The sequence below is a fragment of the Cornus florida genome, unplaced genomic scaffold (assembly GCF_030987335.1).
Source record: "Cornus florida cultivar Cherokee Brave unplaced genomic scaffold, ASM3098733v1 CherokeeBrave_3.0.0_Hap2_Chr04, whole genome shotgun sequence".
Lineage (NCBI taxonomy): Eukaryota > Viridiplantae > Streptophyta > Magnoliopsida > Cornales > Cornaceae > Cornus > Cornus florida.
In genome coordinates, this window is record NW_026775574.1 from 17,461,107 (window position 1) to 17,533,195 (window position 72,089).

The following is a 72,089-nucleotide window of genomic DNA, read 5'->3' on the forward strand; positions in this document are numbered from 1 at the left end:
AGTAAAACTAAAAACCCCTTTTGAGAGATTTTGCAAGAAGAAATTACACTAAGTGACTAGAATGAAAAAGACCAATAAAGTGATGCAACAATATAATAATATGGCCCCCATGGCTTGGTAGAGGTAAAGTTGGTAAAGCAACAACTGGACATTACCATGTCCCAGATTCGAATACGTTTATCTTCATTTCTAACTTAAAATGTTACATGCACTGTGAAGCCGGGTAGGTAGCCGGGGATAGATACAAATCCGAAGGACGGATGGTTGTAAAGATTTCCACATCATCAAAAAAATCAAAATAATAAAATAATAAAATAATACAATAATATGAAAAAATTTGAACACATTAAAAAAACAATTACGTCTTAAGATGTAACATGATCAGAAAAATTAAAATATATTTGAAGACACAAACCTGTAATTTTTTCCGACACTACTCATTCCATTTGATTTCTACCTTTTTGCAATTGAAAAATTCTGCATTACCTATAAATCAAGGAATAAAATATTTGAAAAATTGGATAGCTTTAACAAGAATAGTTAATGAACAAGGCATACGCTTAACTCTACAATGGAATGGAAGCCATTGATGTGAACAAGGTGTAGCCTCATTCTCTCTGAAAATGATTTTAAAGTGTTTAATGCTTTTAATTAGTCAATGAATATCAAATATAAGAGAGTTGGATCTATATTTTTTTATTTTTTGTATTAATGACCAATTAAATGTATTTATTTAAACAAAAAAATTCTAGTTAAAGAAAAATGTCACAAAGAGGTTTGCAACTTGTAACAAACAACTTTATGATTAATAATACTTTGCCACTAAGTACCCACTCCACTCCTCTTTGGGTCCGAGTCCATATAATTTTGCTTTTCGATTTTACTCCAAAAGACCTCATATAAATTGAAAATAATATCACCATGTATTAGTACTTCACATTTCTCTTACCGAGTCAATGTGAGTTTGTACACCTGTAACTCGTTCAGTATGATAGCCTCTAATGCCTCGCACCCGCCCGCGCACACTCACCCACAAGGTTGCCACATTGGCACACGGTGAATGCTTCTGTGTAGAAATGCATTTGGATGAAGTAAGGGATAATTTTTTTTTTTTTTCTTCTTCAAAGGCACAAGACCAAGCCAAAACCATATGCTAAGTGCTGTTATTTATTTTTATTTTTTTTCCTAGCTTTTTCCTTTTCTTTTTCTTTTATTTATTAATTTTTATTCATTTTTTAGGAGGTTGAGGGGCGGGCTTGAACTTGGATATACTTGAGTTATTCTTGAATTAAGTTGGGTTAGGATTGCATTGCTCAACTTAAGACCCAAGAGCATCTCTAAATGCAAAATACTATTTTTTTTTTATATCAAAGTTATATTTTGAGAAGAGTTATAGTGTCAAAAGATTATATTTAACAATTCTGCTCCAATAATACATTTAATTCAAAATACTATTTGAATCATATTATTTTCATGCACCTTCTATATTGTATCATAAATAAAAAAAAATAAATAAACCTCTCATATAATAATATTTTTAACAATCTCAAAATATGAGAGATCTTATAAATGCATTGTATTATTTTGATCCATATGCTATATTTTGATTTTGAGTCGGTATACCCACCATCCTTAATTACCTTTTGAATTCTTACATCAAATCAAAAACATGAAAAATTATTTTTCATTTTTCTTTTCTCCGTTGCACAAAAAATCTGCCCATAGTCTGAGTAGCAAAATCACAAACAATTTAATCCCAAAAGTTCAAACATGAACATAAACAGATCCAGACTGAAGATCAACACAAAAGTATTTGTAATTAAACACTCCACAATCCTTAAATACCAAACATCATTCATTAAAAAAAAAAATACACACACACACACACGCACAGAGATCAGAAACATATATGGATTGAAATTAAAAGGTTAGAGAAGTTGATGAAGAGATTTATTTCAATAGGAACTTCATTGCTTTTAGGAAAGTGGAATGATATATCAAAGATTACTTTTCATTATATATATATATATATAGGAGAGATTTATATGCACAAGTAATCTATACTGTACTCCCAGATGCTCTGTGTTGTGAGTCTCGTGACATGTCAGTGTGGGAGAGAGAGGATTGAAATGATGATAGAAGAGAAAAGATATAAGCCGTTGGATGCATTGATTGATGACGTTTTCAGTAAAGTTACTTGTCGTTGATGTGTAGTTTTGCTTCATGAAGGAAGAGGCTTTATTGTGACAACTCATAAGTCACAACACAGATGGCACAGCAAATAACACGAACGTTAAATCATTAAACCAAACAATAAGGAAACATGTAGATCGAGGCTTAAATTGTATTTTACTCTTTAATACAAATTTGTCCCGCTTCATTCTAAACAGTCTCTAATGGTGGTGATTGTCTCCCAGATAAAATGATTTTTGTTAGTAGTAGCACTTCCAATCATACTCTATTTTACTCTCTGAGACCAAACAGTCAAACTCAAACTAAGTATTCATAAGAATATAGTAGTAAGAGAGAAAAACAGAATTGAACCAACAAAAATTGCAGTCCAAAAGGAAATTTATAGATTTCTTGGTATCGGTCTGGATGGTATAGCACTAGCTCGGTCAACCCAAACCGTCAATGATTGGACCAGTTCAATATCAGCAAACTAGAACAGTCACACCATTCCTGAACCACCAACTATGCTACTGTTTGCAGTGTTTGGTTGTTATTTTGAGTACAAACAGTTATCTTATGAGAGCATCTCCAATGAGCTTTTTGGATGTAAGCTCTTCGAATTTGTCACATTAACATTTTTTAATAGTCTCACCAACATTTTTTATAATCACGTTAGCGTTTTAAAATTTTTAAATTTTAACTATCGCATTTATTCCAATGGTGCATTTTTCGCTCTTCAAAAATATTAATATTTTAATATTTTTAAAATTTAAAATAAAATTTATTTTTTAACTTTTTACTAACAGCTATATTTCTAACGGCTTATTTAGTCAATATGTATGAAATCTTATAAACAATACAATATCGAATATCATTTGATTTATTAATTTATAGTGAAAACAAAGACACATTTTTTTTAAATAAAAAAAATCATATTTTAAAATAAATTTCAATTTGTTAGGGAAATCAAATAAATTTTTTTTTTGATTAGCTAATATAGCCGTTAAGACATTGTTTGGGTCAACCAAACAGTACCTAAAACGGCTATAATGTTAATAGAAATATTGAAAAAATTGAAAAGGAAAAAAAATCACTTTTTTTTTTAATTTTTTAAAACTTTTTTTTGCCCAAAAAGAATTTAAGGCACTATTTGTATCAGCCAAATAGGTGCCTTAACGGCTCTTTGGTTTAATTATTTTGAGGGGAAAAAGAAAAAAAAAAAAAAGCCCAAAAATCTGAATTTTAACTTTTATTTCAGCCAAACATGCCCTTAGGAACAGTATTTTGGGCCTGAATTTTTAAGAAAAAAAAAAAACAAAACAAAAATGAGCCCACAAAAAGTGAGCCACAATCGCCCTTTTTGACGATCAAAAATTGGCGCCCCACTTTGCTCATAGTCCATTAGAGCAAGCACTCTCCAAAATTTGGGCCAATTTTGCCAACCACAGTATTGATGGAGCTGCTCTCAGCCTGCAAACTCCACTAAGCAGACTCGAACCAACCATGCACCAACTCAGAAAAGAACACATTCCAACATGGGCCGTCTTAAACACTTAGTGGGATCACAATAATTTTTAGTCATAAAATAAGTTAGATTTACCTCTAATATTTTTTTTGTTTTATAAAATTAATGTAAAAACCAATACAAAATTATAAAATTTAAGTCCCAAAAAAATCATAAATAAATGATATTGAAGTAACTTATCTTTTAAACTCTATTTTTGTTAAAATATATAAAAGGGTAAAGTGTCTAAAAACCCCCTTGACTTGACTGCTAGGAGTGACCTCTCACTCCTAGTCCAGCCATGTATGGCACGCCTTTCTCTAGCATGATCTGGGGCATGATTACCCAAAAAATAAATGATAATATGTTTTAACTGAGTTGCCACATTGCAGACACTCAAAGCCGCGAGTCGCAAAGCCGCAATGTGACTGTTGTATAAATGTCGTAGTTAAAAAAATCATAGATTAAAGATAATTACTACTCATCGTAAAGATTTCTTCAAAAGAAGTCCAATCGGCAGGTACTAACTCGGGGACTATGTTTTTTTTTTGTCTAGTGTTGTTCAGGCCGAATCAAATGTAAATCTCCTCCTTTAATTTCATATGAAAAATAATGAGAGAGTTTTGTAAGATTATTTATTAATTGTGTAGTACGTATGATTTAGACATGTGATATATATTTCATTAATTAGTGGTTAAGTAAATAGATATTATATTAATATTATATTATTATATTATTTTCCTATTTATTCTTTACTTTGATAGAAAGTGAAATTAAAGTTACTAAAAGGAAATCGGTATGCTCTCTGCTATTATAAAGTGCATATTTCCTATCAATTATGTACGCTAATGAAAATAACATGTATAAATTTTATATGTGCAAAAGGTCAAGGGAGAGAAATCAGTTTCCATGTTTTGTCTATTATTTGGAGTTGCAGCTTAGTTCGTTGTTAAAGGATCTCGACCTTGACGTTGGACTTGATCTCTACGATATTTGCAATCACAGATCAAGGTATATATATTTAATTACTTTATTTATGCATTATAGATATATGAAAATAATGAAATTCTAAGATCTTAGGATTCATGTTTATTTGTGATTAATGCTTGATATGAATTATTAAAGTTTACATGTGGTATCAGAGTTTATGATTTAAAACTTATTGTTTTCCTTTAATGTTACATAATTAATAGGTGTAAATAAAATTAAATAATTGTATGACTTAATTTTATAGAATCGGCACACGTGTGTGCATATATATATATATATCTCTGTTTATATATTATGTGGATATTTTAGTACTCCTAATATTTTGGATCAGTGTGTTATTATGGTTTGGAAACATTGACTTTCGAACATAATTGAATTGCTTAAAAGTTAATTAATGACACATGTATGCATATGTGTAATAAGACAAATATATTATATTTATGTGTTTGCCTTTTGATTCTGTGCATGACTAGATAAATTGAAAAAATTAGTTCTGCTTTTGCGCAAATTGAGGAGATCAATTGCAATACTAAATGTTGGTTTTTGTACAGACTTATATATATAATTATATCATATATATAGTTAATTACATATATGATAAATTAATGGAGAATGATTATATAAATTAAGTTTGTGATTTATATGATTAAATAGTTTTTATAGATTGATTTCTTTAATTAGAAATCTAAATTTCTAGAATAATTTGTGAGTCTAGATATTTGATTTTATTAGACACACAAATAAATTATTATTTTGTACGCATACATACATACATATTGGAGAATCAATTTTAAATTGATTTAATTATGATTTTCAAGTTCAGAAATAAAAAAATAATGTTTTATTTTGTATATAAAATAAAATAATATTTTTATTGAATTTTCGGACTTAAGAATCTGGGATCAAACTTACCTAAACTTGGATATGTCAATACGAGTATGTGTGTATAATGTTAAATGGGTTAATTAATGATTAATTAGTTAGTAGCTACTTTAATATTTATATTATGTGAGAGTTAGTAGCTACCAAAGTGGCCTAACCATAATGTTCGATAAATATTAATTTAGTAATAAACATAACTTAATGATAAATTAGTTACTAACTAATTTAATATTCATATTATGTAAAGATTGGTAGCTACCAAAGCGGCCCAGACATAATGATTGATGGTATTAATTTTAGTGATAGACATAATTGCAATATTTCATGAATTATGATACTTATGATTTTTTTTTTTTTTTTTTATATTCATGAATATTGAGTTTATTTAATTATGAGAAATAATTCCTCAAAGGGAATTGATTTTCAAGTGATTAAATAAAAATTAAAGAATTGTATGTATTTTTTAATTAGGTAGATATAGGATATCCAAAGGTAAACTTATTTATTTAATTAAATAATGCATGACCAATGAAGGTATCTATATAAATACATGTAACCATTATTATTAATATTTTATAGTTGCTACTCAAAGGGGTACTATAGTTATTTATTGTATTTATATTTTAAATTATATATACATTTTGTTAACTCAAATCATTATTGTTGTAAATATTTTATCTTATTATATTTGTTTTATTATATATCTTAATTCGTATGATACATCTGTTTTGATTCTTAATAAGACTAACTTTTCATAATGGAATGAGTAAGTTAAGCATTATGGTTATGCAAATAATTGTTTCCCATACTGATAATGCTAAGGAATATTTGACTATAAAAATGTTTTCGTATTGTAGATAAATATTTAAAAAAAAATTATTAATTGATATCATTACTATACATTTTTGTTAGTACTCGTACCATGTATGAGCATAATTTTGAGATGACTAATGTTGCTACAAAATTAAGAATCTTATAAATGATTGTGGATGAGAATTTTCTTGTTCAATTTATTTGAGAAGTTTTAAGTTTTTTTTCTCTTGGGCTTGCTGATATGCTCGTTATATTTGATGTGGGGTAACATCTAGTGGTAGTTTGTTTTGGAATCAGAGTGGCACTCAAGTTGCTGACATAGTTCAGCTGGACTGAAAGGTTTTGCCACAAGTTTTGGTTTATGTCAAGTTCTTTTAAGAGCATAAGTTGGTCTTCAAGTCTCCATAATGGGCTGAATTTTTTAGTCTGTTTAGGCATTCTTAGCTATGCTATGTATTTGGATTAAGTTCCATCTCTTTTTTCATTTAGTTTCTGCTAGAGATTTGATTTCCTATTTGTAATTGTATTGCTTTTTCATTATATTTTATTCAAAAACATCCCATTCAGGAAAAAAAAAAAGAAAATGAAAAAATTGATCATTATATTAACTTAGGAGGAGACTGTGATACCTCTCGATTCTAAAGTCACGGGTGATCAAGTTCGAGTACAGATCCGAGGGATACCAAACAATTAAGTATATAAACAAGCATTTGATTACAAAAGAAATAACTAAGAATAAATAAAATAGCAGAAAAAAAACTAATTAATAAATCCTCCAAATGAATTATCCAAAAACTTAAATTATCCTTACAACTTGGGAATCTATTTAGTGGACCCCCAATAATATTCCAACTAACACAATTGAAAATAAACATAATCCGAAACTAAAATATAAAGAGAGTCCTACATATAACTGGAAGAATGATGTGGATTGTCTCTGCTCAACACGAACAAACTCTATATCTGGAACTGACGAACACCTGAAAAAATAATAGTGGGTCAGGCCCACGAAGAAGTTCTTTCTACAACAACCTAAACAGACTAGAGAAACTATATATCTATAGCTAACCCGTGTAATAACTATATAGTCCATACTACATATACATACTAAAGGAACCTCACTAGACTATAGGGTTGTCTAAACCTGAATAGTAGGCAACATACAAAAATGCATATATAGTGGGCATGAATACCTAGACCTATCAGGGCACACAACCACACTATATCTAACTACACATCCCTGACAATATACGCACCCTATCCACTGATTCTGAGACTCAAACTCATATCATGGCATATGTCTATATATATACAATCTAAATTAATCCACTATGTATCATCTAACTTGTTCAGTTGACCTGACACGAATATAAATAGGACTTAACATTTTAGTTAATCCATTCCTTTATAAACTATATAGGACTTAACTGATAAGTTAATCCATCCCTAGAATGCCACCATCCCATACTGGTGCATTGCATCCACACAATCCAACAGTTGATGTAATAATTAAAGAAGTACATCAAATAGTTCAGAATAAACATAATAATATGATATCATGTTACCACAAAATAGGCATGACTTATAAACTTATTTAAGCATCCTACATCACATATCCTACACATACTGAATCTTAAACAGACTGATATTTTATTATACAATCAAGTAAGCATCTCCATATACAATTCATGTTATATATTTAATCTTAATTGTTAAAACAAACTAAATATTAAATCCATTCATTCCTCATGGAATCAAATAGCATGCATTGATATATTTAAGTTTGTTTAAAATTTATTTAAACTCATTCCTAATCCTTATTTGATAATTAAAACTCCTTAAATTCAATAAAAAGTAATACAACGCTGTTTCTGAAACTTCTCTAGGTAAGGCTCGAGCTTTTGTCCTAATTGCTCGAGTACCCTGCTTCAAGCTCGAGTATCTTACTTTAAACTCGAGTTTTTCACCCAATTGCTCGAGCTTTTCATCCAAGGCTCGAGCTTTGCCCCAACGCTCGAGCACTGTAACAACGGACCGAGCACTGTTATGCGAATCAATACAAAACTCTACTGCGAACTTAAATATTTATTGTTTAAGGATTCTAAGACATGTGTCTAGGTTCCATCAGTATACAGATATGAAAAATACATCATTTAAAACATGTAATAATTCATAACGTAATCAAATCAAATCAAATCTCTGAACTTATCAATTCATACAACAATAACAATCATGGAATATAATTGATGAAATCTATGTTCTAGATCAATTAAATTATAAATTCCAATTTTAATTGTTCTTTACATAACCTTAAGATTATATTATAGATATAAATTTCACATATCAAAAGAAAAGTATAGAACAAGAACTTGTCTTTAGGGATTTGATAAAAAAAAAACCTTAACTTCCTTCTTCTTCCTCATCTTTCTTCTTCCTCCTTCTTTTTTTCTCTCTCTCTAAAGTACAATACGTGATATATTTTCTAGTCCTCTTTTTAACTTTATAGCTACATATTTATAGGTTAAATAACAACCCTATTCCTTTTCCCAATTCACCTCAAATTAATAAAGAAAATAATAAAAATAAAAATACTAAAAAGATAACAAAAAATACGTTATGTATAATCTATGTATATTATTTTTATTTAAATAAAACAAATATATTAGATTATCTCCAAAGGACTTTCCTTAAATATAAATATTATTTAATTATACATATACATATACACTATCCATGGGTAATTATCCATACCCATTAAACCCCTTATTTAAGTAGTTCATGAAACCCAATTGGTTGACCCATGACTACTAACCATAACCATTTGAATAAAATCAAATAAAATAACATCAAATAAAATCAAATAAAGCAACCATTTAAAACATTTAATTCCTAACCATTAATTACAAGAAAACATCTAACATATAATTCAACTAAACAAGTATTTCAAATAAATACATAATCAATCAAACAAATAACCAAGAAATCAAATAAAGAATTAAAAACACAATTAAAATAATTAACAAAAAAAATACCGAGATTATCCTTTTAAAATTACGGGTATTACAGAGACAAAGTTTAAGCAGTAAGGTAATCATTATGTTCATATGATGACTCAAGAAGTTAGAAAGAAATTTGAGAATAAGCCTTAAAAGGCATTAAGTGCGCAGCACCCAAAATTAAAAGATTTTGGTCAATTTACTAAAAGAAATGAATGTAATAATGCAAAAGTGTCATTTATGTATTAAACATTTTTAAAAAGATTACATGAAACATAAAGAATGATTCGGAAAGAAAGATAAGTCTTTTGACTTTTGCATATTTCGAATCACTTATTGATATTTGTTCTAATACATGATATGTTGACTTAAGTACTAATGTTTATTTTTCGAATAGATAGAAGAATTTCTTATAACCTAAATTACAAATTCAAATGAGAATTTCTTATTTATGAGAATTGAGAAAAAGTTTTGTTAAAACCATTGAGACATTTTATTTAGTCTTAGACAATTAATTTTATTTAAATTGTTTGAAACTCTTTATATTTCTTCAATTTCCCATAATTTTATTTTATTTTATTTTTAAAAATATATATATGTTAAAGGTTTTTCCTTTAAATTTGATAATGATGTTTATTTAAAAAATTCTAATTTGTGAGTTGTGGTATTCTTGTTGATGATTTCTATAAAATTAAACTTGATAGTTTATTTATTAAAATCTTTTTAACATTGCATCATAATGTTAGAATTAAGCGTAACTCAATTAATGAAAATTTATTTATCTTGTGGCATAAAACACTGGGATAATATTCAGTGAAATGTTAAGAAATTTGGTAAAGGATGTGATTCTTCTGAATCTAAACTTTACTGATTTTGGTGTGTGTGTGGATTATATTAAGGATAAACGAACCAAATAGATAAAGAAATGAACTACAAGAAGTATAAGGCTTCTTAAAATTATTCATACAGACATTTGTAAACCTTCTGATGTTCCATCTTTTGGTGGAGAAAAGTCTTTTATCGTCTTTATAGTTGATTTTTCACATTATGGATATATCTATTTGTTGCGTGAAAATCCTCAAGCACTGGGTACTCTTGAAGTATACATAAATGAGATTGAAAAACAACTAAATAGAAAAGTGACAATCATAAGGTCATATAGAGGTGGTGAATATTATGGAAAGTATGATGAAACGGGCCAATGCCTTGGACCGTTTACTAAACTCCTTGAAATGTATTACATTTATGCTCAATACACTTTGCTATACATGCTACAGTAAAAGTGTGTAGCTGAAAGGCGTAATCGTACTCTTATGGATATGGTTAGGAGTATGTTAAGTAATTTCTTGTTACCTATAATCTAAAGGGTACAAGTTTTACTATTCTAAACATAGTACGAGAATTGTTGAAACTAATAATGTCAGATTCATTGAGAATGGTGAAGTCAGTGGGAGTGATAAAAATAAGAATGTAATCATTCAAGAAGTTATGGTACAAATTTCTTTACTCATAACTTATAAGGAAATATATATTCCTTCAGTTATTGAACCGTATAACAATGAAGAACAATTGAATGATCAACAACTCTATGATGAGATTGTTACCAATGAATGGATTGTAGAAGAACCACAAGTAATAACATTAAGACGATATCAAAGATATTAGGGATCTGCTATTTCGGAAGACTATGTAGTATATTTGCAAGAATTTGATTTTGATATTGGGATATATATAAGGATCCAGTTACATATTCACAAGTTATTGACGGTAATGATTTTACTAAATGGATTAGTGCCATGAATAAAGAAATTATAAAGAAACCTTCTTGACAGTATCTAAGAAGGATTCTTTTAAAATATCATGGCATTAGTAGCTTATTATGATTTAGAATTATATCAAATGGATGTGAATACAACTTTTATGAATGTGAGATTAGAAGAGTAAGTCCATATAGAACAACCTGAAGGTTTCACATTAGAAGGTAAATAATTCATGGTCTGTAAACTTAAAATGTCAATATATAGACTTAAACAAGCTTCCTAACAATGGTATATTAAGTTTAATGATATCATTATTTCATTCTAGTTTTAAGGAAAACATTGTTGATCGGTGTATATACCAGAAAGTTAGTGGAAGTAAGTTTATATTTCTGATTCTATATGTTGATAATATTTTATTTGGTAGTAGTGATCTTAGTTTATTATATGAAACTAAAAGTTATCTATAACAACTTTGAAATGAAAAATATAAATCAAGTATCCTACGTGATAGAAATAGAAATATTTTTTGATAGACCACATGAATTTTTAGAATTGTCTCAGAAAACATATATTGAAAGAGTTCTAGAAAGATTTGGTATGGAACATTATTCAACCAGTACCGTTCCATACATAAAAGGGGATAAATTCAGCCTAATACAATCCCAAAGAATGAGTTAGTTAAAAGGTAAAGAAACGAAAAATATTCCTTATGCATATATTGTGGAGTTTGATGTATACACAAGTTGGTAAAGGATAAAAGACTATATGGTCACACTTAGGAAGACATTTTTATTAATATGTAGATAATAATAATTCACAATTAGTTATTTGTTCCTTTTGACTGTAAGAATAATATTATGCAAAAGTACAAAGTAATTTACTATTACTTTGTCTATTATGAATTTTTTTATTTTATTTATTTTTTAATTTGTAGCATGTTTTGAGGTTACACTTTATGGTTGCAGAATTTATTTCAAGACTTGGAGTTATAAGTACCATTATCAAATTGTTGAAAATTTATGCTGTAATTGCTGATCTTCTTATATGAAAAATAATGGGTATTCTAAAGTTGAAATACTTTATCATTAAAGAAAATGTTTAGAAACAACGTGTATATTGAACATATAAGTACACAACTTATGATTGCAATCCATTAACGAATGGATTACCACCCAAGACATTTATAGAATATGTTGAAAGAATGAGTTTTAAATGTAGTCAATGATGATTATTTTTTAATTGTGGATGGTTTAACAGTGCTTATATATATTTGATATTTTGCGCTCATTAAATGTGTTTACGATATTTCTATTAATTAATGTACATGTACGTATTACTTTAATGAGTGGTAATAGGAATAGTCTTGGAAAAGACATTATTATTAGATCATTATTGACACTTCTCATTTATAAACTATGTTGAACAGGTTACTAGTATTGTGGTACATCGAATGGATTGTGTCATTTAATGATATACAAACGTCATAACTCGCATTGGTAATTTATTTACTATGGTATTTATGATGACCAACTTAAGGACTCAATCTGATTTATGATGCACTAATGACTATTTTACTAAACCACTATGGAATTTATCATATGGGCCAAGTGGAAGTACCGCAAGATTATTTATTAATTATGTGGCCCACATAATTTGGACATATGATATATATTTTATTAATTAGTGGTTAAGTAAATATATATCATATTAATATTATATTATTTGGTCAACTTATAAATTACCTTTTTGGTAATTAATTATTGAAGAAGTGTTTTCCTATTTATTCTTTACTTTAATGGGAAGTGGAATTAAGGTTACTAAAAGGAAATCGGTCCTCTCTCTACCATTATAAAGTGCATATTCCACATCAATTGCGCAAGGGCGCACGGAGGGGCATGTGCGGCGCGCGCATGAGGCTTGGCCTGGTGCCCTTTAGTTGTACGCCCATTCTTCGTTTTGACTTTTCTCCCTCGCTCGGATTCCGAATCAAGTAATTCTTGAGTCTATCTTCGTTAATTTTTCGCTATTTATCCAATGGTGTGTTCGGTAACATCTATAACTTTTTTTAAATTACCATTTTACCCCTAGGGCTAAACTTGTCCGTTTTTAAATCGTCACTTCCGCATTTTGTTTTCTTTAAATTCCGTGACTTTATGAAAAGTCACCTTAGTGTTCTTGGAATGTCGTTTGTCCCTAAAAACCTTGTTTTCTTTGTTTTTGCTTCCGCATTCCGGGTTCATTATCGAGTCAACTTTTTAGTCACATTGACATATCCGAGTTGTGAAAATTCAGAACGTCACAGGTGAAAATTCCGAAATTAAATTAAGGTTACTAAAAGAAAATTGGTCCTCTCTTTGCCATTATAAAATGTATATTCCACATCAATTATGTACGTTAATAAAAACAAAACGTATAAGTTTTATATGTGTAAAAGATTAAAGGAGAGAAATCAGTTTCCACGCTTTGTCTATTATTTAGAGTTGCAACTTAATTCATTTTTAAAGGATCTCGATCTTAATGTTAAACTTGATCTCTACGATATTTGCAATCACAAATCGAAATATTTATATTTAATTACTTTATTTATGCATTATAGATATGTAAAAACAATATTATAGATATGTGAAAACAATAAAAGGTCTAAGATCTTAGAATTACTGCTTGACACAAATTATTAATGATTACAAGAGTTCCGTGAATGATATTCCTTCCATGAAAAACCTTTAGTGTCTCTAATATGTTGCTATAAAATTGAAAATAAAAATAAAATATGTTAGGAATATGGAACTGAAATATATCTAAAATTTAAATCACATTACTTACGCAAAAAATAAAAATTCTAAATCAATTCCTTTACGTGATGTACTTCTTCCAAAAATCACTCAATTTGTTGTTTACAAAACTGTCATCTCTTTCATCTCTTACATTGGGATGTCTACCATCCACCTATTGAAGTACTCGTCAAAGTATTCGTGAATGAGTACTACTTTTGTATTGGTGGTATCCATAAACACTTCCTTTGCATTCAGTGAGGAGATTTCAAATTCGTAGACTAATTTAATTGCTTCTGTTTTAGAGATGTCAGAATTCTGGAAAAGTATAAATCTCGACTTCTCCAACTCCTTTACGAGTCGCCAAAGTTCTCCTTTAAAGGATTTCTCCTCTCGTTTCTCGGCTTCAGTATATTTGAATTTAAATTTCAGATGCCATGTACCACAATCTGAAATATATATATATATATATATATATATATATATATATATATATAAATGTTTTTCATCAATTTAATGAGTTTTGAAATTCTTATCATATCAGATTTAATTAAACCAAAACTTACCATTTTTGACAACATCTAAAAGGCTGGATCGGCATTGAATGATCACGCGGCCAGGTATCTTGAGCTTCATGATGTGGTCGACGGTTCCCAACCGTCAACAGTGAACCGCTTCATTATGTTCCACCTCCGCCTGAACTGCAAAAACAACCAGATATTCTGTAGTGGGAGCAGAGAATAGGAATGCACCATCTTCACACAGTTGAATCACACAATCTCACTATTCGATTCAGAGAAAACTCTCTGAACCAGTGGACTACTATCTTTCTCTCTCTAGAATCTCATAGATTTGATAGGGAAAAAGAAGCAAGCAAAGTGTGCTCTCGAGAGAGAGAGTGTGTGTGGCAGTTGATGTTGAGGTTTAGTTGCCGTGGAGGGACACGTGGCGATGGCTGATACGGTGATGGTGAAAATCCTGAGTCGAGGGTCCAACTGTTTTGACCAAGAAAGAGAAGCAGAGGCTGGACACTTCATCGTTAATGGGGATGAGACTAGGTCAGACGGTGTAGATAGGTTCTCTGACGAGATTGTGTGTGAAGTTAAGATGGAGATGGAAGGAGTGATCAAAATATGAGAGCGTGTGTGGGATGCGTGGGACTTGATATGATGTCTGTTGCCATTTATTTGTGTATGTATCTCAGGCACTGCACCCAAACCAAGTCCCAACAACCAAGTAGCGAGTCTTAACTTAATTTTGTCTTTAATGAGTCAACAGAACAGTCTGCTCATTCATACGAGTGCACTGCACCCTAACCAAGGTTCAAATACTATATATGCCATTATTTTAAAAAATATGTAGTAAAAAAAACTAAAAAAATATAAAATATGAACATTAAGTTTATAAAATTGCAGTTATATTCAAAGAATAAGTGAACGAAAAAAAAAATAACAAATAAGAAAGAGAAAGAAAAAAAAAAAAAAAAAAAAAAAGGATTATTGCACATACATAGGAGTGCACATGTCCCAACCCAAATTCAACTGGGATTGGGTTGGCCTGATGTCACCCCAAATATGGCCTTTCGAGTAACTCAAATCCAAACCCAATTTGTTTTGGACTGTACGGATTGACTCATTCAACCCTTTCTTCTTTATTTTTTTTTTTCTAAATATGCAAATTACATCTCCGTTTGAAAATATCAATTTTTTTTTTTTTTTTTTCTCTCACAGCCCATTGGTGTTATAACTTAAGTATTCAATAATCAATTTTTATGTACTTCCAATTCTAATTTTATTACATTAATACAACAAAAATAAAATTTATCTTATTTTAATTTTATTTTTTCAAACAAATATGCGAAAATCACATTTTTGATTTTCTCGGGTTGAAAATCAATTTTTTTCCACAAAAATTTAGTTTTCAATTCATTGATATTGCTATTTTTTCTTTTTGAATTTCTTTACCATAGCAAAGACCATATATATATCACCTGAACTTTTATGCGTAACACAAAAAAGTAAATTTTTGTTCCAGAAATGTACAAGAGTTAAAATATTTCTTGGATCAGCAGAAGGAAAAAAAAAAAAAAGAACAAGTTCTATTATAATTTTCATTCACACTATGATTTGTAAAATATATATCATAAACTAAAAGACGATGTAGCCTCTTGGAAGCCAGGAAGGCCATACATTCTGAGGACTTCTTTGGCTTGGTAATAAATTTAATTTGGATTTAAAAAAAAAAAAAAAACAAAAGATCTAGAAGATTTAAAATATATATATATTGGGTTTTGGGTTGCGCTTGGTTTCCGAACATGGTTGGGTTTCCGAGTTGAGCCCGAGAATTTCAAAGTCCAAATTTCAAAATTTTCCAGGTTGGTTTCCGATTGGGCCAGGTTGGCCCGCCCAAGTTGCACCCCTACCACACGTACATGATACATCAAAGTGCAATGATAAAATAAATAAATGAGAAGAGAAAACAATTAAGGGAAGAAGGAGATCGAAGAAGGGAAAAAAAAAAAAAACAGAAATAGAGAATTTTAGGAGGGGAATTCTACTAAAATTTTACAAAATTACATATGCAAAAGTTTACACACACACACACACACATATATATATATATATGAACTTGAATAAATTAAATTTCAAACCATGGGAGTTAAAATTTCCTTATACGTTTGCACAGAGTAAAAGTCAAATTTTTTTGTTAGCACAGTTTAGTATAGTGTTTGCATAATTTCTTGATGAGTGACATATTTATTATATTCTCTAAAGTTGTGATTTAAAACTCACTACTCATTAATGTTTAATGATCTAGGGAGAGGATGCAAGAAATTATTTTCGTCAAAGAAAGATAATAATAACTGACTAGGAAAAAAGAAGATAATAATGACTTTCGATCAATACATGAGAAACAACAATAAAAATAAAATATGATTTTTTTTAACAACAATAAAGTGATGCATCAATGTAGTATGAACTTTTTTCAATAGGTGAGAAAAACGATTAACAGAAAAAGTAAAATGCATTTCAAGATTGGTACCTGCAATTGTTTGCCGACACTACCCATTCTCAGCTTCAACATTTTTGTGATTGAGAAATTTCTTATTACCTGAATTATAGAGATCAATAAATAAAATTATAATAACTGGATAGCATTAACGAGAATAGTTAATGAAGAGGGCATTGAAGACCTTACCCATTGAACAAAGACAACTCTACAATGGAAGGCTTGGAAGCCATTGATGTGAATAAGGAGTAACCTCATTCTCTCTCAACACTCTCTCTCTCTCTCTCTCTCTCTCCAAAGTTTATCTCTCTAAGAAATTAGAATGGAGAGAAAAAAAAAAGGACAATGCTGTTTTTAAAGAGAGAGACCCCTTTAACTCTCAAGTGAATGCAATCTGGAGTGGTAGGTGCTAGACTTTAAGGAGCAGTTACACTCTTTGCACATACTAGTGAAAGGATCTCTGTTGTGAGTCTCGTGACTTGTCAGTGTGTGAAAGATAGGTTGGGGATTGAAATGAAAAAAAAATTATACATACATACTTAGCATTGATGGTGTTTGAGCTAGTTTTGTTTTATGAAGCCGGAGGTTAGGTTAAACACCATCAATGCTAAGTATATATGTATAGCATAAAAATAGAATATTAAACTCTAATGACAAATTATTAATACTTTAAATCACACCATCTTTCTTAATAAATATTGCTATCATATAACACTCGCACTCTCACACTTACCTTTCGCACAGGTTCTAAATTAAATTTTTATTATTTATAATTTAATTATAACGCCCTCACATTTTCACTCTGGAATTCCCTTTGGCTTTATGTCAAAAGCTAATACGCACGAGCATATTACATAAATGATAGATCATGATATATACATGCCCTTAATTACCAGTCAAGATTCAAGAGGTCACTTTTGACTGTAGTACGTAGTATATGACAGGGTCAGACAAGACGTGCTTGTGTTTTTGATTCTTTGAAGTGGTAAAAGATTGAGAAAAAATATTAGCCATTCGATCAAAAGACTGATGTTGCTGATCACAAAAAGATGGAGTTTGTTACTAAATAGCATTGATTGTGTTTACACTTTACAGCTAGTTTGCTACTGTATGTATAAATGCTGCGTGCTTGTGTTGTGATTCTTTGAAGTGGTAAAAGATTGAGAAAAAATATTAGCCGTTTGATCAAAAGACTGATGTTGCAGATCACAAAAAGATGGAGTTTGTTACTACATAGCATTGATTGTGTTTACACATTACAGCCAGTTTGCTACTGTATATATAAATGCTGCAGAGAGCGTACTCTGTTTTAAGTGCTTTTCAAAAGAGAGTTTGAAGAACTTAAAATTAAAAATTAGTTGAAAAAATAATTTAAAGGCTGCCTAATTTGGCTTATTTATTACGTAATATTAAACTGAAATAATTAAGGTGTTGAAATAATATATTTTTTACTAGAGTAAAGTGCCCAAACAGTCTAACCACTAGTAAATAACTCTTTTGAATTATAAATGCTTTGATAATTTAGTATATTAATCCTTTCGGTGGACTTTTCTTGCCTTATAGAAAGAAATTTTTTTTTATAAGGGTTGGTTTTGATTCTTGGGCTTGGATTTAAAATAAATTGAAAAACCTATTATTATAACATAAAAATATATAAAATTATTCTGAAATTGAATTATTATTATTATTATTATTATTATTATTTTTTTTTTTTTTGGTGTGAGGCACTTATCCTAAAGTTAAGATTGGAGCATTAAGGAATAAGGACTGTTTGGCGTATCTATTACAATTAAGGTGATTGATTTAAAATCATGATTCAAACTTATTTGAAGCATTCTTTATTAGTGTACTTTTTAAAAAAAACATTTTTTTATCGGATAAAGTGCAAAAACAATGCTAACTGCTATTAGCTTTTTGTAAATAACTTTCTTGAAAATGTATAAAATTATTCTAATAATAATTTTTTATTTTTTATTTGTGAGCCCTTATGCTGAACTTAAGATTGGAGCATTAATAATGACTGTTTGGTTGAACAGGAATAGAGATCCAAGTGGTGTATTACTATTTGAATCTAAACTATATATGTAAAAATTAAAACATTCATTATATTTCTATTCAGTACATTCACAATGATTTTTTAGATTATTTATTGCTATTTCAAAATTGGATTCATTCAATTAAAAAAAAAGAAAAAGAAAAAATTATATTCAATGAATCAAGAATAAAATATGAAAAAAAAAAATAACATAGTTACCTAACGGTTCTAATATATCACATATGTCAAAAAAAAAAAAAAAAAAAAAAAAAAAAAAAAAAAAAAAAAAATTTCATAATAACAGTGACTTTGTGATTTCATTGATTTGAGTTGCAAATAAAAACAAATTATAAGTCTTATTTAGAGAATAATAATTAGTAACACAATTACACAAACTAAATTTTGCAAAAATAACAAGCCCTAAAATAATTTTGATAGTAATAACTAATAATTTTTCTAATTAAAATTATAATATCAAATAATAATTGTAAATTTAGATGATAAAAATAAAAAATAAAAAATTAGATTACTTGTCTGCCGCCTGCAGTACAATTGACTGAGTCTCTGGTAAATGATTACTTCGCTTGCTTTGTTTGGATTGTGAAAAATGTTAAAGATTGAAGATATGATGGAAACAATCCATTTATTTGTGGTAAAGTCAAAAGTGTGATAGAAAATCTTGATGAAATGTTTTTTTTTTTTTTTTTTTTTTTTTTTGGGAAAGTGGGGAAAATATAATATTTTGAAAAAGTGGAAAAAAAATATCATATTTTATGGGTAAGTAATAAATTGATAGATATATTATAGATATTTAAAATCGTGTCATGATTATATTCCTTTGTTTTGTCCTTTCTTTTTTCTTTTTCTTTTTTCTTTTTCTTTTTTCTTTTTGTGTAAAATCGTTATATATATATATAAATATATATATATATATAGTATATATATATATAGTATATTCAAATTTTAGAGGGAGCAATTATATAAATATAAAAATATTTTCATATAAAATTTTAAAAACTTAAAAGTTGAGTAGGGCAGTTGCCCCCACTTGTTCCTCTGTGGCTACGCCACTGGGTGTAACCAACTGAAGCTTCAATGGAGTAAATGACAGTCTTAAGCACACTATAGATCAAATGACACTAACAGGCTACCACACTAGATGGGGGTGATTGTAGGGATTTTGTGGGCGGGTGCAGGCTACAACTCGTGCGGATTGGGCACTCATCTCGGGCTTAGCCCAAGCTCAGAAGAATTTATGTGTAAAAAGTAAAATATAAATCCAAGCACATTACTAACTTGTTACTATACTCTTGTGATTCAAGTTTAGTTATAAATATATATAATATTTTCGTGCTCGAGTTGGACTTCAGTCTTCATCCATAACAACCCAAGCCCAGAATAAATTGAATTTGGGTTCAAAATATATAGTTCAAGCCTAAACCGAAATTAAAAAAATATTACCTAAGCCCGCAAAATTTGGAGCTGAGCTAGGGTTATTTCGAGTTGGGCCCGCTTGATTTGAGCTCTAACTGGCAGGTTGTCGCACTTGGTGAGTTAAAGGTGCAAAATCCCACATCGCCTTAATAAGGAAAATGTGAAGTGTTTATATGTGTTGGTGTTACCTTCAAATGCTATTAGACCTTTTAAGGTAAAACTCAAAAGTAAAACCGTGCGAGCTCGGATCCAAAATGAACAATGTCATACCATGTTGTAGAGTAACTAATTGACATGAAATATTTTTACGACACTATGAGTAGATTTGGAGTATTTGTTGAAGTCCCTCCCTTATAAGGGATTTTGAAGTATTAAAGAGACACTTAGTGCTCTGTGTTGTGTTCACATCGCCTGAGTTACGAAAAATGTGAATTGCTTATATGTGTTGACGTTATCTCCAAATGTTACGAGACCATTTGGAATAAAACTCAAGAATAAAACTGTGTGTACGACATAAATGGGTAGATTTGTAATATTTGTTGAAGTCTCTCCCTAACAAGGGACTTTGAAGTATTAAAGAGAGACTCAGTGCTCTGTGTTGTGTTGTGGGTCTCATGATAAGTCAATTCTCTCTTTAAGAAATTAAAACCCTTTGTTGCATGAAATTGGCTGAATATATATAGTGTCTGTACAATTAAGACTGTGTTTGTATAGGTTGGAATTGCAGGTGTGGTCTCTGCTGCTGAGAGAGAGAGAGACCTTTTGTTGTGAATTGAGTTGTTTAAAGATGCTTCTTGTGGTTAGTAAATGACAGAGCAGTCCCATGTGGCCTTGGCAGTTCACATAGTGGAGGTGTTTGGATGCATAGGTTCATGATGTTGATCTCTAAGAAAGTTTCTTGGCATTGACTTTTTTTTTTTTTTTTTCCCTGACCAAGGCAAGCCCAACAGCACCTATAAAGACACCAAAGCACCATACAAAACAAAACAATAGAACCACCACCTTGCAAACATCTACAGAACAACACCAAAAACCCCAACAACCCTAAACAAACAAAGACCACTAGACATCCCACCCAACCTAAGGATCAGTAAGAAACTAAAGCCTTAGGCTGGGAAGGACTAACCAAAAGTGCCAGCTACGTAGCAAAAGATTGCGAAGGAGACAAGTCAGAGTAAACGGACTCCCCAACAACATTGGCATTTGGAATAATCCTTGCAACCCCAAAGGAGAATTGATCATGAAACAAACCCTTCGGAGAAGAACTCTACCACTCGAGGCTTTTTCCCAACCTCCGCACGAGAGTCCTGACGAAAACCATTCGAGCGTGGACGACGCTTATGGCCATCTTTCACCAGGGAAGAGCCTTGACTTGGAGACGACTGCGAAAACCCCGATGACCTACCCTTTCTGGACATAACTCTTCTTTTACCTTTACGACCTCCTTTAGAAAGCTGATCCCACCGTTGCAAAGGCAAAACCTGTCCATTACCCTGAGACAAAGATGGAACACATTGCACTAGTTTCTCAAAATGAGCTGAGGCAACAAGGCTTTGAGAAGACAAGCCTGGCACACCCTTATCAACTGGATCATACACCATCAACCGCCGGAAGCAAGGCATCAGAAGTGATTGGATCCAAACCCTCATTCTCACCACCACGAGAAACCAAATGTTGCCCATTATAAAATTCACCTAACCCATCCCCAGCCAGAGGCACCGGACAGTCACCCACTGTAGAAAACTCACCATCAACCACATGCAGAGCAGGCAGGTGAACCAGAAAGTGAGTCGGAGCCGAAGGAAGACCCCCAACCACACCCTCCGAGTCCTCCCCCTCTACGTAAAGCCACTGTTTCCCCCAACCAACTCCAAAGAAATCAACGCGATCACTATATGGATTCCAAATGTCTTTCCCAAGATAGCCATCTACACCTAACCAATGCCCATACTCTGTTAAATCTACAGGAGACAAACTAGCACTGGACACGTAAGACTTCCAATGATACCTAATGATCCCACAAGCAAAACACAAAAACGAAAGTTTTTCATAACGAATTTGCACATAGAGATCCAGCCTCGATGGTCCCACTAACCGAACATTCCTTCGAAGAGGTTGAGTAATATCTAGCTCAACCTTAAGTCGGAGAACCTGACTATCCACCATAAAAACCTCCGTACTCTCTATCATACCCTTATCTCGAAGCTCCACCTTCAAACAGCGCCTAAACGTATCCGCAATTCGGCGCCCCACCTGTTCAGAAAGGAAATTCGCTGGGACATCCAAAAGTTGGATCCAAAAAGGCGAAAAGTTAAACGACGATGCCGAAAGCAACAATCCATCCACCCACTCTTTAAGCACCAATAGATGTCCATCAAACAACCATGAGAAACCTTGATAATCTTTTGGCGGATCAAACTATCCGGAATAACAAGTTGAAACAAATTTGCCGCAACTTTATATACCACAAGCCGTGTGGATAGAGTCGCAGACTGGTGCTCTTTAGGCCACAACTTCTGAAATAACCGACCAAAGGTGTACTTAGCACCAACCAGCGTAATAGTCTTTGAGGTCCAAACCTTAGCAAACAGATTTTTTTGACTCGAAGCCACCCCATGCCCAGTATCATCAGCTGACAAGAGAACTGGTGCCTGCTCCTCCCGCGTAAGCTTAAGCTCACGCATCTAATCAAAGAGAGTAGCCGCCATAACCCCATAAACAATAGAGTAGAAAAAAAAAGACAAAGTAAGAAACCACTCACCCATCTCTTTCAACTCAAGCAAGAAACAAGAGTATAACAGACTAAATAAGTGGAGGACCCAATACGAAATAAACCTTTAATCGAACATACTAGAAAAGGAACAAAGACATTCAACACTGCCCTACCACAAATGAAGGAGATGACGTAAGACATAAAAGCTTCTGACAGAAACAGCCTAACCCGCACGCAAAAGTTAAAGGCCACAAAAAGGCATCCACGTGGACCACCTAAGGAAACACAGACATATATGGCGATGGTAGCGAGAACCATGAATACCCCACGTGGGTCTGCGCCAGTCGAGCCTACCACCTAGAGTCCCCAAGACACCTCATTTGTCCACCACACATACGACACCACCAAAAACATAGTAGACTAGGCAACCAAACCACCGGCGACAATCACGCCGACAAACACCCCAGACAAACCGCAAACAAACCCCCCACGGCACCATCCAATTGAACCGTGAGCGTACATGTACAAGCATCCTCTTGCAACCCATCCCACCATAGCCATACGAAAACAACCCTAAACCCTACCTAAAGGCGAGACCATGAAGAACCAAAACCCTCAAACATAACTCAACCACAAGGACACAAAGATCAAAAGGATGGAAATAAAACTCTGATTCATAGAGAACAGAAAAAAAGACCAAAAAATGGTAGACACCTACCTTTGGACACCCAAAGAACCTCAACAACTAGAGAAGGACCCACTTTACACTTGCTTTGACATTACAAGCTCGACATTGACTGTGTTTACAGGTACTTTGCTTTATGAAGCCACGGGCTTTATTGTGACAGAACACAAAGGCTTTTTGAAGCCACATGCTTTATTTATTTATTTATTTTTATTCATTTAGTTATTATTTTTTGTTGCTATTGAAATCAAGAATTAAACATGCTCCGTTTGGTTAAATAGAAATAAGTAAGAAAAGAAAAAAAATGGAAAATGAAAGAAAAGTGAAGTGAATGAAAAGAAAAGTTATTTTCTATTAACTATTTGGTTAGTATGAAAATTTATTCAGGAAAATTGTATGAAAATATTAGTTTGTTAGTTTGGATAGCATGAAAATGAAAAGAAAGTGATTGTACATACCAAAATTACTCTTATGATTTCACATACTAAAAATAAATAAATAAATTTGCGTTTGATGATGTCTATTTTATCAAAGTTTTAATAAAATAATGAATTATTAAATTTAATAATATAATTATTTATATTGTTTAAATACTTCTTAGGTAAAACAGTAGAAGTGGAACTAACTATTCATTTAAGAGCAGCAAGGAAGCTTAAAAATTAAAATTAAAATTAAAAAAATTTAGGCTCATAGACTCTTTGGGTTTTCAACCAGAGAACACAAAAAGAGCAAAATATATATTATTCTCTGTATATCTAATAGAGGTGTGTATATATATATCAGATACAATGTATATATTTGGAACCAAAAAAAAAATCATCCAAATAGTATTGCAAGAGAACATGTTTAGAGAGAACTTGCCTTTTAAAAGTCCACTAAAATAGAAATTGTTAGAGAACTTGCCTCTTTGAAAACTCAGTAGAAAAGAAAGAAGTTAGTTATTTTACATGATTCAATTGTCAGATAAAATATTAACTTCAAATAAAAAGAAACAGTTTTTACGAGAAAATATTATTTCCTTATGTTTTGTGTGAGAAAAGTTTTGGGGGAAACTATATTTTCTATTACGATTCTTTTTTCATCCATCCAAACTCTAAAAAAATTTCTTTTTTTTTTTTTTTTTTTTTTTTTTCTTTTCTAGTTGAGTCCATTTAACCAAACAAAACCTTGAGAATGGAAAAGTTTTATGTTGCTTATGGTCAGGCGGTAACTAAGTCAAGCTCGGCTCAGTCTTGTACTAAGAGCGTTTGGGCTCGACTCGAACTCCAAACTTTGTTTTCGAACTCCGCTCACTTATGTTCGAAAAAAAGAAAAAAAAAAAAGCACTAGTTAGGCTCAAAACTCATATATTTACACGTCACACACGAAAATACATTTATATATCACCATTAAAAATGTTTATTTGGATGGGCTAATATTTAGGTGGACTAATACTAATAACAATAAATTTTTTTTTTAATTGGGCTAAAATTGCCTATATTAATAGAATTTTTTTTAGATGAATTTAAATCTATCATAACCCACCCCTAGATCCGCCATTGATTGAAACTTGAGAATGACTCCAGTGAGATAAATGGAAAAGCTTTGTGGTGCTCATACATTACATGTTACCTCTTTAATTAAATTTTTAATCTGTCAATACATTAGAATTAACAATATGTTATACCATCTTAGAGATGGACTCAGTACAATTTATTTTTAAAATAAGTTATTTCATCTATGGTCACTTATACTGAATTTTTTTATTTTATTTTTTCTTTTCTTTTCTTTTCTAATAATTATATATATTCTTAAAAGTCTTTACAATTTTCAAAACCTTCAAAACGGGATGTGTGGAGGGAAATTAAGCTATGTTTGTTTTAAGAAATTAGAACTTTGAAATTAAAATTAGAGAAAAGTTCAGTTAAAAATAGAAATTTTTTTCTTTTCTTTTTCCCAACACATCTTTTATAAAAGAGCCAAAATAACGAAAAGAACCTACTAATTACATAACAACTAAAGCACATAATTTTTAAAAAATATTGGAAAAGAAAAAGTATTTGTTGGTCCTACCAATTGGTGTTTGTCTTTTAGTTGAAAAATGATTTAAAACAGAGTTCGAAAAACTTAAAAATGAAAACTACTTGACAAATGATTAAAAGGCTGCTTAATTTGGCTTATTTATTATCAAATTGATTAAATTCAAAGACCTATTATTATAACATAAAAATATATAAAATTATTCATATACTGATTTATATACTACGCGTGTTGTGTGTATATATATATTGGTGTGGGACTTATCGTGAAGTTAAGATCAGGACTGTTTGGTTGAACATGAATATAAATCCAAGCGGTGTAACCAACTGTAGCTTCAGTGGAGTGAATGGCAAACTATAAGATCAAATGACATATCAAGACCCCTTGTGAGTTGTGATAAACTAAATCTCCAACTGTTAGTAAGCATCAAATAATTTTTCAATAAAACAGGGATCATTAAATCATCGTCATTTACTACGTCATTTTTATTGAGATTATGGCTCAAAATTTGTTACAAGGGGTGAATCATGTTCTCCATATATTCATTCGCATTCAAGCATCTAACAAAACAATTTCATTACCAAACAAAAACAAAAAAGAATTTAATAATAATAATAATAATAAATTGTATCGAAAACATAGGGAATGTGAAGGAGATATGAGTCGTACGCAGAGGAATGTATACAGAAAAGTTTTAGATTTTGTAAAACAGATTTGTGTCGTTACCAACTTTACTTATTTTAGCAATTAAAGAGTTAATCATATGCAGATGAAATAAAACAAAGTATAAAGTTAGAGATAACATCAGGATTTTAGCGAGGAAACCCCAGTTGATAAAATACATAAACTGTGATGGGAAAAATCTTGTGGACTTGTGCAGTTCAAAGTAAACCAATACACTATGCTTGAAAAAAAGTATACCAAACTTTGACTTTGGCTTACACCCTATCGTTCTACACATCACCAACCGCTGACGATCCTCTGGCTTTGCGACTCTCCGTCCAATAGCAACTTAACCTTAGGCTTACACTTGATATTTGTAGAAAAGTAGCAGGTAGATTAGACAGCACTCCGCGAAAGCTCCAACCCTTCAAAAGTGTGACTGTGTTTACTTCTGTTCTTCAATCATCTAAATGATGTAGAAGAAGATCTGCTTCGTCTGATCAATATTAATACGACTGTATGATCACGATCAGGATTTGAACTCCACAACTCTAACCTAACTAGGTGAATATGTGTATGTTTTAGGAAGACAACAGAAAAATCAGCTTTGATTTTTTGAGAGGGATAAACTTCGTAAGGCTTTAAATAATATAAAAGCCGTGAATCAACTAATTTATATGACATGATTTATATAGAGTATAGAATGACCTAATCTCTCTGAAAATAAAGTAAATTTCGTGCATAAGATTTGGTATAATTCTAGACCAACTGGGAAACAATTCAGAAAAAAAAAACTGAAGTTGGATAGCAAACAGGACATCTTGAACCGGTTCAAGGAAGCTGAACCGGTTCAAGTTTGGCAGTGACTCAAACTTAAGCATCTTGAACTGGTTCAAGGAAGTTGGACTGGTTCAAGGTTGGCAGGCTTGAATACTCGAATTCTTTCAGCCTTGTTTCATTCTACGGGAATTTCTGCCTAACATGGTAAGTGTAAAATGTCCAACCTTGTTCATATTCCTTCCTAAAGTAGTGTTTTTACCATTTTCTTCACAAACTCTTCAAATATGGTAAGTTTGAACTCATTCCCAGTTCTATAGTCCCTGTCGAACTTGATGACTTGTAGAACAAATAATTTAAAGTACAACTCAACTTAGACTTGTTATGTCTACAATAATTGCAAAAAATAATTAATATCTCACAATCTCCCCCCTTTGGCAATTTCATGACAAAACCCTAAAAACAATTTTTGCAATCTACCCAAAGCAGAAAAGTAAATTACATTATTTGTTTAAAGGCAAAAATACAGAAATAGGAACACTGTTCTTCTTGGATTCAAGGCTTGACATGTTCCTGCACACTATCAAGCAACAACTACCAGTAAAGTTTAACAAATAAAAATTTATAAAAATTCTCCCTTAAGTAACTATCCAAAAAAATTTTATTTATCTCTCCCTTAACATCACATTTTTTCTCCCCCCTTTTTGGAACAAATTGACAAAGCACATAGACAAAAATAGAACAGATAAGTCCACCTAATTAAAGCATAATCCAAATAAGCATATTGAAGTCTTTGAAAGCATATTCCAAGAATATCCAAAAAGATAGACAAGTTGTGCAATAATTAAACAAACCATGATGTCATGATGCATGAGAAATTAACATTAAAAGCAGCACCATGTCTCCTCAACCACTCGAAGATAAGAAACATCATCTCTAGTCTCCACCACTCTCTTCTTCATCCTCATCCTCATCTGTATACTCCTCCCCATCTGCATCATCTTCTTCATCTTCAGCTTGTAGAGACGGATCTGGAGGTGCAGGCCTGTAGACATCCTTATCCAGAACCTCAAATGACTGCCCTCTCAGTTGAGTCATCTGTAATTTGAGATCTCGAATCTCAACCATTATCTTTTCAAACAACTAATTCTGATGTTGAAGTAGATAAGAATACATGATGTTGGCATCAATTTTCATAAAAGTCCCTTTCGGAGGAAATAAGTCTGAAACTTATGACGGCCCCTCATCAACAGATCTCCTCGCCTTTCTAGCATTCTCCCGAGCAGTCTTTAACTTATTCAAAGCACGAGGATCCAACTCAGACATGATAGGCTAATGATAAGCCCTTTGAGGAATTTACACATTCTTCTGTTTAAGAATTTCCATGATGATCATTGGAAACGGAGAAGAATACTTACAAGAATTTTTCTTGTAATAAGTTATCATAAGCTGTACAATAGATTCTGCAAGCAATATAGTCTCATTCTTAGCAAGAAAATAAAGCACTTGTGCTTGCTCAATAGGCAGTTCATCCTTCTTTCCAAAGTAGCCCAGATTAGCCATAGCAAACAAATTGAAGAAGGCTGCTTTATCTGTCAGAAAGCGAGCTGGAATACTATCTTGGTTTAGTGAAAAGTTCGGCATACATATCTTTGGAACAATCCGGGTAAAATTAGGACCCGTGATTGTCAAAGGCAGAGTATGTCCACAAAAATGACGACTGTCCTAAAAACCAAGGATAGTTTCAATATCCTCTTTTTCAACAGTATAATCAATTCCAAACAAAGAAACAATGAAGTAAGTGTCATGAACTTCATGGATATTAGCATAGAAATAGCTAATCATATCCGGACAATAAATGTCTTTGTCAAGCCTAGTGAAGAAAAGCCAATGATAAGTTTTCATGTAGTTCAGTAGTGCTTGTCCCGCAATGTCTTGAAGCTTCTGAAGATCAACATTTCTCTCTGTCTTTATCGGCCCATCCTTGTAAACAGAGATATACACCTTCCAAGCTTCTTCATTGTAAAAATGTGACTGTAAATTCAATCCTTCTGGTGCTAGAAACTGAAGGATATCATATTTGAGCCATGCTTGGTGCTTGTGAACCACTTTAAGGATCTTGAATGGAGATGTCAGTTCTGGACCTCTTTGGTGGTCTAGGATTTGCAATCCCTTTCCCTTTAGCTTCTCTAGTCAATTTAGGAGCCATTTCCTTTAGAAAATTTTCCAATTTGAAGTTGGTAACTCTTTTAGGACTTTTATCAAACACTTGGTATGCAACCCCAAAAGTGTTTATAGAAAACCTTGTTTTGATCTTCAATCCATCCCAAAATCAATCAATAAAAGCAATTTTGTAATCCCCAAACACAATGAAACATCAATCTCTTCAATAAATTCAACAACTTAACGAATCCTCTAAGATTTAAACCCAAACTCCATAAAACTCATTGAAACCCATTTTGCAACTTTCAATTTTCACAATTTCTATTCTTGTCTTCAATCCCCAATGCTGTAATGAGCAATACAATAGCATAGAATGATGACAAAGAGATAATATGATGTGTATGGGTATCTATGTGAGTTGTGTATTGATATAGAGCGAAGAAGAGCCAGAGAGATGAAGTGTAGTATGCACAAATGAGGCCTAAAGCATGTTTTAAAAACCCAAATCCCGTGTTCTTAAACCAGTTCAACCTTCTTGTACAGGTTCAAAAAGGACAGTGTGCAATATGCACAAAACCTTGAACCGGTTCCACTATCTTGGACCGGTTCAAGATAGACAGTCACTCGAACCTTGGTCAAATGACATGCTTGAACCGATTCATGCCTCATTAAACCGGTTCATGCCTCATTGAACCGGTTCAAGACCTCCAGTCTTGAAACAACTGTGTATTTTTTTTAAAGAAAAACCCTTTCCAATGAATTTTCAGAAAATTTTAACACATCAGTGATTAAAACTAGCAACAAAAACAAACTAAAAGCCTAAAAATCAAAATCTTTTTGAAATTTTCTAACTTTTCAATTTTTTTTTTTTTTTTTTTTTTTTTTTTTCTTTTTTTTTTTCATAAGACTAAAAACAAAATCACCAATCATTAAAATCATCCAGTCAACACACGATTCAAAACCCTTTCAGAGAATTTTAAAACTATCACAGAGATCAAATATTTGACTCCATAGACTTTTCAAATAATTTCAAATTTTAAAAAGTAATCACAACATGAAATCAAACTTGCAAATTTTACTAAAAAATTTAGAAATTAATCTAACAAGTTCATGTGTGTGTGTGAAATCCAATCTAATCCATCTTCAGTTGAATTTCAACTATCATTGTTTAAACCTTATTAATCAAAAAGTATCAAGATAAAATTGTTTTGAACAAATTTTTTTTTTTTTCAAGGTGGCTTTCACTCAAAAGAGTAGTCAGCAATTCCACAACTCAACTTATCTCCACTTTTCGCTTCAATTTACAGTTTAATGGGAGTTTTTGATCAAATCTCAATAAGTAGCCTTTTCATTAGTAAATTATTCAACATTTTTTTTTTTCTTCTTTTCTTTTCAAGCTAAATATATATTTTTTTCAATCTTTTTATTTTGTTTTTAGCTCCTATTTTTTTAAATAATAACATTTATAGCTTTTGTGAACAATAAACCTTAGTCAATAAATCAAAAGATTTTCAACCAAATTTGTCAAAGATGGACTAGTGCACAAAAGTCTATAAACTTAAGAGATTCAAATTTAAAAATCCCCTAAACAATGCAAATCATCTTTCAATGTATAGATTACAGACCAATAATCTATTTTTATTCAAATTATCATATGCCTCAATTTGCACTTAAAGATAGATCATATATTTTTCAAAAGAATTTTCACATGCATATCAAGAAGATTATGATCACTAATTTAAAAACCCTAACTAAACCCTAACAAATGATCCAATGGCAACAAAATTTTTTTTAAACATAAGCTATGATCACTTAATTTTGTAGGACTTAGTTTAAAGGTGAAGTCCTCTTGGAAACTTGTTCCAAGGACTCAACAGACACATAATTGATCAAATCAGACTTTTTGATCCACACAGTTCTCACTCTCATTTCTTGAAATTCTTTTTCTTTCTTTATCTCTTTCTTAGGCAAAATTTCAGTTCTAGAAACCTTAGGTGTTAATTTCTTTTTCCCTTTAGAACGCACCTTGTTCTTAGCATGAGAATTTTGAGACTCAATTTTAGAAAAGTCTTTTTTTTTCCTATGAAGACATGAGTTATACTTATGTCCATTTTTTTTCACAAAAAATACAATGCAACTATTTAGGCACATAAGACATATCAGAATATGATGCATCAAGCAAACATGGTTTATGCATAATAGCAGGTTTAACAAAAGTTGTTTTACCTTGGTCACTAGAAGAACCTTTAACAAATCCTAACCCTGTTTTATCATTCACATCTTTACCCATGTTGATTATCTTATTCAAATTGTTTTGACTCATATTGAACCCTTTCAGTTTATCTTTTTCAGATTTCAATTTAATTTCAAGATAATCATTTTTCAAAGCAAAACATTCTTTTAATGAGTTAGCAACACTTACCTTATCCGTAAGAATGATGATCTGTTTCTCAAGCTTAGTGATGACAGACTTGCTTTCAACAGTCTTCCTTTTGCCTTCATCAATTTGTTTCTTTAGATATTCATTCTCTTCTTTTGCTTGGATTAGCTCATTTGCTAGCTTATTAATTGCATGTTTGGTCTCAATGGTTTCTTTGACCATCTTCTTCAGTCTTTCATCGTCCTTTTCAGTCTCTTCAACCTGTTCATCACGAACTTCACTGTCTTCGTTATCTGAACTGTAAGAGTCAAATAAATTAATGACATGAGGACCCCTATTAAAAAAAACGACATAAGAAAAATCATTAGTATCATCCTCAAGAGAATCACTATCACTTAAAGTAGACTTTTCAATCATAAAAACTTTCATTGTTTTTCCTTTATTCCTATCCTTTTATTCTTTTCTAGGATTAGGACAAACATTAGATGCATGACCTTTGCCACTACAATTCTAGCAAGTAAATTCCGTTTATTTTGATTCTTCTACTTTCTTCTCATTAAACCTAAACTTTAACGTCTTATCAAAATTTTGAAAATTAGCAATGTTGCTATTTCTTCTCCTCTATTGCCTTTACAAAATCTGATTGAATTGCCTTGACAAGAATGCAATATCATCATCAGAGTCATCATTCACAAAAATCTCAACCTGTGTAGATTTTAAAGCAAAATTTTTCTATTTCTGATTTAAATCAAAATTCTACATCTCAAAAGTTTTTAATGAACCTACCATCTCATCAACTCAACAGGTAGTCAAATCCTAATGTTCAGAGATGGTTTCAACCCTAATCTGGAATCTTTTAGGTAACGACCTTAAGATTTTTTCATAGATGTTTTTTTGTCACTAACTTTTTTTCCTAAGTGACGCAGTTCAGAAATTATTTCAAGAAGACGAGAATAAAAATAAAAAAAGGATTCATCTTCTTTCATCACAATGTTGCCAAATTTATGAGAAAGCAACTGAATTTTGGACAACTTCACTTTCGAAGTTCCTTCATGAGTAACCTACAAAATATCCCAAGCTTTTTTAACAGTTTTACAATTAGAAATTCTAGCATATTCAGATGGAACAACAGAATTAATAATTGAATATAAAGCTTTGCCATTATCATCATTACGCTCAGTTTCAATAGCAGTAAAAGCAAAAGTATCTTTTAACTCTTTGACTATTCTACCATTCACAGTTGTATCTACTGTAGGAGGTGTATAGCCAGATTCAACTATTGCCCAAGTTTTACCACTAGAATTTTGCAAATAGGCTCTCATCTTTGATTTCCAAAAATTGTAATTATCTCCTTCAAATAAAGGACCACATTGATTATAACCGCCTTTTTTCAATGCATAAGACATGATTAAAACAATTTTTGAAAACTAAACTAAACTTTCTAATAAGAATCAACTCAATGTATAGAGATTGGCTCTGATACCAAATTGTGAGTCGTACGCAGCGAAATGTATACAGGAAAATTTTAGATTTTGTAAAATAGATCTGTGTCGTTACCAACTTTACTTATTTTAGCAATTAAACAGTTAATCACATGCAGATAAAATAAAGTAAAGTATAAAGTTAGAAATGACACCAGGATTTTAGCGAGGAAACCCTAGTTGATAAAATACGTTAACTGTAATGGGAAAAACCTCGTGGACTTGTGCAGTCCAAAGTAAACAAATCCACTATGCTTGAAACAAAGTATACCGAACTTTGACTCTGGCTTACACCCTATCGTTCTACACCACACCAACCGCTGACGATCCTCTGGCTTTGATCTCAGGCTTACACTTAATATTTGTAGAAGAGTAGCAGATAGATCAGACAGCATTCCGTGAATGCTCCAACCCTTCCAAAGTGTGACTGCGTTTACTTCTGTTCTTCAATTGTCTGAATGATGTAGAAGAATATCTGCTTCGTCTGATCGATGTTAATATGACTATATGATCATGATCAGGATTCGAACTCCACAACTCTAATCTAACTAGGTGAATATATGTATGTTCTAGGAAGACAACAGAAAAATCAGCTTTAATTTTCTGAGAGGGATAAACTTCCTAAGGCTTTGAATAATATCAGAATTATAATATAAAAGCCGTGAATTAACCAATGTATATGACATGGTTTATATAGAGTATATAATGACCTAATCCCTCCGAAAATAAGGTAAATTTCGTGCATAGGATTTGGTACAGGTCTGTACTAACTGGGAAACAATTCAGAAAAAGGAAACTGAAATTGGATAGCAAACAGGACATCTTGAACCGGTTCAAGAAAGTTGAACCGGTTTAAGGTTGGCAGACTTGAATACCCGAATTCTTTCAGCCTTGTTTCATTCTACGGGAATTTCAGCCTAACATGGTAAATGTAGAATATCCAACCTTGTTCATATTTCTTCCTAAAGCAGTGTTCTTACCCTTTTTCTTCACAAACTCTTCAAATATGGTAAGTTTGAACTCCTTCCCAGTTATGTAGTCCCTGTCGAACTTGATGACTTGTAGAACAAGTAATTTAAAGTACAACTCAACTTCGACTTGTTATGTCCACGATAATTGCCAAAAATAATTAATATCTCACAGGAGAGGGGGAGCTGGCCTCATTTGGCGATATCTAGAACAACAAATAGTGAAGGTTGACACTGTTGTATAATTTATATAAAACATAGGGGATATAAAGGAGAGGGGAGCTGTCTTGCCCTCATTTGAGGATGATTTAGGATAACAAATAATGAAGGTTGTGAAAGAATTTATATATTTTATTACAAGTCAGGATTTTTAGGTCATGCACCTAAAAGAAAGCCACACCGTTAGCGACATGTTGGAGAACTTATATATTTAACTGCCATCGTTCACTTATATATTTAAGTGCCATTGTTCATAAGATAGATAAGAAAGGCGGCAATGGTGGCGCCAATGGCAAAAAGATATGCTTGGAGGAATCTTCTTTTAGCGGCGCGCACACCATGGATATTCGAGTAACCCTGTAAAAATTAGTTGACACAAAATGAGGTATATCCTTGAAAATTAATTGTATTTAAAAAATTATAAACAATTCAATTCAATGTGTGGGTGAGTTACTTAAATTTTAATCTCCTCTACTCTACAATATATGCTCTAAGTTGATAATGTCAAACATTTTAATCAAATATAAATTTTATTCTATTTTAAAATAATAATAATAATACTTGCTTTGTACAAGAACAAATTTGCTCAGTTATGCTATTATAAATGGTTTTCATTGACTTTATGACTGTTATAAACTACAACATTATTTAGCAATTTAAGTAGTGTATCATAAGATTAGGTTATAAGCAAAATATAATTTCTAAATAACCTACATTTACATTATAATATTCTTAAGAAGTTTTGATTAGAAATTCACTACTCATTGATTCATTTATACAAAATTACCATGGAACAGTTTAGGTAAGATATGGATAATTTATTGGTTTATGGGAAATGAATGCACGTTTAACAAGTATACGCGAATAAGTCATAAATAAGTCAAATTTGGTCCATAAAGGATGTCATAAATAATTTTCATGTCAAAAAAATAATAATAATAAAAAATAAAATAAAATATTAATAAACAACTACAAGTACTACAACTCACATTTGGTTAAATGGATCACGTACTCATCTTAAGGGCAGTAAAACTAAATCGCCTTTAAGAGATTTTGTAAGAAGAAATTAAAGTATGTTGCTAGAATGGCGCAAATACTGATCTATGAAATTCAATGAAAAACAACAATAAAGTTATGCAACAGTATAATAATACGAAGAAAAAAAATTAGCACATTAAAAAAACAATTACATCTTAAGATGTAACATGATCAGAAAAATTAAAATCCATTTAATGACACGTACCTGTAATTTTTTCCGACACCACTTATTTCACTTGAGTTCTACCATTTTGTAATTGAAAATTTCTGCATTACCTATAAATCAAAGAATAAAATATTTAAAAAATTGGATAGCGTTAACAAGAATAGTTAATGAAGTGGCAAAGAAGGGCTTACACTTTGAAGAAAGACAACTCTACAATGGAAGCCATTGATGTGAACCAAGGGGTATCCTCATTCTCTCTTAACACTTTCTCTCTCTAAAAAATTAGAATGGAGAGAAAAAGAGGGATTCTGTATTTAAAGACGGATGTGTAAATTCCTATAACTCTCGAGTGAATGAATGCACTTTAGAGTGGTGGTTGTTAGACTTAAATTAACAGTGCACTCCTTGCACCTGTTAGTCAAAAGCTCAGAGGTCAGTCTTGACTGGTAATGTACACAGGTGCTCGAGTCTCGTGACATGTCAGTGTGGAAGATCGAGGATTGAAATGATGATAGAAGAGAAAAGATATAAGCCGTTTGAATGTTGATCTCACTAAAGTTTCTTGTCATTACATGTAGTTTGCTTCAGGAAGCAAGATATGTTGGTAAAGGATTTATATATTAAAGTTTTATTTTTTGAAAAAATTTAAAATATTTTATTTAAAATTTACCGTCACCCTAATTAAAAAAACAAGCGTTTGAGAAAAAAAAAAGCCATACATAAATATACATGTTGAATGATTTATATACTTAAGTTATATTCTCTTTAATACTTAATCTTTTAGAATAGATAGATAAATCTCTAATCGTGATTGTCTCTCAAGATACAAAGACTTTTTTCTTCTATCATAATAGCAAATCGAGTCAAACTCTGTTTACTCTCTTATACCAAACACTCGAACTCAAACTATGTATGCAGAACAAATATAGTAAGAGAGAAAAAGACAACGGAACCAACAAAAATTGCAGCCTATGGAGATATTTAAAGATTTCCCGGTACCGGTTCGGGTTTGGTATGACACTAGCTTGGTCAACCCGAACCGCCAATGATTGGACCAGTTCAATAAACCCAAACAAGCACATCATTTTTGAACCATCAGCTATACCATTGTTTGCGGTATTTCATTATTATTCTGAGTGCAACGGTTATCCTAATGAGCCAGCAAACCCGACTCAGCAGTCTCGAACCAACCATGCACTAACTCAGAGAAGCGCATTTCATTCAGGATTTGATTGAGACAGGGGCAAGCACCTAAGCTGTCACTGCAAAGCGACGCATTAACCACAATCCACTAGCTTCCACGTGTGCATCCAACCGTCTATATCATTCCGAGACGTCCAAGTGGCCAAAAATCCACTAACTAGAACACAATTCCTAATTGAAACGTAGAAATAAAATTTTTAAAAATAAAAGAAAAAAGAATTAGGTTTAAAACTCATAAATAAAATGAAAATAATAGAAATTTGAGACACAATTCGTAGCAAAAACTTTCCATTCCCTACCTCTTCTACATAATATATTTTAATTTTTTATTTAGAGCTCAACCAGCAGCATGTGTTTAATGGTTCATGGTCTGGTTTTCTTTCTGATATGGTTATGTCCGTCTTTCTGGTCTAGTTATGTATTGTTTGGTTGCCTTTCTGGTCTAGTTGCGTCTTCTTCTTTTGTTTTTTAATTTTTTTTTTTTTCTGGTTACGTAGTGCGTGGTCTCTGGTCTATTTTTCAGTTAAAAGAAAATAAAACATTCTTTTGTAAAGGCAATATTTAGCAAAATTTCAAAGTCTCTTAAACATTTAAGTTCTTGGGCGAGTTGATATAGGATGAAACTTTTCAAAACTAAAAAATACCCTTTTTATTATCTAGTTAAAAAATATATTCCAAAAACGTCCCTAAATAACATGCTTTAAACCCAATTCGCAAACCTAATCAAACCAGAATTAGATCAAACATCTCAAATATAATCAAACCAAAATTAGATCAAACAAGAGATTGCCTGACACGATTCCAAGTTCCATAGGCAACGGCAAGTTCGTCAACCAAGGTTGTTTTATCTTTTTATTTAATCAAGGAAACTATATCAAACCAGAAGTTGAGATGATTACATATCCATTCAATAGTTCCAGCAACCAACGTTCTTCTAAACTCCTATCTACCTCCATTAAGGATTCTACCACCGGAAGACAGATTGTTGAAGAATGGAATCTGCCATGCTCTGTTTTGCGTCCTCCGGCGAAGTACCTAAATGCGGAGGTTTCCTCCATGCGCTGACCCGAATGCTCTGCTGGTAACGGCGTCCATTGCTCTCAATTGTGTATTGGGTTGTTGGCTTTGGGCTTGTCATCTTTGGGTTGTCTTTGTAATTTGTTAAGTTGGGCTTTTCTTGAGCCCTCTCCCTTTGGTGATGTACTGTTTCTTTTTGCAATAAATTCATTTAACCTTTCAAAAAATAAAAAAACCAACGTTCTTTGTCGGACTACAGAGGTTGCAGATGATGTTCCGTACGCAACCAACGTTATTGTATGATTTTTTTTAAAAAAAATTTAGATGGGTATGAGGAAATACCCCTGGTTATGAGGAAGAAATCGTAACAACTCTTTCAATGCGACCACCTGTTGCATGAATTATTTGACAACAATTCAAAAAATAAAAAAATATTTTTAAATAATTATAAAAGACAATTATCTAAAAATAAATTTTTTTATAAATGAATTTTCATAAAATAATTTTTAAAACATTGAATTAAACAAAGTTTTTAGTACAATTTTTTATTATCAGAGTTACAACTCATGCAGCCCTATGAGTTTCATACAACTAATCACATTGTTGGCTAAATGCCAATAACATTACCTCAGAACATGCATGAGAGTTTCATGCTAATGTACAATTATGCTATGTTTCTTTTATACAAATGCTTGTGAAAATATTATATTTTTAAGTTATATAATAGAGGGTTGATGACTCCAAGGACCCGATTCACTTGAGTGCACTGCACCGAAATCAAGGTTCAAATACTATATATATGTCATTATTTTAGAAAATATGTAATAAAAAAACTCAAAAATATAAAATTTGAACATTAAGTTTATAAAATTGAAGTTATATTTAAAGAATAAAAGAAAAGAAAAGAAAAAATCGAATAAGAGAGACAAAAAAAAAAAAAAAAAAAAGGGTTATTGGACATATATCATGTATGAGTGCAATGATAAAATAAATAAATGAGAAGAGAAAAAAATTAAAAGAAGGAGGAGAAGAAAAAAAAATAGAAATAGAGAATTTTAGGAGGGGAATTCTATTAAATTTTTTACAAAATTACATATGCAAAAGTTTATATATATATATATGGACTTGAATAAATTAAATTTCAAATTATGGGAGTAAGAATTTCTTTATTTGCACAGAGTGAAAGTCAAATTTTTTGTTAGCACAGGTTAGTTTAGTTTAGTTTAGCTTAGCTTAGTTTATTTCTTTTGTCACGTAATATTCTTTGCATAAATTCTTGATGAGCGACATATTTATTATATTCTCTAGAAATTGTGATTTAAAAGTCACTACTCATTGATTTATTTATAAAATTTCAATTGAACAATTTGGGTAAGATATGGTTTCTGGGTAATGAAATGTTTAACAAGTATGCAAAAAAAAAAAAAATAATAAAATAAAATCATAAATAAGTCAAATTTGGTCATGATAATGTTCTGGCAATAAAAAGGATGTAAGAAATAATTTTCCTCAAAAAAATATAATAATAACTAACCTTGAAGACGGTAATAACAACTTTAAATTCATGAGAAACAACAATAAAAGTAAGATATGAATTTCTTTTCAACAATAATAATGAAAAACAAATGCATCAATGTAATATGAAGTGAGAAAAACAATTATTAATATGTGACGCAAACAGACAAAGTAAAATGCATTTCAAGATTGTTGTGATTGAGAAATTTCTTATTACCTGAATTATAAAGATCAACAAATAAAATATTTAATAACTGGATAGCATTAACGAGAATAGTTAATGAAGAGGGCAAAGAAGAGCTTACCCACTGAAAAACTCTACAATTAATGGAAGGTTTGGAAGCCATTGATGTGAATAAGGAGTAGCCTCATTCTCTCTCAACACTCTCTCTCTCTCTCTCCCTCCAAAGTTTCTCTCTTGAGAAATTAGACTGGAGAGAAAAAAAGGGCCGTGCTGTATTTAAAGAGAGACTCCTTTAACTCTCAAGTGAATGCAATCTTGAGTGATTGGTGTTAGACTTAGTAGCAGTAACACTCTTTGCACCAACTAGTCAAAGAATCAAAGGTTCGTTTTGGCTGGTAATGCAAATATATATATAAGCCGTTGGATGCATATAGATTGATGACGTTGATCAGAAGAAAGTTTCTTTAGCATTGATGGTGTTTAGAGCTCGTTTTGCTTTATGATGCCAGACGCTGTACTGTGACAACTCACAACAACTACTGCTTTTTGTTGCATGAGACATGAGGGCAAGGCCGAGCCAAGTTTGGTTTGGGTATGACAAAATAAATTTTTTTTAAACAGGTCAAAAATATAATAGCCTAATACCAATGTATTAGAATAAGTGAGAAAAAAATAAATAAAAAAAAAGAAAGAGGTTATTACACATAAATTACACGTGAGTGCAAGAAAAAAAAAAAATTTAAGATAAAACTGAAATAAATATATATATATATGATAGAATTTTGAAGAAAAAAATAGGTTTTAATTGTAGAAAGAGAATGCAAAAATTTTTTAAGATGACACAAAAAAATTTGAAGTATGAAAAGGAAAAGGAATAAAGATTTAAAGACGTTTTTAGAAACACATAATTTTAGGGGGATAATTTATAAATTTTATTGGGAATTTTATAAATATTTACAAATTATACGTTTAAAATAAAATAAAATTTAATAGATTCAAGAGAGAGAGGCTATTTTATTAATTTTAAGGGGGGGTATTTTATTAATTTCTACAAATTTATTAAAAAAAAAAAAAAAAACATTTCTAGTGGGCCAGCATGTGCCTACCCCTGCCTGAGAGTGGGGAAAAATGAATGGAAAAGCTTTATGGTGCTTATGCTCAGGCTACAACTGACTCAAGCCCGGCTCATTGGCTTAGTCTTGCAATAAGAGTGTTAGAGCTCGACTTAAGTTTCAAACTTTGTTTTCGAACTCAGCTCAAGCTGAAACTGAGTCAAGCTCGACTCGGTCTTGTAATAAGAGCATTCCAGCTCAACTTGAGTTCCAAACTTTGTTTTCGAACTCAACTCAATTATTTTCAAAAAATAAAAAAAGACTCACTCGAGCTGTGCTCAAAACTCATATAAATACACTTCACATACGCAAATACATTTATATATCATCATACATATTTGGGTTAGACGGGGCCTCATATATTTTCCTAACATTCGCAAATGCGAATATTTTTTTTTGACCTAAAGATGAATAACTAAATGAATCTTTTAGGCTATTCCTAAACATGCTCGTGAACAAAGAATGTTTGAGATTATCTCGTTTAATAAATAAGTTCAATATTTTTGTTTGAACTTAGTTCGTTAAGTAAATAAATTAACACAGACCGAGCTCAAAAAGAGTCCAACTCGAATAATTTACCAACGACTTGAGTATGCATTGCAAGTGGCCTCTTCTTTAATTAAATTTTGAGCCCGTCAATCATTAGAATTAATAATATTCTCTTTCATTAGACCATCTTAGAGATGGACTCGTGATGTAAATTGAAATCATATACTGGTATATACTGATGATAGGTCTTGCTATATACAGCATAAAACTAGAATATTAATCTCTAATGACAAATTACTAATAACCACAAGCATATTATATAAAGGACAGATAATGATATTTACATGCCACTAACCAGTCAAGATTCAAGAAGTCACTTTTGACTGGCATATGACAGAGGTCAGACAAGACGTGCTCTGTGTTGTGATTCTTTGAAGTGGTAAAAGATTGAGAAAAAATATTAGCCGTTTGATCAAAAGACTGATGTTACTGATCACAAAAAGATGGGAGACTGATCACATTGTGTTTTACACTTTACAGCTAGTTTGCTACTGTATATATAAAAGCTGCAGATAACAGAGTCTGTACTGTGTTACAAGTGCTTTTCCAAAACAGAGTTTGAAGAACTAAAAATAAAAATTAGTTGAAAAATTGCTGATAGCAGATACTGTACTGTGTTGTGATTCTTTGAAGTGGCAAAAGATTGAGAAAAAAACAATAGCCGTTTGATCAAAAGACTGAAGTTGCTGATCACAAAACAATGAAATTGGCTGAGTAGCGCTATCGAGCCAACCGTGCACCAACTCAGAGAAGAACACATTCCAACGTGGGCCGTCTTAAACACTTTGTGGGGCCACAATAATTTTAGTCATAAATAAGTCAGATTTACCTCATAACCTTAATGTTGTTTTAGTGAACTAACGTAAACATCTAAAACTACCTTTGACATGATTGAAATCTTCCACAACAATTTTTAATAATTTTTAATTGCAATACGTTTCTCAAATTGACCCGAAGCGGACAGAGAGGAGAAGAAGGAATAAAGAAAGGATGTGGCTAGTTGATGCGTTTGAATTGTACACGTCGTCGTTTCTCTTACCATGTGGAGCGGCAAATAAATGAAGGGAAAAAAATAAGAAACAGTGTGAGAATCTATGCTGATTCCAAAACCCTTCCTGCAAGACAACCGTTACATAAAACCCTAAATCAAGACATATCATATCGCTCCGAAGTTTTTATTCCAACACCGAATCATCACCTGTTCATGATTTGACTGATGGTTCTTCAATTGGAGCCCTAATTGAATTACATCTCACATTTTCGGCTTCAAATGGGCTGATTCAGATGGTTGGTAATAAGCTCCAAGCCTTTGTTGCTAAATTGGATGGTAAATTTAAGAATCATTTGTATTTATCTGATTAGTTTCCAGAAAATGTTTAATTAATTAGTTAAATTAGTATTTATCTGATTTTCAAGAAGAGATGGGCCAACTCATGTAGATTAAGGTACAAGCTAGACACAAAAACTGAATTAAAAAAGGGTGCACTCACCCACACCACATTAATGCCAAAAAAGGCCTACACATTAAAAAGAACTCGGTTTTAGCAGTAGTTTCAAACCACAAAAGAACACCAAATTACTGAATTAAAAAAGGCACAAAAACTGAATTAAAAAGGGTGCAAACTCACCCACACCACATCAATGCAAAAAAAGACTGTTCTTAGACATTAAAAAGAACTCAATTTCGGAGCACAAAAGAAAATCCAAATGCAAGTCCACTGATTAGTATCTTCTTTAAGTCAGAAGCACAACACAAATGATCTCCGTGACCAAACCCGAAACCCAAGAGCAAGCTGTAAGATTTGAAATTGAAATCGAGAGTGAAGATTTATTTATTTCAAAGAGAGGCCCATTAACACAACTTTTCTTCCAGCAATATCAACTTCTGAATTTCTAAGCCATCTGCATATATATCTGTGCCGCCCCCTTTCTATCTTAGCCGCACCTTGGATCTTTGGCCAGATCCAAGATCTGTTTGTCCAGATCTTGGATCGTCACCTCATCTGCGCGCAACAGATTAGCTAATATAAAAAAATAAAAACATAAAACAAAAAATATATATAAAGGGGAACTAAAGACATCTCAAACAAGCGAGGAAACCGGGCACGAGACCGACTACTGAAGATGCAAGGAATTCATTTTCATTTTCTCTCTCTAGAATTCTTATACTTCAACAGAATCATCCCCTTCTCTATCCATTACTTCTCATATTTATAGATACTTACAAACACTAATGGACTGCTAGATCTGGGCTCGTTCCTCTGTGGATTTTGGTCATCTTTGATGGGCTATTCGCGTTCGGCCCATATAACAGTATTTCTCTATGGGTTGGACCCAGCTGCTCGGACCGGATGCCATGTTCGAGGGTCATATCCGGCTCATGTCACTTCTGGCATCCTCAATTGCTCCCATAATTACTCCCTATTTAATAAGGGGGTAATTATAAAAGGCGTCTCATCGTGACGTTGACGGCTCGAGAAACTCTTATGGGGGAATGGGCGGTCGGATCCGGAATTAATGTTCCGGGATTCGATAAACTTCTCGCCTCCCTGACGCTTCGGCCCTCGGGTCCACTTCATCTTTATAAGGCTCTAGAATGCCACTTCATGCCTTTTTACCGTCTCCATCTCTCTCCATCATCAGTCAAATCTCTCGCTCATCTTTTTTAAACAGTGCTAAATTTCATCCGGTGAAATTCTTCAAGAGTCATTCTTCCAGCGATCTTGCAGTGCTCTTTGCTGCTTTCTACCCCAGAGGTTAGTCTTGTTCCTTTTTACTTTCGGTAGGCTTCTTTTTACTCTTTTAGATCCTTCATACGCTTTCACCATGGTTGTAGATCTAAATGTTCTCCGTATGAGACTTAGACTTCCTGACGACATCCAAGTTAGGGTTTGCCCTAAGGATGTTAATATTATGACCAGTGCCGGCCTTCTTCCCGGCGAGGTTTTATTTACTAACCTTCAACTAAATGTCGTTAGGTTCCCTCTGCATCCCTTTTTTAACTATGTTTTCAATAGACTGGGGATATCCCCTCTGCAGGTAAACCCAAATTTCCTTAGAATCATATCCGTTATATTATTACTGATTCGTGATAGAGGTCTGGATCTTAACCTCATAGATCTTCTTCTTTGCTATAAGGTCAGTAAGATCCGAGCTGAAGAGCCATTCTACCACCTTTACCCGATCGACAAGATGTCCATATGTAAGGATACAATCAAATCTGAAAAGGGTTGGAGGGATAACATTGTGGGTGTTAGTGGGGCCTGGTCTTCGCCGGCTGCAGAGGATTACCCAATCCCGAGCGCCTTTGGCGTCTGTTCTGTCTCCTCGTATAAGAAATTCAAATCTCATAAAAACGATTGTCCCTGCGAAACATGTGTTCCTCGCTTTTGTACTTTCTTATGTCGCTCCTTAGGCATACCTTGTGATGACTTGAACTACAGTGTTTGCAGGGATAGGAGTAATTACTTGAAGCAATACGTTCTGAACGATATTCCTTCTTGCTCAGACCTCCTCACTTCAGACAACCTTCTAGCGCTCTCATCCCTCGGCTATACAATGAGCATGCTTCAGATTTCTTCCTTTGGTAGGAGGAAAAATCCTCCTCCAGCCACTACTGCTGCTGGAGCAACCTCCTCTCCCGCATCAGCCTCTTCTTCAGCCACCATCTCTGACACTATCCCGAGTGTGGTGGTTATTGATCCTGTTGTTAGCACCCCTGCTACCAACCCGAGCGCATCTCCACAGATCACTACTACCCCTGCTGCTGTTGGGGGTGTTCAGGATAAAGAGCGAGGCAAAAGACCTCATCCTGACGGTGGAGTCAACCTCGAGGAGGAATCTCTTACAAGGAGGACCCGAGTTTCTGGGCCGAGCGCTCTCTTACATCGCCCAGTCAGAGCTCCTGCCCCCTTCGGGCCTGTTGCAGCTGCTGCCTCTGCTTCTGCTTCAGCTTCTGCCTCTGCTTCTACTCCTGTTTTACCACTATGGGCTCCTCGATACACCCGAACGGATGGGACGTTCGTGAAGCCGAACGAGACCATGATCAAGGATGGCCAGACCGCCATGGCGTACTATAGGAGCATGTGGACTCCAAAAGACCTTGAGGCAGCGAAGAGTCTGTCACAAAAGGATGTGTTCATCCGTTTTCCCCAATCTGCCATGGAGGTGACTTTTATTTTCTAACTCATGAATCTTTTCATAATATTTGCTCTTGCCTTCGTCCGACCAAGCGATGGGTTTAACCAGTATTCGTGCATATCTATGCAGACTTTGTTCAGTATGATGGCTATGCAGAAACAGGTGGAGATGGGGAACGCCAGGGCCCGTAAATTCTCTGATAGCCTGGATGTGGCTAATAAGGAAAACAAAGTTCTTGCCGACAAGAACACCGAGATATTGGCTCGGTTTGAAAAAGCTGAAAAAGAGAGAGATGCTCTGAAAAAGGAAAACGACTCTCTTCAGGATGAAAAAGATGCCCTTCAGCTTGAGAAGAGTGTCTGGCAGACTGAGCGCGATTCAATCAGAGATGAAAAGGTAAAGCTCCAGCGCCTTCTGGCTGACGAGCATTCTGCTCGGATGGCATTTGAGAAAAGAGCTCTGGACGAGCGCAACGCTCTGATTGACACCATTAGCAGAGTGAATGGTGGCATGTTGGCTCTTCATGCTCGGTTTTCAAGAGTTGGAGCTCTTAGATATGCTCAGGGATTCAGAGATGGTTTTTCCGACCGAGTTCCGGCTGAGGGCCAGACCAGTTCAACTCCGGATGAAATTGATAAGGATCTAGGGATTGACCCTCCGGGGGTTTATGTTGACCCAGAATCCACCGCAGCCGAGCACATATTTGATGAGTGTCAGGAGATTGCTTCCTCCAGGATCACTACAGCTCCTTCTACCGTTCAGCCTCTGATCGCTCTTCCTTCGTCAACTATGGTATCTCCCATAGTCACTGCTGATATTGGGCCCCAGCAGAACGACTCTGTTATTCATCTCGATTCCCCACCTCATGAGGGTGAGATGGCTAATGGGAACGAGGAGGCGAGTCAGCACAACCAGGAAGCCGACGGTACTGAGGCAGCTAGCTAGGGCTTTTCAGATCCCTCAATTTCATACTCTCGTGTAGTCATGTGATTTGAATGCTTCACTTTTTGTAACCTCGAAGCTTATTATGAATGAGACGATAAGACTTTTTGTACTATGCTTTGTTCAAACTCACTTTCAATACTTTTTCATATTGACTTTGCCGTGTGAGTGAGTGCTTGGCTTTTTTATTTTTAGCAAGTGTTTGGCGTTCGGCTCATGGTGCCAGCTGCCACTTATCTTGCTTAAGTGCCTGGCGCTCGGCTAGAATGCCACTTGCCACTTGGCTTTTTTACTTTTAGCAAGTGTTTGGCGTTCGGCTCATGGTGCCAGCTGCCACTTATCTTGCTTAAGTGTCTGGCGCTCGGTTAGAATGCCACTTGCCACTTGGCTTTTTTATTTTTAGCAAGTGTTTGGCATTTGGCTCATGGTGCCAGCTGCCACTTATCTTGCTTAAGTGCCTGGCGCTCGGCTAGAATGCCACTTGCCACTTGGCTATTTTACTTTTAGCAAGTGTTTGGCGTTCGGCTCATGGTGCCAGCTGCCACTTATCTTGCTTAAGTGCCTGGCGCTCGGCTAGAATGCCACTTGCCATTTGGCTTTTTTACTTTTAGCAAGTGTTTGGCGTTCGGCTCATGGTGCCAGCTGCCACTTATCTTGCTTAAGTGCCTGGCGCTCGGCTAGATTGCCACTTGCCACTTGGCTTTTTTTATTTTTTTCATTTTTTCATTTTTTTTTTTTTTTTAACCCCTTGAAAAGGAAAGCTATTTTTATAAATCTCAGGAATTTGCACGTTCATACGTACTTGATTGAAAACAAACAACATCCGATAAAACTGAAACTTAGCTTTTATTGATAGTACCTCTTCAGAGACGTAGCATTCCAGGGCTTGTTGACCAACCTTCCTGCCATGGTTTCTAATGTATATGCCCCATTCCCTATGACTTCTGCAATTCTGTATGGGCCTTCCCAGGGTGGCATCATTTTTTTGACTATTCCCACCTTTCTTTTCAGAACCAGATCGCAAGGGGCAAAATCTCTGTGTTTCACTCTTTTGTTGTGACTATTCGCCAATACTTGCTGGTATGATGCAAGCCTTATTGCTGCAGCGTCCCTCTTTTCATCTATCATATCGAGGTTCAATCTTAACATTCTGTCGTTCTGACTTTGACTCCATGTTAAGCTTCTGATAATTGGGACCAAGTGCTCAATCGGTATAACCGCCTCGGTTCCATACGCCATTGCAAACGGGTTCTCCCCAGTCGGCCGCCTTGGGGTGGTTCTGTAAGCCCATAGGACGTTCGGGAGTTCATCCAACCACTTCCCTTTATGGTCCTCCAGCTTCTTCTTCATGCAGGCGAAAATTGTTCTGTTTATAATTTCTGCTTGTCCATTGCCTGGGGATGACTTACTGCAGCCAACTTTTGATTAATTCCATACTCCTCCAGCAGCTCTCTTACTTGCTTGCTGTCGAGGTTCGTGCCATTATCCATGACTATTGACCTTGGAACGCCGAATCGGCAAATAATATGGCTCCAGATAAATCGTCTCACATGAGTCTGAGTCACGCTCGGATATGGTTCTGCTTCCACCCACTTAGTAAAGTAATCCGTGGCCAGTAACACATACTTGTTCTGAGCTCTCGCAGTTGGTAGAGGACCGACCACATCCATCCCCCATTGCGCGAAAGGCCATGGTGAGGCCATTACGTGCAATTCCTCAGGTGGTTGGTGGATCAATGGTCCATACCGTTGGCATTTATCGCACCTTCGAGAGAACTCCTCCGCATCTCTCGACATGTTCGGCCAGAAATACCTTTGTGTCATTATTTTGTGCGCTAACGATCTTCCCCCAGAATGATTTCCATATACGCCTTCATGAATAGCTCGCAACACCTGCCGAGCCTCTGTGGGGGTGACACATTTCAAGTATGGGCCAGAGTAGGATCTTCTGTACAGCTGGTTATGCATTATGGCGTACTTTGCAACATTCTGTTTGATTTTCCTAGCTTCATCCCTTTGCATAGGCAGAACGCCATCTCGAATATAAGTGATGATGGGGTCAATCCAACTCGGTTCATACGGTATGACATTGACTTGCCAAGGTTCAGAGTCTAAAGGTTCTTCAAAAATAGATGGCTGGGTCAGTATTCCTATTAGAATCACCCTCGCCAATGTCTCGCCAGAGCTCGAAGCACTACATGCTAACCGATCTGCATCTGCGTTATGTTCTCTCGGTAACTGTATGAATTCAATCTTTGCAAAGTCCTTGGCTTTATGCAGAACGGTAGAACGATATGCCTCCATCGTGTCATCCTTGGTCGCGTACTCACCATTTACCTGCCGAACAATCAACTGTGAGTCACTATAAACAATCAAACTTCTGACCTATAGCTCTCTGGCCGACTTTAGCCCATTCAGCAATGCCTTGTATTCCGCTTCATTATTGGTGGCTCGGAACTCAAGTCTGAGTGTTTAACTCAAAGAAGTACCCTCTGGGGTTTGCAGTTTAATCCCAATTCCTGCCCCCATCTGATTAGAGGAGCCATCCACATAAAGTTTCCAAGAGCCGCATCTAAGGTCTTCTTCCGTGCCCTTAGAGTCACATTCTAGCAGGAAATCGGCTACCGCTTGTCCTTTGACAGCCGTTCTCGGCTCATACGTTATGTCAAATGAGCTTAATTCTATGGCCCATTTTTTCATTTTGCCCGAGAGTTCTGGCTTGTGCATAAGCACTCTGATTGAAAAAGTTGTTACGACAGCTATAGGGTGGGATTCGAAATAATGCCTCAACTTTCTTTTTGCGTTTACGAGTGAAAGTATCACCCGTTCAGCCTTCGAGTACCTTCTTTCTGCCTCGGTCATCGTCTTACTGACATAAAACACCGGGTGTTGCACCCCTTCCTTGCAACGAATCAGAACGGCACTTGTCACAACACTAGATACTTCGAGATATAGATATAATTTCTCTTCTGGATCCGGGGTTGACAAGACTGGCGGATTCTGCATATATTCCTTCAAATGGGTTAATGCTTGTCGTTGTTCATCCCCCCAGACCTGTCTTCCATGACTCCGGATCGTGTCAAAGAATGGCTTGCAACGGTCTGACAACTTAGAAATGAATCGACTTAATGCAGCTATTCGTCCTGTGAGGGCTTGCACTTCTTTGATCGTCTTTGGCTCGGCATTCTTAATCAAAGCCTTTGCTTGAGCAGGGCTAGCTTCGATGCCTCTGTGATTGACCGGAACTCACTCCGAACGAGCACTTGGTTGAATTGAGCCTCATCCCATATCGCCTCAGCACATCAAATACATCTTGCAGGTGTTTCAGATGATCATCCTTCTTCCTACTCTTTACCACCATATCATCAATATAGGCTTCCACAATCTTTCCTATTTGATCCTTGAAAATTTTGCTAACAAGCCTTTGATAAGTTGCTCCCGCGTTTTTCAGTCCGAAAGGCATAACTTTGTAACAGTATGTCCCTCGCTCGGTAACGAAAGAAGTTTTTTCTTCATCTGCCGGGTCCATAGGGATATGATTATAACCTGAATAAGCGTCCAGAAAGGTTAAGCGCTCATACCCGGTGGTGGCATCCACCATTTGATCAATCTTAGGCAGCGGGAAGCTATCCTTCGGACAGGCTTTGTTCAAATTGGTGAAATCAATGCATATTCGCCATTTCCCATTCTTCTTCTGCACGACAACGACGTTGGACAACCAATCAGGATAGTGCACTTCTCTGATGAATCCCGCATCGAGCAGCCTATCAACCTCCTCGGCTATGATTTGGTTACGTTTTGGAGCAAACCTTCATTGCTTCTGCTTTACTGGTTTGAAATTGGGATTGACATTCAAGGAATGACAGGATACGGAGGGATTAATTCCAGGCATGTCCAGGTGACTCCATGCAAATACATCGGCATTGTGAGACAAGAAGTCAATCAGCTCCTGCTGCTCTTCCCTAGTCAGTCTTACTCTTACTCTGGTAGTTTGCTCTGGCTTGGACTGATCGATCTGCACATCCAGAAGGGGCTCTTGGGTCAAGTCAACTGGCTCCTCCACCCTATTCTGCTTGGGTGGAGGTTCCTGTAATTGCTATCTTGGGCTCGCCGAATGAATGGGCGCCTTCCCTTTCCCAGCATATTTTAGTGTGACAAAATAACACTCTTTGGCTGCAACCTGATCCCCATGAATGTCTATCACCTTATATCCGTCGGGTCCGAGGCACCTCATGACCTGATGCAGAGTTGAGGGCACACCTTGGACTCTGTGAATCCATCCTCTTCCCACCAGGAGATTGTACGAGGGGTGAATCTCCACAACCACAAAAGTTTCCATAAGAGCTCGTTCTGCAGCTTGAACTTCTACTTCCACCATACCGATGGGCTCCACCCTCTTACCATCAAATCCTAACAAGGGATTTCCAGTGGGCTTGAGCCTCTTTGGCTTAATCTCGAGCCGATCAAATGTGTCCCTCGGCATGACATTCGCACTACTTCGGGGATCGATCAGAACTCTGCGCACCAGGCAGTTCGCCACTGTCAAGCTGATTACCAACGGATCTTCATGGGGGATTTGAACACGCAGCAGGTCTGTCCTGTCGAACTTTATCTGTATCGATGTGATCTGTTGGTGCAGAGTATTCACACTGCTGACCCTTTTCTTCATCTGCGCCTGTCGTAGGCGCGTTTGGAGTAGCTCATCTGAATCTTCGCTGGGCTCGGGTCGACCGTGAATAGCATTGATTATACGAACTGGCTGTGAATTGTGGGAGCTTTGCTTCTGACTTCTTTTTACTTGCTCCATCGGTCGGTTCTGCTCTATCGCCGAGCCTTGGACATAACTCGCAAACTCCCCTCTAGCTATCAACATCTCCACTTGCCTTCTCAAATTCCTGCATTCGTTAGTCTGATGACCGAAATCGGAATAGAAAGCACAATGTTTAGTCTGATCCCTCTGTTCGAGGGGTTGCCTAATTGGCAGTGGTGGATGAAACTTATCTTTGTTCTCCTGATATAGCCTCGCCAGAGTGACCTTCAACGGAGTGATTAGCTCTTCCTCCCTGGACCTCTTTTCTGCCTTCCAGGAGGTCTGACGTTGCGGCTGAGCCTGCTTCTGCCTGATCTTTGCCTTGGACTTTTCCTCGGTCGACACGACCGACGGTGTCCGAGCATTGGCTACCTCCTCTTCTTCCAGGCACACAAAGCCATCGGCTCTTTCATTGAGTTCATCCATAGTCATCGGCGTGTTCACTACCAGACTGGTATGGAACGGAGTGCCACGTGTCATGGCCAACTTGAAGGCTTGAACCGCTGTAGAAGGGTGGCATTCAATCACCATACTCTTAGTGAGGTTAAACCTGGTGAGAAAAGCCTGGAGACGTTCATCTTTGTGCTGTTTCATTGTGAATAGGCTCGAGATATCCTTCGGCGGACGCTTGTTCCCATAGTCCTGGCTTATGAACCGATCGCACAGGTTCCGGAAGCTATCAATCAAGCCCCTAGGCAAGTTCTTGAACCAGCTAAGCGCCGGTCCGGCCAGACTTGTAGGGAAACATTTGCACATTAAAGAGTCGTTCTCCGTATTCAGAGCCATCTTCAACTGGATATGGTACACATGATCGATCGAATCTTGAGTAGATCTGAGCTTCGTGAGCGTGAATTTTTCAGATCTGGACTCGAATTCTCCGAGTTATGCTTACGGTTTACGAGATCTGAATTCTCCGAATTCCAAATCCATCAGATCCGGCCACAATCGAACAACTCGTTGTTGCGTAGATCTGAAGCCACTTCCGTCAAAGCAACAGAACTAAAATTCCTCCAGAATAGGTCACAATCTCTCAGATCTGGATCCAACTCCCGAAGATCGAGTTTCGTCTTCACGAATTGGTCTGAATCCACGCGATATTGATCAATGATCAATCAATCTTCAACGCTTCCCACAGACGGCGCCAATTGAAGATGCAAGGAATTCATTTCCATTTTCTCTCTCTAGAATTCTTACACTTCAACAGAATCATCCCCTTCTCTATCCATTACTTCTCATATTTATAGATACTTACAAACACTAATGGATTGCTAGATCTGGGCTCGTTCCTCTGTGGGTTTTGGTCATCTTTGATGGGCTATTCGCGTTCGGCCCATATGGCAGTATTTCTCTATGGGCTGGACCCAGCTGCTCGGACCGGATGCCATGTTCGCGGGTCATATCCGGCCCATGTCACTTCTGGCATCCTCAACTACTAACACCGAACTGCCAACGATATAACTGGTGGATATGCATGTTGAACTTCAGATCCTTCATCTCTCACTAAACCCATTCTCTATATGAAATATAAAAGGAAACGCCAATTGACATGATCATATCGCTGGCATCCAAGCTCATTAGCCAATAGTACTAAATACAAAATTTGCCTCTTCCGAGAACTATTTTAAGAATCTAAAACAACTCTACAAACCACAATTTAAAACTTATAACCGAACTTTTTCCACTAATTTGTATTAAACTAAAAAAGAAAGTATCAAATTTCCAGCCAATAAATTGAAGGAAAGGAAAGAAAAAAGAGTTAAACGAATTCCATATGGGTCTGTAGTAACTGTAGATTTTGCTAACATCTCACGCACTCAAGTATAAATGTTAAAGCACCACGTGTCCATAACCTTTTTATTTATTTATTTTAATAAAATGACTAAAAGCTTAATTATTATTGTGTTTATGGGGTTCCTTACATTTGTTTACATAGATCGTGTGCATGCAATTTGGCGATCTGATCACACTTAAGAACTCATTTAAAGGATAAAGTAAAAAAGGCCTTTTAACTTTAAGATTATTTGCAATATGAAATTAAAGTAACTTGTTATAATGGTACAAATATTGATCTATCTATTCAATGTAAAGCAACAATTAATGATGCAATATGAAATTAAAGTAACTTGTTATAATGGTACAAATATTGATCTATCTATTCAATGAAAAGCAACAATTAATGAAGTGTTTATCAAATACATGAGGGAAAAAATAAAAGTTTAGTATTAAGATGTGCCAATAATACAAAAAGTAAAATGCATTAAAAAATACGTACCTTCGTAAATTTTGCCCATATCACCCAATCCTGAACTCCTTTTTTGTCATTGAAATTTTTTGTCTTACCTAAATTATAACGATCCACGGAATAAAATATTTAAGAACTTGATATTAATACTTATAATTACTAATAAGTATTTACTAATAATAGCTTATGATGGCATAAAATTGGAATATTGATATGTAATAACAAGAAGCGCAGTGAACGGCACTAACAAAATCCAGTACCAAAAACACAGTGTGTATATATATATATATATATATATATATCAGATCTAATTAGGAAAGCAAAGAAAAGCTTACTGTTGCCACGCAGAAATATGATGATAGAATAGTATTTTATAAAGTGAAGATTACACTCCCAATATTAGTATTTGTTTCAAATTTTTAATCTGTTTACACCCCAAATACCCTCAAATTCTGTCGATTTTTCTAGTATTTCTGAAATTTCCATTGAAATCTCATAAATCCCATTTGTTTTAAAATTCCATTGAAATCCCATCGTTACAAACAGCGTAAATCTGATCAACAGATCTATATGAACTCACCCTTTAACGATCATACATTATATATGTATAGATTTGTATATGGAGAGAGTACCACCAATCCAAAACCATAAATACATACGAGTGTGTATGTGTGTGTGTGTGTGTGTGTATATATATATATATATATACACAACATATCTATGATTCTATATATACACGTACTCAACATTTTCCCCAAAAAAATAAAAATAAAAAAACAGATCCATATGATTTTGAGGAAAGCATTATAGAGGGTGTTGTGTCTTCACTGTTTCATGTAGGGGCCTTGGGGGTAATACCCATATTTATAAGTGGCATTGAGAGATTTTTTAATTTAAAAAATCTAAATTTAAAGATAGAGAACAGATAATGTACGTTAATGGTTTTCTAATATATAGATAGATATCTCGAAAAACTTTAGATCTGTTTTAACGGAGAGTAACAACGGCTTTCTCGTCGGACCACCTCCTTTCTTTGCCTTACCACGAATCTTCATTTCCTTGCACTCAAACGACAAGAAAAGGAAACAAATGACTCTCTCTATAAACAAACATATCCATCCATCATATATGGGGTGTGCTTTCTTATTCTTCGTTGGATTTGTAACTAATCGACAGCTGTGGATGGGTAGATTGGTGACCTCCAAAAATGCATTATATGAAATGTAGTGGACTACCACTACCTCCATTTATTTATTTATTTTTCAATATTAAAAAATAGTGAATAAAGATTGTGACTACAAATACATCAGTAAATATTTATTTAAATCTATTGATGTAGAGGTGTCGGACCTACAATGAATATTGATTTCAAAAAAGTTTGTTGGCATTGATTGTTATTACGAACGGTTTGTTTTATGAAGCCTGAGCCTTTACTGTGACAACTCACAGCACTGCTGCTTTTGAGACTGACTCCAGTGAGTAAGATGCGTGGAACATTAATGTTGATAAATGGGACAGAGTCTTGGGTAGATTGGCGCATGTAATGATTTTGTAGGAAAATTTTATTCTATGATGTGTAGGAAAATTTTTATTCTATGATGTGTAATGATAATTGCATCTAAGCCATTTGTGACGTGAGAAAAATTTGTCTGAGTCTGTTGCACCGACACTTAAGTACCGAAATTGTACATTTTATTGACGATTCGATGATCCTGTCGCACAGTACAATTGCAGCACACAATTTTTTCTTGTCTGTTGTTGCTTTACTATCTTGTTTTCGGTCAATAAAAACTATTTGGAAACAACATTTATAATTTTCATTTTCTTAGATCTGTTTGGGATGCCATTTGTCTTTATGGCTACTATAGCAATGAAAAGTAAAAAACGCCTTCGAAAAAAATATTTTATTATGTACAGTGCTGAAATGTTTGTTGAGCGCCAAAAGTCGAAACATCTATTTGATAATTTTATATATTTTTGCATTGTAACAACAGGTACTACAGCAAAATTGTACCTAACAAACAAAAAAAATTTTAAAATGACTTTTTAAAACTAACAATTATAATTTTTTAACTTAGCATACTTTTTTACCAACCATGTTTTTATATTTTACTTCTAAAATTTTTGTTACAAATAAATATTACCAAGCATACTTCCCTTTACAATTTAAAATACCATATAATAAAACAATTATTTTGTTTCAAATTAAAATAAAGAGGCAAAAGTTTAACCTATACCGAAAAGGCCCTTATTCTTTTTCCTCTTCCTGGACCTTCTGGACAACCCTTGGCTTTGAAAATGATTTAAAATATTTATAAATTTGTGTAGTATATATAGATTAATTACTATGATAAATTAAAATACATTAACTAATTTAACATACCTAAAGTCCAAAAAAAAAAAAAAAAAAGCCAAAGAAAAGAAGAATACGCTAAACTTAGTTTAACCTTTAGTGATATTTAATACCAAGACTGTTTTACATCAAAACAAATGAAACCTTAGGCCCCGTTTATTTGGACGTAAAATATTTTTTAAAAAATATATTTTTATTTTTTAGTGTTTGGTTGTCTTAAAATATTTACGAAGAAAAAAAATATTAAAATTTAACAAAAATAATTTCTCGAAATACTAAATTTTTTCACATAAATTAATTCTTCATTGTAGATTAATATAGATTTACAGACATCTTTACACAAAAAATCTTATATATATAAATTTCATTTAACGAAATAGTATTGCTCTGATACCAAAATTAAATCGAACTTAACCAAGATAGAAGCATGTAATAGAGAGATAAATTTAACAATTAAATCGCATAAATGATTTCCGAACCTGATAACACTCTGATAACGCCCTGAAACAACACCAAGACACCGGCAAGATTGGGCCAACAAAACAACAGTTCGAGTCAACTCACAGATAGAATTGTTAAATTAAAACTAAGGCAACTTGTATTGGTTGGATTCAAAAAAATTCTAGGATCTATATTGTTTGGCTAAATAAAATCTATATATTTGATTTTTTTGTCGACCGAAATCTTTTGTCAGAAAGAACTGAAAATACTAACTAAGAAAATGAATTTTTGAATAAAAGCAAACTGGATAATTTATTTCATGAAAACTATATACATGGATACATACTATTTATACATGGATATACTCTCACACAATATTTTACAAAGAAACACACTAAAAGAAATCACAAAATGAAAACACACTGAAAGGCAGAACTAGATTGCTGGAATACTTGATGATATTCACTTGAGCTGAAAGCTTCCTTTTATAGAGTGATATGCGGAATGGATCAACGCTTGAAATTGCAAATGTTGCATAGATGGCTTAGATGTAAGATGCTTTAGATGTAACGACCCGGGTTTTGATTAGACCCGGCGTGTCAGTGATGAATCGATTGCCCCGATAACGGATCCAGATGCGGAAGTAAGAAACAAAACAATGGTCTCCCAAGGCATAACACACCTCTAAGACACTTTGATGACCTTCTATGAGGTCATGGAACTTAATGAGAACTGATGCGGAAGCAAAAGACAAACCAAAGTCTTAGGAGATACAGACCATCTCTTAAACGCAAAAGTGACCTTCTATAAAGTCACGGAACCCAAGGAAATAACCAGAAGCGGAAACCAGGATAAAAAGGTTAAATGGTACCCTATGGTACCAATGACAACTAAGGGAACAAAGTCTAGTTTAAACTAGACCACGTACGCCATTAAATGGTTTGAACAAGATCAACAAGGCCAAGTGAAAACGAATGAAACAAGGTTAACCTGTCTAGGCAACAAACCAAACAAACTCATAAGGCAGCTCCATTTCAGTCGACCGAAATGAAGCATCGGTCTGCTGAAATGAGCCAGGAGAAAAGAGAATAAAGAGCTCCCAGTTCGATCGACCGAAGTGACAAAACGAAACAACCTATTTCGGTCGACCGAAACAGAGAACCGGTCGACCGAAATGGGCCTCGATAGTGAAAATGGCTACTGGAGTTGGAAGATTTTGATGAACAAATGAAACCAAAGGAGAATCGGTCGACCGAACTGGCATTTCGATCGACCAAAATGGCTCGAGAATGTGCATATGAACCTGTTATGCACCTAAATGGAAGAAAAGACTTTAAATCTTATTTAAAACCCCCATGGCATGATCAAATTGCATTATATGCTATTGTGTGATGATGTGAACACGCACGCAAGTGTAATATGACATTTTAAACATGTTACAATGGCCTACGGCTTCATTACATTTCATTTACAAGATTTGACATGCTAAACCTCAAAGTTAGGAAAAATTACATTTTTAAACAAAAGGTGGCGCCAAATGAGTACAAGTGCAAATATAAATATGTTTGGCCCTTGGCCTCATGTCATACATGTTGAATACAATGAAAAGAGTGTACTTATGTACATATTACACAAATGGAATGAAAGAATACAAGTTTGGTACAAAAAGGCTACAACCATGGCATTTCATGCTAACACTTGCATGAAATGAAAACTCAAAGTTACAAACCATTCCAATGAACGACAAGCATCACGAACCAAGTCTTTATACCTGAACAAATCCCCCAGTAACTTCGGGGTGAGTAAACAAGTTTACTCGTAGAGAATGAGTATGTATCGACTCGATTTCTTTAGAGATTTTTAGACTACATGGAACAGTTCAAAAGGATGATGCCACCGAACGTCTATGTTAAAATGAGACTCAGGGAGCATCCTAAGCTACATTAAAGTAATATCAACAAGAATCATGATATATATACATATATGAAACGAGTCAGGGTTGGGATAATCCAAAGAACACGACAAGTTTACAATTGAACATGAATCACATTATTAATGTAATTTAACAAGATTAGAATGATCCAATTAACACGACAAGAGGTATACTTGAATATGAGTTAACAAGAATTACATTATCAATATAATTAACATGATTGGAACACTCCAATTAACAAGATAAGAAAAATACATCAAATCAAGAATAATGCATAATATCTATGCAATGAAACAAGATTGGAGCATTTCACATAACATGACAAGAAGTATACATGGATATAAGTTAACAAGAGTTACATTATCAATACAATTAATACGATTGGAGCATTCCAATTAACACGATAGGGGTAACACACGAAATAAAAAATAAGGATAATATCTATGCAATTAAATAAGGATGAAATATTCCATGAAACACGAAAAGAGTTATACATGAAATCAAGAATAAGGCATAATATCTATGTAAGTAAACAAGATTGGAACATTTCACATACACAACAAGTTTAAATCTTCAAGGAATAGCAACTTGAAATTTAAAGAGTGAAATCAACCAATGTGGAAAATTCGGATATTACCGGGATTAAAACCGTACTCTTGAGATCACTTTAGGGTTACTAATGTGATACCCCTCGATTCTAGAGTCACGGGTGATCAAGTCCGAGTACAGAATACAAGGGATATCAAACAATTAATATTTAAACAAACATTTGAATGCAAAAAGAATAATAAATAAATAAATAAATAATAAGCTGAAGGAAACTAAATAATAAATTCTTATTTTAAAATTCTCAAATAAATAATAATTAAAAATCCAATAATAAAATCCTCCAATCCTCGGATATTAGTAATTTATTAAAACTACAACTCGGGAATTCATATTGTGGACCCCTAATAATATCCTAACTGAAAAAAACTGAACTGAAATAAAACTAATAATTAAACCATGAAGAAGAGTCCTACGTAGAGTCGGAAGAGTGAATAACTGTCTCTATTCGGCACGAACAATCTCTAAGACTGGAACTGACGAACACCTGAAAAATAATGGTGGGTCAGGCCCACATACAAGTTCTAAATCTACTACATCCCAAATAGAGACCCAATACGCATACACATCTTAATTAATTCAACAATAACTAAATAGTCCATATATATATATACACTAAAGGAACCTCACTAGACTATAGGGTTGTCTCAACCTGAATAGTAGGCAACATGCAAAACGCACATATAGTGGGCATGAGTACCTAGACCTACCAGGGTACACAACTACGTTATATCTAGCTACATATCCCTGGCAATATACGCACCCTAACCACTAATCTTGAGATTCAAGCTCATATCATGGCATATAATTATATATGTAAAATTCGTCATATCCAATCATCAAAATAAACTATCCAATTATTATTTTAATAATATGTCATCCAACTATTCCGTTGACCTGACATGAATAAGTAGGACTTAACACTATGGTTAATTCGTTCCCTTATTAAAAATAGGTAGGACTTAACTTTTAAGTTAATCCGTTCCTAACATGCCCCAATCCCATAATGGTGCATTAATCCATATCATAACCAAATAAAAGTTTCCAATCCAAAGATAATGTAAATAATATTTACATTTAATAATCCAAATAAACAAGATATAAATCATATACACATCATTTGTACTTACTTGAGCAAAAATATCAATTCTAAGTAGCATGCATTTAATTTACATCACAAGAAATTAATATGCATATCAACTAAATTGTACATCTCCATGTTTTGATTAAATTAATTTAAATCTAAACAATTGATTAAAATAATTTAATCCAACCATACTTAATTAATTTATCCTTTTTAAAATTAATTATATTCCATACTTAACATGTAAACTTAAATCATGCATTCCAATTCTTAATGAATTTATTTAAACTAAATAAACATTTAATTCAAATCCATCATTCAAAAACAATAAATATTAATGTAATATTCTAGCATTAGCCAGAATAACACTTAAAAATATTTAATGCAAAAAAAAAAAAAAAAACCAATCCTTTTATATATCCAACTGATTACTTCCTAAAACCATTGTCTTCTCTTCCTTGTTCAGCGTGCCCAATTCATGAAGGAAATAAATTCCAATTACAGTATTTCGTAAAGCTACATACTGATTCATGCCCTTTTTCTAATTTGCCTCGTTCGGCATGCCTAACTTGTAATCAACCATCAATTTTGACTCACTCATATACATACAGACTGATGCATAATGGGAAATTCTTTATTTATTTATTTTTATATACCAAACACATTCCTAACCACCTAACCAACATGAAATTTTAATTTAGAATTTACAAACTAGTGCATTGTTTAAAAAAAACGTAATTTCAACTAAAAAGCAAAACTGATGCATCATTGTTTAAACCTTTGACTTTTTACTCCTCCTCGTTCGGCGTGTATATTTATGAAGCAAAAGAAATCACAATTTCATGTAAGGTATATAACATACTAATTCATGTTTTTACATGCTTAAAAATAATAATAAATATACCAACCACCAAACAATCACATTAAAACACATTAAAATTCAATTTATTAAAATATGAAAATTCATCACAAATTCGTTATTTAAACACACAAACTTTAATTTTCAAATTAATGCATGTAATTAGATTCAATTAATTTATTTAAAGAACCTAGAATTAATCTAGCATGCATAGAGTATGAATCAAAGGAGAAGAGAAGAATTAAAACTTGCCTTTAGGGATTTGATAAAAATCCTAACCTCCTTCTTCCTTTTTCTCTTCCTTCCTCTTTCTCTTCCTTCCTCTTTCTTCTTTCTCTCTCTAAAATATAGTACGTGATATATTATCTAACCTCTTTCACAATCCTATAGTTATATATTTATAGGTAAATAAAATAACCCTAATCCTTTTCCCAATCCAAGTCAAACTAATAATAAAAATAAAATAAAATTTAAATACTAAAAAGGTAACTAAAATATATTTTACGTATAATCTGTGTATAATCTTTTTTATATATAATATATAAATATATATCAGATTATTACTAAAGGACTTTCCTTATATATATATATATTTATTTATTATATATACATATACAATTATCCATAGGTAATTATCCGTAACCATTAAACCCCTTATCCAAGTAGTCCATGGGACCCAATTGGTTGGTCCATTACTACTATCCATATCTGATTCCTTAAAAATATAAAAAAAATCCTAAATAAATACACATCTTCACATACAATTTAATTTAAACTAATAAGTCAATTAACACATTTAAACAAATAATTAAATTAATGAAATAAGTAAACAATTAGCCAAAAAATTAACTAAATAATTAAATGCAATTAAAACAATAAAAATAATACCAAGACTATCCTTTTGAAATTAGGGGTATTATAACTAACCCATGGGTACCTTTCCCCTAGTGCGCACTATAGTGTAGAAGGACATTCCCCTGTACTAGAACCAAGTCCTAGCCATGTCAATTCTTGATTGATATCCCAAGTCCCAAAATCAACAAATTGTGCAAACCAAGATAGTATCAAAATACAAGAAATGCATTAACCACGTTTCATGCACAACCAAGATTTTGGAACATACAAGTCATGCCCTAAGTTCATCAACTATAATGGCATGTGAAATGTCAAGAGATCATGGTATGCATCTACATAGACTACAAACTAGGATTGAAAATATAAGGAATCCATTGATGTAAATATACCACAAGTATAAGATTAATGATTTAATTATTTACTAAACAATACATGAATAATTAAATCATTCCAAGACAATTGTGCTAGTTCATTAAACACATTAATGTAGTTAAGTTACAAGAAGTCTAGATACATAATAAAAAGCTAAAAGCCCCATGAAATACAAGTTACAACCATGTGAATTAAGTCCCATATAAAGGAAATAATAGAATATAAGTTTCAAAACTTATCCGGTTATTTTCAAATTGATATACGTGAAGGAACTTGTCATGGAAATCATGAATGCGAAGTTAGAAACTTAATCTAGACCTAGGAACCACTGAATTGATTTTAATTAATCCTTTTAATTAAAAATCTCTAAGTTTTGAAATTCATTCAAATGATCTCAATTTAATATATGTCATACAACATGTCAAGACTTGATTCAAAAATATGACACAAGTGAATTCTAAGCAAGACACGGCCATGAGTATTAAACCTTAATACTAGAAAAATAATAAATGAGAAGTTTCAAAACTTAATCAAATATTATAGATTTAATATATGTGAAACTATATGACATGCAAATCAAGAATATCAAGTAGGAATTCAAGTGGACTGAATAGTACGCATGGAATAAATTAATTAATCAATTAATTAAATATTCTCTAGATTTTAAAACACCTCCGATTACTCTCAAATTCACCTATGTAAAAAAGCATGCTAGGACCTAATATAATATGGTAACACACATTGATTTCAAGCTAGTTAAGGCCACATGAATTAAATTTTCACTTAAGATAAATATTAAATATAAACTTCATTACTTATCCAAAAGCTCTCAATTTAATATATATCAATGATCATGTCAAGGGGTAATATCCTATCATGCCATATGTTTAAAACAAACTATGGACAATCGGGAAAATCAAATCTCATTCAAGAAAATTAAATAATAAAATCTCTAGATTTTATATTTAAGCATGTAAACAAGTAGTATAAGCATCAACATTATGCTATATAACAAGAATATAAATTATAACACCCCCTACCTCGATTTGAGATGAAAATCTCAAAAGCCCACCGAAATAAAAGTGCTCCGAATCCGACGATACCGATGGGTTTTATCGGGGACAACACGATGAACAAGAATCCGAAGGAAGCCCCATGAAAATCACAACTTAACTTCAAACCCGAACTTAATAAATGGTCAGAAATGAGTTCTAATAAGGGTGAAAGGTGTGCGTCGTTAAGGTGAGCAATAAACACGAAGGCACGACGATGTTTCGCTTGAGGGAAGTGGCCGAAAAAAGAAGAAGAAGCATGGCAGCCCCTTGGCAGCCATGGCTACGGGCCAAAAGAGAGGAGAGAGAGAAGAAAATCTGACTTGTTCTCTTTAAGTCTCCTATTTATAGAAAATCTCAAAAAGTGCCCCGAAAGGGCCCCGCCAGGTCTGGAAAAGTGGATTTTGAGTAAACGAACTCAAATGACAAAACTCCATGAATGAAAAAGATTTAAAATGAGAAAACATGAATAACGGAAGAAACAGTGTCGAAAACTGAGTTCCGAACAGAGAGATATGCCCCAAACAAGTTCAGCGGCAATCGGAGTCAGAAACTCTGAAACTGGAGAAAAACAATCAGAATGGAATTCTATGAGTTCACGACTCGATGAAATGTGAAAATGAATCCCGTACGAGGATCCAGGCTCCAAAAGAGATATTTTTGCAATTACTTTCGTTAATTGCACAATGGACCTTCCAAAAAGGGTTAACTGCACTAATGACCCAGAATGAAAATATCTTTCAAAAATATTTTCTTAGATACCCCTGAAATAAAATTTCTTCAAAAGATATTTACGAAAAACACCCTAAGAAAAAAAACATAATTCTAAAGAATTATGTATCCATGCCCCTATGGACACCGGGAGCAACCAGAGTACTTTCTTGCAAAAGTAAAGATACGTATTTCATGGAAATCACTAAGGATGAAGACACGTGAAGTCAAAAACTAACTCCGAGCATGAAAAGTGAGGTTTTGCCAACAAAGTGACAAACGGGGAAAAGACAGAATAGGGAAAAGACGAAATAGGGAAAAGGACAAAAAGTGCATAGTGTCCGAAAAGTAAAAATGTGGAAATGACTCGGTTCTCAAAGGAAGTTGTCAATCCACACGAAAAAGTCTCAGAAACCATTTCTGAGCACTCAAAACAGCACTATGAGACGAGAAATTGAACTCAGAAAAGAAAATTAAACGGAAAAAAATTTATCCGTAAAATTTCAGAAAAAGGAAAGGGAGGAAAATGACCAAGTTATTACATTGGAGATAAGGTACTTTGAATTATTGTGGGGCACATTTATCTTTAAATTGTTGTCCTTTAGAAATTTGTGGCTTCAGAATTTGCTTTCGGTGGATTCTTATCTTCGAAATATGCTTTTTTGGTGGAATCTTATCTACAAATGGTCCCCAAAAGTGAATTCTACTGAGGACTTTTTGACCCTGGAATGCTCTTTGGATTCTTCTGGTGAAATTATTACACTTCTAGCATATTAAACAGATTTTTCTCTTCAGTGCTATCTGGTGAGCTGTTGTTAATTTCCTTCATCTAACTAATCATCTGACTTAGCATGTAGTCCTCTGATGTATTCTTCTTCCTTATTCATTATAGTAACAACTTCTGGTGAAATTTCAATCTCTGGAGAAGATCTGATGACATATGGAATTCTGGTCTTGATAAAAATCTCCATATTAACATTATGATCTAAAAATCTGAAACCATGGTTAACAGTTAGGTTAAGCTGTCGGTATGCTTTATAATACATGAAATGGTCAAATGTTGCTGGTTCTATATGGTTACGAAAATCATTAACAAAAGAGGTGTGTTGTAACTAGTTTTGAACTTCAACTAGTTCTGAATTAATATAGATCTTCTGTTGTCCAAGAATTACAGCTTCATCTTTTACCCATTCTGAGGGAGTGCTATGGATTTGAAGGAGCATTGGACTTTCTGGCATGTAGTTTTGGTGCTAATGAGATTGTTCAAAGAGAATGGCTTGATCCAAATTATCTAAAAAATTTAAAATTTCTAATACTTCTAAGGGCCTGTCTTTGGGTATGGTTATATGTGATACTCCTCGATTCTAGAGCCACGGGTGATCAAGTCCGAGCACAGATTCGAGGGACACCAAATAATTAAGTATATAAACAAGCATAGAATACAAGAAGAATTTAAAGAATAAAGATTAAATAACCTGGAAGAAATCTAAATAATAAATCCTCGAAATACTAATTAAATAATCCTCCAATAAAATTTCCAAAACCTCCGATATTATTACAACTCTGGAATTTATCTAGTGGACCCCTAATAATATCCCAATTGAAAATAAATATCTGAAAATGAAAAGAAACATAAGATAAAGTCCTACGTTAAATCGGAAGAGTGAATGACTGTCTCTGCTTGGCACGAACAATCTCTAAGACTGGAACTATCGAATACTTAAAAAATAATAGTGGGTCTGGCCCACGAATAAGTTCTACCCTACTATAATCCAAACAGAGACTCGATACACATATACATCCTAGTTAATCCAACAATAGCTATATAGTCCATATATATATATATATATACACACACACACACACACATACACTAAGGGACTCTCACTGGACTACAAGACGGCCTCAACTTGACGAGTAAGTAACATGCAAAAAGCACCTGAAGTGGGCATGAGTACCTAGACCTAATAGGGTACACCACTAACCATCATAGCCAGTTATGCATCCCACTGCATATATGTTCCCTAACCAAGATCCTGAAACTCAAGCTCATATCATGGCATATATCTATACATATATAAATCTATCATATCCAGTACATAAAATAAATATCCGATATGTCATTCAACTGTTTCGTTGACCTGATATGAATATAAGTAGGATTTAACATTGTAGTTAATCAATTCCCTTATACTAGAATAGGTATAATTTAACTTATTTGGTTAATCCATCCCTAGAATGTTACCGTCCCATACCGGTGCATTTCATTCATACAGTCCAATAATTGATGAAATAATTAAAATAACACATCAATTAATTCCATATAAAAATCAGATAATAACATGATCATATTATACTGTCAATATATGATTAAGATCATATATCATCAATTTAGATTGCTAGAATAATACTAGGCAATTAAACCATCCATTAATAACATGTAAATTTAATTAAAATTTCACATTGTTCATCGTTTCATAGCATATAATTATTAATTATGCATTCTAGGTATTTAACATGCTCATTGTAGTCATTTAAATCACCCATAATAACCTACACAGCCCTAGAACATCCAAAACCACATAACAGTAGCCGAAAATCCCAAAATATTAAAGTAGCAGCGATAGAGCATGCTATCTAATTAGGGAGCAAGCTCTGTCCACTTGAGAGCAAGCTCTGTCCCTTTGAGAGCAAACTCTGTCCTCGTGGGAGTAAGCTCTGTCCCCTTGAAAGCAAGCTCTGTCCGCTTAAGAGCAAGCTCTCGTCTTGAGGGAGCAGGCTCTCAACTTTATAGAGCCGGCTCTCTCCCTCTGAGAGTCGTTAAAATAATTCCTGTTTGGGAGCCGACTTTCACCCTTTGGGAGCTGGCTCTCACCCTGTTCTGCATCATCTTCCTCATCTTCGATGAGTTCTAATCCTTATATTCCCCATTATTGATGGTCCTAAAAGTCTGAACTAAGTCCCGAATCATTCCAGTAATTTATTTAAAACAATTATGCATCATTAACATCAATTAAAACAAATACTCATGGCATAAATTGCAAGATAAATCAATTACAAATAAATTAATCTAACATTGTTTTAAACCAGAATTAGCATACATAATAGATCAATTTAAAGTCTGATTAGTTCTTGGAATTAACTTAGGCTTGTAAAGAATACGAAGTTTAAGGGAAGGAGATAGAAGAAGAACTTGCCTCAAGTTTCAGATTGAAACTTAATCTTCTTCTTCCTAGATTTTCTAGCTACTTCTGATTGCCGTCAAGCCTCCTACTGCTCTGGTTCTAACCCACAAGCAGACCCTATTCCTTTCTCCCTTGGTTCAGCCTTAAGCTTTGGCCGAGTTCTCCCTTCTCTCCTCATGGTTCTCTCTCTTAATTCTCTGCTAACACTCCCCTCTATAAAGTGGCGTGAATAGGGTTTTATGAACCCTAAGGCAGACAACACTATGTATATATAGGCATATACAAAACCAACTCTAATCCTAATTGCACCCTAAGTCTGCTAACTTAAGGGAAAAGAAAATAAAATAAAAATAAGAATAAAAGAATAAATACATATAAGTCTGTAAGTGATGAAAAAGCATATATATATATATATATATATATATATATATATATATACAATTAACTTATAACTATATATATATATATATATACACACACGACTAACTATAATTATTAATATTAATAATTTAAAATATTTATAAATATAATATTCATAAATATACATATATACCCGTATATATATGTACTACACCCCATGGGTAATTATCCATACCCAATAATAATCATATTCAAGTAGTCCATGCCACCCATTGGGTGGTCTATTACTACTAGCCATAGCCCAACACCTTTTTATATAAAACATAAAATAAAAAATTTGAATCCTAATAATTAAAATACACATAATACACATCATCAAATAACAAATAATTCAATTAAAGCATTGAAATTCAAATTTAAAGTCAAATTAATCAAATAAGCCAACAAATTACATTTAACCACTTAATTAAACTAAACACATAAACAAATAATCAATTAAATAATTAAAAAATGCAAATAAAATAAATAAATAAATGTCAAGACTATCATTTTAAAATTAGGGGTATTACATTATACTATTGACCATTCCTAACTTTAAGAGCTTACTTGCGTGGCATTTGGTGGTTTTTGTCGAGAAACATGTTTTTCGGACAATATCAATAGGGGAGTAATGTACAAGATCTATATCTAATATGACTATGACAAGGACGTTATATCTAATAGGACTATGGCACGAGTAAGCCTGAGGTTGAGAGCTGTTGGACGGGGAAGTCGCAAAGCTAGGGATTGTATTGATTTTTGGTAGAATAATAGCGTGTGAACTTGAGTCAAGGTTCAGTGCACTTTACTTCAAATATAATGGATCGTTTTGCTCTAGATTGCACAGTCCACGAGGTTATTCCCACAACAATTGGTCTATTATATCAATTAGGGTTTCCTCGCTAAAAATCCTGGTGTCATCTCTCAAACTTTATTTATTTTACTTGCACTTTATTTTTGCTTTATGGGTTTTATTTTAGTTTTATTTTGGTAAAATTAAAATAAGTAAAAATTAGATAAATGAGCATGTTAAATCTATTCACTATCCTTCTAGGTTAATTATTCATTCCGTTGCGTACAACTCACAACTCACAGTATATATATATATATATATATATATATATATATATATAATGCTTGAATTAGTATAATCCTCACACACACACATATATAATGCTTGAATTGATATAGTCCTCACATATAATAATAACAAATGTGTTATGTAAAAGAATAATGAAGAATGAAAACAAGAAGTAAAAGAAACAAAATTGGAATTTTAATATAAGTAATAAGTCTTTTACAGCTGTATAATTTTGGGCTAAATTAAGTAAAATTACATGATTATTATATATATTATTCTTATTCGAACGCGCAAAATCTACCGATCAAATTATTCTTATATATATATATATATATATATGTATGTATGTATGTATGTTTATATCAATCCAAACTAACTTTGGGCTGCATTCAGCGTGCACACACACACACATATATATGGATCAAACTCCAGGCTTAATTTGGCAAAATCTACAGTATATAATCCTAGATTCTGAAAATTCGCATATATGGATTAGTTTTTGCTGCCTTTATAAAAAAATTCCCAACTAGAGTTGCTAGACTTGTACAAATATGTACTCTCTCATCTATGGGTTGTCCTTAGTTGGAGGAGATTGTGAGTGAGAGAGACGAGAGACCCATAGATGAAAGAATCTATCGTAGGAGAAGATAGAGAATTGAGCTAGTGAGAAAGGATGATGAGAGAGACAAATCCCACGGATGCGTATTAGTTGGAAATAAGTTGGGAATAAGTTTTTCGTATTCAGTGTAAAACAAGGAGAAACAATTGTCAACTTTGTTTTTGTTTCTAAAAATTGGGCCTTTTGAGAACATGTTTTCAATATTAAAAATAGAACATTTAATAAAAAAGAGTATGTTTAGTAACGTTTTCGTTTTTTGTTTTCGTAATCTTAAGAAAACAGAAACATAATTTTGCTTTTTTGAATGAAAACAGAAAACAAAAATGATGTTTATTAACACTTGTTGTTACCACAAATTTAAAAACATAAAACAATAACGGTGTTTAGTAATACAACATATTTGTTACAAAATGTACATAATATTCTTTAATTTTTTTTAATTTTTTCATGGCAAGAATTTTAGGAGTTAGTGATTAGAGAGGAAGGTGAGGGGGAGGGTAGATGACTTGAACACGAACTCTCGAACACACGGAGCAACCCAACCACTCAAGCACAACACTTGCTTCCATTAATATCAAAAAGCCATAATATATCATAAAAGTAATAAAATATATATTGTGTTATAATATTGTAAATTAATTATAATTTAATATTTACATATAATATAATATGGATATGATATATAATAATATAAAATATCTTCTGCTTAATAATTTAATAACATTATATTCTATATCAAAAATTATTTTGTCACAAAAAATAATTTACATTATTATTTAATATGTTATATATTAAAATATATTTTTATCAAATAAAATAAAATATACAATATTTAATATATTCTCTATTAAAAATATATATTTTTATTAACATTTAATATGCAAATTAGTATATAACACAAATAATATAAATTTTATTTCAAATGAATAGTGCCTGTGCAATAATATTAGTGAAAACGTTTCTGCGTTACAGTGCCAAAAATATAAGAAACATCATTTTGACGTTTACTCTTTTCTTCACAAAAATTGAAAACGTTTTTTGTTATAGAAAAACAAAAACATTTTATTGAACGCGATTTTTGTTTTCGTTTTGCCTTTTTCAGAGGTTGATAACAGAAAATAAGAAACGTTTCACGTTACTAAATGCAGCCCAAATGTTTAAGTGAGTTATTTTTGTTTTTTGGCATTTTGGAAACAAAAAACAAAAAATAAGAACATTACCAAACGACCCTAAAATTTCTAGAAATTTCAATCTGTCTAGTCCAAAATCTCAATCATTTTAATATATTCAATTTTAAAATAATAATAATACTTAGTTTATAGAAGCACAAATTGCCATGTTATGCTATCATAAATGGTTTTCTTTGAATTTACTGCTAATCATATGCTCCCAAGTAGATTGTGAGACATCATGGTTAAGCAAGTTATATAGCAGTTATGCTATGTTTGGTGACACCAAATCATCATCTTGAATTTGGGATTGAATATATATATATATATATATATATATATATATATATATATATATATATAAGCACCCAGGATAAATAACTGATAATGAATTATGAAAGAAACAGAATATTGAAAAGGTTAAATAATTAACGAAATAATGAAATAAAATATGGAAATATGCAAGTTAATAATAAATAACAGAACATGAGTAACTTTGAAGAACTTTTGATTAAAACATGGAACTTACAACTTTGATCTTTGAATACAACACTTTTGTCCTGAGCCGAGCTCCTTAGATGAAGTAAAACTAAAAACTTAAACTTAAAAATTACAATTTGAACTGAGAACTTTTGAAATGGAAACTAAAAACTAAACTTGAAATGTGCCTGCCTTCAATGTCTTGAGAAGCTGTTATTTATAGGGTCTCGAAGGAGCCTTGGGGAGCATTGGATTCCTTGGTGATAAGGATGCAGCAGGAGGCCATGTGCAAAGCCTGAAAGGCTGATTTGAGGTGATGTCTTCTGAATGATGCTGGAGGCTATGTGCAAAGCCTGAAAGGCTGAATTGAGGTGATGACCACTGACTTGCCTTGGATTCCTTTTTTGAAATGCTTGTTTGTCATGTGCACCGAAAGGACTGTTGAATAAAATTTTAAACTGTAGATTTTGCCATCCTTTTTTTTTTTTTTTTATTATTATTATTTTTTTATCGCTATGCAGCGGCATTGAATGACCGAAGTCAGAAACTTTTTTGAAATGAAATGATGATTTTTGAGAATATTGTTTACTGGAGCTGTTGGGTAAAAATACCAAAACAGTCATTTTCATTGGGTTGGGCCAGATCTGTTTGGGAACCATGGAAAGAACCTGAGCCTCACTTCTGTTGGAGCCCATTTTTGAGAAGGCTATGGGATTGACTTGGGCTAAAGCTTCCATGAGGAAGGCTTCATACTCATCTTGGGATTTTGCTGAAAAAAGCTTTGCTTCGGCCTGGCTTTTGGATAGGAGGAAAGCCGAAGACACTCCTAAGCCAGAACATGATATTGCAGGGTGCTTTGAGAACCATTCTGAAATTGCTTTTGGAGTAACATCTTTGATAGAGAATTGGTCCCACCATTTGACTTTGAAAATACTTCCTAGAAGAGGAAGATTAGAAGGGGTTTTGAGGATTTGGAATTGCCATAGAAATATCCATGACAATGCGAAATTTGCAAAAAATAAGAATGATTTGGGAAATTCAGAAAGCTCAGGAGGAGCTTGGAATTTTTCATTGAAAATTGAAAATCCCTTGGACATTATTTCAGGGATAATTTCTTGGTAGGGACCAAACATATGCCACCAGTCAATGAACCATCTGGGGACATTTAGATTGAAATTCTTTTGGAAAAGGATAAGCCAGGAATGGCTATAATCCTGATTTTGGAAATAAAAGGTATTGTACCAGGCATCCTGATAGTCCCAGTAATTGAAAGTTTGAGGGTTGCGAGGCTGAGAAAATTGCCTCGGAGCATTGATGTTTTTACTCCAGGCTGCCGGAGTAAGGACTTTTTGAATGGTACATGTGGTGTGAGAAATCAAAGACTCATCACCTGGTTTTGAATAAGTTCGAATTTTGATGAAATCAGTGTCCACTAAAATAAACTCATAAAATTTTGTGTTTTCCGAAAATCTGATGTTGGATAATGAAAACCTTTGACAAAATGATTTTGAGAAAGTAAAATTGGGTTTTGGTTAAAAA

The 72,089-nt window shown here is 33.4% G+C and overlaps 2 long non-coding RNA genes across 3 annotated transcripts; both read right to left on the reverse strand.

Moving 5' to 3' along the window:
- Window positions 1-13,868: 13,868 nt before the first annotated feature.
- Window positions 13,869-39,867, reverse strand: LOC132302900 (uncharacterized). Of its 2 annotated transcripts, none has more exons than XR_009480969.1 (4): window positions 39,679-39,867; window positions 16,931-16,999; window positions 14,455-14,589; window positions 13,869-14,337 (listed from the first exon to the last, which is right to left on the reverse strand). It is a non-coding gene; the product is annotated as an uncharacterized LOC132302900 (long non-coding RNA). The 2 variants fall into 2 exon arrangements; XR_009480970.1 differs by lacking the exon at window positions 39,679-39,867 and adding an exon at window positions 17,087-17,207.
- A 2,927-nt stretch (window positions 39,868-42,794) lies between these two features.
- On the reverse strand, window positions 42,795-53,452 carry LOC132302191 (uncharacterized). Its single transcript, XR_009480762.1, has 2 exons — window positions 53,382-53,452; window positions 42,795-43,221 (listed from the first exon to the last, which is right to left on the reverse strand). It is a non-coding gene; the product is annotated as an uncharacterized LOC132302191 (long non-coding RNA).
- Window positions 53,453-72,089: the final 18,637 nt, after the last annotated feature.